General features: G+C 42.6%; 1 non-coding gene and 1 pseudogene across 1 annotated transcript; one reads left to right on the plus strand and one right to left on the minus strand.

Moving 5' to 3' along the window:
• Nucleotides 1–35,261: 35,261 nt before the first annotated feature.
• Nucleotides 35,262–35,424, minus strand: LOC137315471 (U1 spliceosomal RNA). Its single transcript, XR_010961450.1, has one exon. It is a non-coding gene; the product is annotated as a U1 spliceosomal RNA (small nuclear RNA).
• An 18,707-nt stretch (nucleotides 35,425–54,131) lies between these two features.
• Nucleotides 54,132–58,588, plus strand: LOC137315438 (NACHT, LRR and PYD domains-containing protein 3-like; annotated as a pseudogene).
• The last annotated feature ends 13,501 nt before the right edge of the window (nucleotides 58,589–72,089 follow it).

Here is a 72,089-nt window from a genome sequence, read left to right on the forward strand (position 1 = left end):
GAATGTGTTGAGAATGTGTACAGACTATGTTGAGAATGTGTTGAGAATGTGTTGAGAATGTGTACAGACTATGTTGAGAATGTGTTGAGAATGTGTACAGACTATGTTGAGAATGTATTGAGAATGTGTTGAGAATGTGTACAGACTATGTTGGGAATGTGTTGAGAATGTGTTGAGAATGTGTACAGACTATGTTGAGAATGTGTTGAGAATGTGTACAGACTATGTTGAGAATGTGTTGAGAATGTGTTGAGCATGTGTACAGACTATGTTGAGAATGTGTTGAGAATGTGTACAGACTATGTTGAGAATGTGTTGAGAATGTGTTGAGAATGTGTACAGACTATGTTGAGAATGTGTTGGGAATGTGTACAGACTATGTTGAGAATGTGTTGAGAATGTGTACAGTCTATGTTGAGAATGTGTTGAGAATGTGTTAAGAATGTGTACAGACTATGTTGAGAATGTGTTGAGAATGTGTTGAGAATGTGTACAGATTATGTTGAGAATGTGTTGAGAATGTGTACAGACTATGTTGAGAATGTGTTGAGAATGTGTTGAGAATGTGTTCAGACTATGTTGAGAATGTGTTGAGAATGTGTACAGACTATGTTGAGAATGTATTGAGAATGTGTTGAGAATGTGTAAAGACTATGTTGAGAATGTGTTGAGAATGTGTTGAGAATGTGTACAGACTATGTTGAGAATGTGTTGAGAATGTGTACAGACTGTGTTGAGAATGTATTGAGAATGTGTTGAGAATGTGTGCAGACTATGTTGAGAATGTGTTGAGAATGTGTACAGACTATGTTGAGAATGTGTTGAGAATGTGTTGAGAATGTGTACAGACTATGTTGAGAATGTGTTGAGAATGTGTACAGACTATGTTGAGAATGTGTTGAGAATGTGTTGAGAATGTGTACAGACTATGTTGAGAATGTGTTGAGAATGTGTTGAGAATGTGTACAGACTCTGTTGAGAATGTGTTGAGAATGTGTACAGACTATGTTGAGAATGTGTTGAGAATGTGTACAGACTATGTTGAGAATGTGTTGAGAATGTGTTGAGAATGTGTACAGACTATGTTGAGAATGTGTTGAGAATGTGTACAGACTATGTTGAGAATGTGTTGAGAATGTGTTGAGAATGTGTACAGACTATGTTGAGAATGTATTGAGAATGTGTTGAGAATGTGTACAGACTATGTTCAGAATGTGTTGAGAATGTGTTGAGAATGTGTACAGACTATGTTGAGAATGTGTTGAGAATGTGTACAGACTATGTTGAGAATGTGTTGAGAATGTGTACAGACTATGTTGAGAATGTGTTGAGAATGCGTACAGACTATGTTGAGAATGTGTTGAGAATGTGTTGAGAATGTGTACAGACTATGTTGAGAATGTGTTTAGAATGTGTTGAGAATGTGTACAGACTATGTTGAGAATGTGTTGAGAATGTGTTGAGAATGTGTACAGACTATGTTGAGAATGTTTTGAGAATGTTTACAGACTATGTTGAGAATGTGTTGAGAATGTGTTGAGAATGTGTACAGACAATGTTGAGAATGTGTTGGGAATGTGTACAGACTATGTTGAGAATGTGTTGAGAATGTGTACAGTCTATGTTGAGAATGTGTTGAGAATGTGTTAAGAATGTGTACAGACTATGTTGAGAATGTGTTGAGAATGTGTTGAGAATGTGTACAGACTATGTTGAGAATGTGTTGAGAATGTGTACAGACTATGTTGAGAATGTGTTGAGAATGTGTTGAGAATGTGTACAGACTATGTTGAGAATGTGTTGAGAATGTGTACAGACTATGTTGAGAATGTATTGAGAATGTGTTGAGAATGTGTACAGACTATGTTGGGAATGTGTTGAGAATGTGTTGAGAATGTGTACAGACTATGTTGAGAATGTGTTGAGAATGTGTTGAGAATGTGTACAGACTATGTTGAGAATGTGTTGAGAATGTGTACAGACTATGTTGAGAATGTGTTGAGAATGTGTTGAGAATGTGTACAGACTATGTTGAGAATGTGTTTAGAATGAGTTGAGAATGTGTACAGACTATGTTGAGAATGTGTTGAGAATGTGTACAGACCATGTTGAGAATGTGTTGAGAATGTGTTGAGAATGTGTACAGACTATGTTGAGAATGTGTTGAGATTGTGTACAGACTATGTTCAGAATGTGTTGAGAATGTGTTGAGAATGTGTACAGTCTATGTTGAGAATGTATTGAGAATGTATACAGACTATGTTGAGAATGTATTGAGAATGTGTTGAGAATGTGTACAGACTATGTTGAGAATGTGTTGAGAATGTGTACAGACTATTTTGAGAATGTATTGAGAATGTGTTGAGAATATGTACAGACTATGTTGAGAATGTGTTGAGAATGTGTTGAGAATGTGTACAGACTATGTTGAGAATGTATTGAGAATGTGTTGAGAATGTGTACAGACTATGTTGAGAATGTGTTGAGAATGTGTTGAGAATGTGTACAGACTATGTTGAGAATGTGTTGAGAATGTGTACAGACTATGTTGAGAATGTGTTGAGAATGTGTTGAGAATGTGCACAGACTATGTTGAGAATGTGTTGAGAATGTGTACAGACTATGTTGAGAATGTGTTGAGAATGTGTTGAGAATGTGTACAGACAATGTTGAGAATGTGTTGGGAATGTGTACAGACTATGTTGAGAATGTGTTGAGAATGTGTACAGTCTATGTTGATAATGTGTTGAGAATGTGTTAAGAATGTGTACAGACTGTGTTGAGAATGTGTTGAGAATGTGTTGAGAATGTGTACAGACTATGTTGAGAATGTGTTGAGAATGTGTACAGACTATGTTGAGAATGTGTTGAGAATGTGTTGAGAATGTGTACAGACTATGTTGAGAATGTGTTGAGAATGTGTACAGACTATGTTGAGAATGTATTGAGAATGTGTTGAGAATGTGTACAGACTATGTTGGGAATGTGTTGAGAATGTGTTGAGAATGTGTACAGACTATGTTGAGAATGTGTTGAGAATGTGTACAGACTATGTTGAGAATGTGTTGAGAATGTGTTGAGCATGTGTACAGACTATGTTGAGAATGTGTTGAGAATGTGTACAGACTATGTTGAGAATGTGTTGAGAATGTGTTGAGAATGTGTACAGACTATGTTGAGAATGTGTTGGGAATGTGTACAGACTATGTTGAGAATGTGTTGAGAATGTGTACAGTCTATGTTGAGAATGTGTTGAGAATGTGTTAAGAATGTGTACAGACTATGTTGAGAATGTGTTGAGAATGTGTTGAGAATGTGTACAGACTATGTTGAGAATGTGTTGAGAATGTGTACAGACTATGTTGAGAATGTGTTGAGAATGTGTTGAGAATGTGTTCAGACTATGTTGAGAATGTGTTGAGAATGTGTACAGACTATGTTGAGAATGTATTGAGAATGTGTTGAGAATGTGTAAAGACTATGTTGAGAATGTGTTGAGAATGTGTTGAGAATGTGTACAGACTATGTTGAGAATGTGTTGAGAATGTGTACAGACTGTGTTGAGAATGTATTGAGAATGTGTTGAGAATGTGTGCAGACTATGTTGAGAATGTGTTGAGAATGTGTACAGACTATGTTGAGAATGTGTTGAGAATGTGTTGAGAATGTGTACAGACTATGTTGAGAATGTGTTGAGAATGTGTACAGACTATGTTGAGAATGTGTTGAGAATGTGTTGAGAATGTGTACAGACTATGTTGAGAATGTGTTGAGAATGTGTTGAGAATGTGTACAGACTCTGTTGAGAATGTGTTGAGAATGTGTACAGACTATGTTGAGAATGTGTTGAGAATGTGTACAGACTATGTTGAGAATGTGTTGAGAATGTGTTGAGAATGTGTACAGACTATGTTGAGAATGTGTTGAGAATGTGTACAGACTATGTTGAGAATGTGTTGAGAATGTGTTGAGAATGTGTACAGACTATGTTGAGAATGTATTGAGAATGTGTTGAGAATGTGTACAGACTATGTTCAGAATGTGTTGAGAATGTGTTGAGAATGTGTACAGACTATGTTGAGAATGTGTTGAGAATGTGTACAGACTATGTTGAGAATGTGTTGAGAATGTGTACAGACTATGTTGAGAATGTGTTGAGAATGCGTACAGACTATGTTGAGAATGTGTTGAGAATGTGTTGAGAATGTGTACAGACTATGTTGAGAATGTGTTTAGAATGTGTTGAGAATGTGTACAGACTATGTTGAGAATGTGTTGAGAATGTGTACAGACCATGTTGAGAATGTGTTGAGAATGTGTTGAGAATGTGTCAAGACTATGTTGAGAATGTGTTGAGATTGTGTACAGACGATGTTGAGAATGTGTTGAGAATGTGTTGAGAATGTGTACAGACTATGTTGAGAATGTGTTGAGAATGTGTACAGACTATGTTGAGAATGTGTTGAGAATGTGTTGAGAATGCGTACAGACTATGTTGAGAATGTATTGAGAATGTGTTGAGAATGTGTACAGACTATATTGAGAATGTATTGAGAATGTGTTGAGAATGTTTACACACTATGTTGATAATGTATTGAGAATGTGTTGAGAATGTGTCCAGACTATGTTGAGAATGTATTGAGAATGTGTTGAGAATGTTTACACACTATGTTGAGAATGTGTTGAGAATGTGTACAGACTATGTTGAGAATGTATTGAGAATGTGTTGAGAATGTGTACAGACTATGTTGAGAATATATTGAAAATGTGTTGAGAATGTGTACAGACTATGTTGAGAATGTGTTGAGAATGTGTTGAGCATGTGTACACACTATGTTGAGAATGTGTTGAGAATGCGTACAGACTATGTTGAGAATGGGTTGAGAATGTGTTGAGATGCGTACAGACTATGTTGAGAATGTATTGAGAATGTGTTGAGAATGTGTACAGACTATGTTGAGAATGTATTGAGAATGTGTTGAGAATGTGTACAGACTATGTTGAGAATGTATTGAGAATGTGTTGAGAATGTGTACAGACTATGTTGAGAATGTGTTGAGAATGTGTACAGACTATGTTGAGAATGTGTTGAGAATGTGTTGAGAATGTGTACAGACTATGTTGAGAATGTGTTGAGAATGTGTACAGACTATGTTGAGAATGTGTTGAGAATGTGTTGAGAATGTGTACAGACTATGTTGAGAATGTGTTGAGAATGTGTTGAGAATGTGTACAGACTATGTTGAGAATGTGTTGAGAATGTGTACAGACTATGTTGAGAATGTGTTGAGAATGTGTACAGACTATGTTGAGAATGTGTTGAGAATGTGTTGAGAATGTGTACAGACTATGTTGAGAATGTGTTGAGAATGTGTACAGACTATGTTCAGAATGTGTTGAGAATGTGTTGAGAATGTGTACAGACTATGTTGAGAATGTGTTGAGAATGTGTACAGACTATGTTGAGAATGTGTTGAGAATGTGTACAGACGATGTTGAGAATGTGTTGAGAATGTGTACAGACTATGTTGAGAATGTGTTGAGAATGTGTTGAGAATGTGTACAGACTATGTTGAGAATGTGTTGAGAATGTGTACAGACTATGTTGAGAATGTGTTGAGAATGTGTTGAGAATGTGTACAGACTATGTTGAGAATGTGTTGAGAATGTGTACAGATTTTGTTGAGAATGTATTGAGAATGTGTTGAGAATGTGTAAAGACTATGTTGAGAATGTGTTGAGAATGTGTTGAGAATGTGTACAGACTATGTTGAGAATGTGTTGAGAATGTGTACAGACTGTGTTGAGAATGTATTGAGAATGTGTTGAGAATGTGTGCAGACTATGTTGAGAATGTGTTGAGAATGTGTACAGACTATGTTGAGAATGTGTTGAGAATGTGTTGAGAATGTGTACAGACTATGTTGAGAATGTGTTGAGAATGTGTTGAGAATGTGTACACACTATGTTGAGAATGTGTTGAGAATGCGTACAGACTATGTTGAGAATGTGTTGAGAATGTGTTGAGAATGCGTACAGACTATGTTGAGAATGTATTGAGAATGTGTTGAGAATGTGTACAGACTATGTTGAGAATGTATTGAGAATGTGTTGCGAATGCGTACAGACTATGTTGAGAATGTATTGAGAATGTGTTGAGAATGTGTACAGACTATGTTGAGAATGTTTTGAGAATGTGTACAGACTATGTTGAGGATGTGTTGAGAATGTGTTGAGCATGTGTACACACTATGTTGAGAATGTGTTGAGAATGTGTACAGACTATGTTGAGAATGTGTTGAGAATGTGTTGAGAATGTGTACAGACTATGTTGAGAATGTGTTGAGAATGTGTACAGACTATGTTGAGAATGTGTTCAGAATGTGTTGAGAATGTGTACAGACTATGTTGAGAATGTGTTGAGAATGTGTACAGACTATGTTGAGAATGTGTTGAGAATGTGTACAGACTATGTTGAGAATGTGTTGAGAATGTGTTGAGAATGTGTACAGACTATGTTGAGAATGTATTGAGAATGTGTTGAGAATGTGTACAGACTATGTTCAGAATGTGTTGAGAATGTGTTGAGAATGTGTACAGACTATGATGAGAATGTGTTGAGAATGTGTACAGACTATGTTGAGAATGTGTTGAGAATGTGTTGAGAATGTGTACAGACTATGTTGAGAATGTGTTGAGAATGTGTACAGACTATGTTGAGAATGTGTTGAGAATGTGTTGAGAATGTGTACAGACTATGTTGAGAATGTGTTTAGAATGAGTTGAGAATGTGTACAGACTATGTTGAGAATGTGTTGAGAATGTGTACAGACCATGTTGAGAATGTGTTGAGAATGTGTTGAGAATGTGTACAGACTATGTTGAGAATGTGTTGAGATTGTGTACAGACTATGTTCAGAATGTGTTGAGAATGTGTTGAGAATGTGTACAGTCTATGTTGAGAATGTATTGAGAATGTATACAGACTATGTTGAGAATGTATTGAGAATGTGTTGAGAATGTGTACAGACTATGTTGAGAATGTGTTGAGAATGTGTACAGACTATTTTGAGAATGTATTGAGAATGTGTTGAGAATATGTACAGACTATGTTGAGAATGTGTTGAGAATGTGTTGAGAATGTGTACAGACTATGTTGAGAATGTATTGAGAATGTGTTGAGAATGTGTACAGACTATGTTGAGAATGTGTTGAGAATGTGTTGAGAATGTGTACAGACTATGTTGAGAATGTGTTGAGAATGTGTACAGACTATGTTGAGAATGTGTTGAGAATGTGTTGAGAATGTGTACAGACTATGTTGAGAATGTGTTGAGAATGTGTACAGACTATGTTGAGAATGTGTTGAGAATGTGTTGAGAATGTGTACAGACAATGTTGAGAATGTGTTGGGAATGTGTACAGACTATGTTGAGAATGTGTTGAGAATGTGTACAGTCTATGTTGAGAATGTGTTGAGAATGTGTTAAGAATGTGTACAGACTATGTTGAGAATGTGTTGAGAACGTGTTGAGAATGTGTACAGACTATGTTGAGAATGTGTTGAGAATGTGTACAGACTATGTTGAGAATGTGTTGAGAATGTGTTGAGAATGTGTACAGACTATGTTGAGAATGTGTTGAGAATGTGTACAGACTATGTTGAGAATGTATTGAGAATGTGTTGAGAATGTGTACAGACTATGTTGGGAATGTGTTGAGAATGTGTTGAGAATGTGTACAGACTATGTTGAGAATGTGTTGAGAATGTGTACAGACTATGTTGAGAATGTGTTGAGAATGTGTTGAGCATGTGTACAGACTATGTTGAGAATGTGTTGAGAATGTGTACAGACTATGTTGAGAATGTGTTGAGAATGTGTTGAGAATGTGTACAGACTATGTTGAGAATGTGTTGGGAATGTGTACAGACTATGATGAGAATGTGTTGAGAATGTGTACAGTCTGTGTTGAGAATGTGTACAGTCTATGTTGAGAATGTGTTGAGAATGTGTTAAGAATGTGTACAGACTATGTTGAGAATGTGTTGAGAATGTGTTGAGAATGTGTACAGACTATGTTGAGAATGTGTTGAGAATGTGTACAGACTATGTTGAGAATGTGTTGAGAATGTGTTGAGAATGTGTTCATACTATGTTGAGAATGTGTTGAGAATGTGTACAGACTATGTTGAGAATGTATTGAGAATGTGTTGAGAATGTGTAAAGACTATGTTGAGAATGTGTTGAGAATGTGTTGAGAATGTGTACAGACTATGTTGAGAATGTGTTGAGAATGTGTACAGACTGTGTTGAGAATGTATTGAGAATGTGTTGAGAATGTGTGCAGACTATGTTGAGAATGTGTTGAGAATGTGTACAGACTATGTTGAGAATGTGTTGAGAATGTGTTGAGAATGTGTACAGACTATGTTGAGAATGTGTTGAGAATGTATACAGACTATGTTGAGAATGTGTTGAGAATGTGTTGAGAATGTGTACAGACTATGTTGAGAATGTGTTGAGAATGTGTTGAGAATGTGTACAGACTCTGTTGAGAATGTGTTGAGAATGTGTACAGACTATGTTGAGAATGTGTTGAGAATGTGTACAGACTATGTTGAGAATGTGTTGAGAATGTGTTGAGAATGTGTACAGACTATGTTGAGAATGTGTTGAGAATGTGTACAGACTATGTTGAGAATGTGTTGAGAATGTGTTGAGAATGTGTACAGACTATGTTGAGAATGTATTGAGAATGTGTTGAGAATGTGTACAGACTATGTTCAGAATGTGTTGAGAATGTGTTGAGAATGTGTACAGACTATGTTGAGAATGTGTTGAGAATGTGTACAGACTATGTTGAGAATGTGTTGAGAATGTGTACAGACTATGTTGAGAATGTGTTGAGAATGCGTACAGACTATGTTGAGAATGTGTTGAGAATGTGTACAGACTATGTTGAGAATGTGTTTAGAATGTGTTGAGAATGTGTACAGACTATGTTGAGAATGTGTTGAGAATGTGTACAGACCATGTTGAGAATGTGTTGAGAATGTGTTGAGAATGTGTACAGACTATGTTGAGAATGTGTTGAGATTGTGTACAGACTATGTTGAGAATGTGTTGAGAATGTGTACAGACTATGTTGAGAATGTGTTGAGAATGTGTTGAGAATGCGTACAGACTATGTTGAGAATGTATTGAGAATGTGTTGAGAATGTGTACAGACTATATTGAGAATGTATTGAGAATGTGTTGAGAATGTTTACACACTATGTTGATAATGTATTGAGAATGTGTTGAGAATGTGTCCAGACTATGTTGAGAATGTATTGAGAATGTGTTGAGAATGTTTACACACTATGTTGAGAATGTGTTGAGAATGTGTACAGACTATGTTGAGAATGTATTGAGAATGTGTTGAGAATGTGTACAGACTATGTTGAGAATGTGTTGAGAATGTGTTGAGAATGTGTACAGACTATGTTGAGAATGTATTGAGAATGTGTTGAGAATGTGTACAGACTATGTTCAGAATGTGTTGAGAATGTGTTGAGAATGTGTACAGACTATGATGAGAATGTGTTGAGAATGTGTACAGACTATGTTGAGAATGTGTTGAGAATGTGTTGAGAATGTGTACAGACTATGTTGAGAATGTGTTGAGAATGTGTACAGACTATGTTGAGAATGTGTTGAGAATGTGTTGAGAATGTGTACAGACTATGTTGAGAATGTGTTTAGAATGAGTTGAGAATGTGTACAGACTATGTTGAGAATGTGTTGAGAATGTGTACAGACCATGTTGAGAATGTGTTGAGAATGTGTTGAGAATGTGTACAGACTATGTTGAGAATGTGTTGAGATTGTGTACAGACTATGTTCAGAATGTGTTGAGAATGTGTTGAGAATGTGTACAGTCTATGTTGAGAATGTATTGAGAATGTATACAGACTATGTTGAGAATGTATTGAGAATGTGTTGAGAATGTGTACAGACTATGTTGAGAATGTGTTGAGAATGTGTACAGACTATTTTGAGAATGTATTGAGAATGTGTTGAGAATATGTACAGACTATGTTGAGAATGTGTTGAGAATGTGTTGAGAATGTGTACAGACTATGTTGAGAATGTATTGAGAATGTGTTGAGAATGTGTACAGACTATGTTGAGAATGTGTTGAGAATGTGTTGAGAATGTGTACAGACTATGTTGAGAATGTGTTGAGAATGTGTACAGACTATGTTGAGAATGTGTTGAGAATGTGTTGAGAATGTGTACAGACTATGTTGAGAATGTGTTGAGAATGTGTACAGACTATGTTGAGAATGTGTTGAGAATGTGTTGAGAATGTGTACAGACAATGTTGAGAATGTGTTGGGAATGTGTACAGACTATGTTGAGAATGTGTTGAGAATGTGTACAGTCTATGTTGAGAATGTGTTGAGAATGTGTTAAGAATGTGTACAGACTATGTTGAGAATGTGTTGAGAACGTGTTGAGAATGTGTACAGACTATGTTGAGAATGTGTTGAGAATGTGTACAGACTATGTTGAGAATGTGTTGAGAATGTGTTGAGAATGTGTACAGACTATGTTGAGAATGTGTTGAGAATGTGTACAGACTATGTTGAGAATGTATTGAGAATGTGTTGAGAATGTGTACAGACTATGTTGGGAATGTGTTGAGAATGTGTTGAGAATGTGTACAGACTATGTTGAGAATGTGTTGAGAATGTGTACAGACTATGTTGAGAATGTGTTGAGAATGTGTTGAGCATGTGTACAGACTATGTTGAGAATGTGTTGAGAATGTGTACAGACTATGTTGAGAATGTGTTGAGAATGTGTTGAGAATGTGTACAGACTATGTTGAGAATGTGTTGGGAATGTGTACAGACTATGATGAGAATGTGTTGAGAATGTGTACAGTCTGTGTTGAGAATGTGTACAGTCTATGTTGAGAATGTGTTGAGAATGTGTTAAGAATGTGTACAGACTATGTTGAGAATGTGTTGAGAATGTGTTGAGAATGTGTACAGACTATGTTGAGAATGTGTTGAGAATGTGTACAGACTATGTTGAGAATGTGTTGAGAATGTGTTGAGAATGTGTTCATACTATGTTGAGAATGTGTTGAGAATGTGTACAGACTATGTTGAGAATGTATTGAGAATGTGTTGAGAATGTGTAAAGACTATGTTGAGAATGTGTTGAGAATGTGTTGAGAATGTGTACAGACTATGTTGAGAATGTGTTGAGAATGTGTACAGACTGTGTTGAGAATGTATTGAGAATGTGTTCAGAATGTGTGCAGACTATGTTGAGAATGTGTTGAGAATGTGTACAGACTATGTTGAGAATGTGTTGAGAATGTGTTGAGAATGTGTACAGACTATGTTGAGAATGTGTTGAGAATGTATACAGACTATGTTGAGAATGTGTTGAGAATGTGTTGAGAATGTGTACAGACTATGTTGAGAATGTGTTGAGAATGTGTTGAGAATGTGTACAGACTCTGTTGAGAATGTGTTGAGAATGTGTACAGACTATGTTGAGAATGTGTTGAGAATGTGTACAGACTATGTTGAGAATGTGTTGAGAATGTGTTGAGAATGTGTACAGACTATGTTGAGAATGTGTTGAGAATGTGTACAGACTATGTTGAGAATGTGTTGAGAATGTGTTGAGAATGTGTACAGACTATGTTGAGAATGTATTGAGAATGTGTTGAGAATGTGTACAGACTATGTTCAGAATGTGTTGAGAATGTGTTGAGAATGTGTACAGACTATGTTGAGAATGTGTTGAGAATGTGTACAGACTATGTTGAGAATGTGTTGAGAATGTGTACAGACTATGTTGAGAATGTGTTGAGAATGCGTACAGACTATGTTGAGAATGTGTTGAGAATGTGTACAGACTATGTTGAGAATGTGTTTAGAATGTGTTGAGAATGTGTACAGACTATGTTGAGAATGTGTTGAGAATGTGTACAGACCATGTTGAGAATGTGTTGAGAATGTGTTGAGAATGTGTACAGACTATGTTGAGAATGTGTTGAGATTGTGTACAGACTATGTTGAGAATGTGTTGAGAATGTGTACAGACTATGTTGAGAATGTGTTGAGAATGTGTTGAGAATGCGTACAGACTATGTTGAGAATGTATTGAGAATGTGTTGAGAATGTGTACAGACTATATTGAGAATGTATTGAGAATGTGTTGAGAATGTTTACACACTATGTTGATAATGTATTGAGAATGTGTTGAGAATGTGTCCAGACTATGTTGAGAATGTATTGAGAATGTGTTGAGAATGTTTACACACTATGTTGAGAATGTGTTGAGAATGTGTACAGACTATGTTGAGAATGTATTGAGAATGTGTTGAGAATGTGTACAGACTATGTTGAGAATGTATTGAGAATGTGTTGAGCATGTGTACACACTATGTTGAGAATGTGTTGAGAATGCGTACAGACTATGTTGAGAATGGGTTGAGAATGTGTTGAGAATGCGTACAGACTATGTTGAGAATGTATTGAGAATGTGTTGAGAATGTGTACAGACTATGTTGAGAATGTATTGAGAATGTGTTGAGAATGTGTACAGACTATGTTGAGAATGTATTGAGAATGTGTTGAGAATGTGTACAGACTATGTTGAGAATGTGTTGAGAATGTGTTGAGAATGTGTACAGACTATGTTGAGAATGTGTTGAGAATGTGTACAGACTATGTTGAGAATGTGTTGAGAATGTGTTGAGAATGTGTACAGACTATGTTGAGAATGTGTTGAGAATGTGTTGAGAATGTGTACAGACTATGTTGAGAATGTGTTGAGAATGTGTACAGACTATGTTGAGAATGTGTTGAGAATGTGTACAGACTATGTTGAGAATGTGTTGAGAATGTGTTGAGAATGTGTACAGACTATGTTGAGAATGTGTTGAGAATGTGTACAGACTATGTTCAGAATGTGTTGAGAATGTGTTGAGAATGTGTACAGACTATGTTGAGAATGTGTTGAGAATGTGTACAGACTATGTTGAGAATGTGTTGAGAATGTGTACAGACGATGTTGAGAATGTGTTGAGAATGTGTACAGACTATGTTGAGAATGTGTTGAGAATGTGTTGAGAATGTGTACAGACTATGTTGAGAATGTGTTGAGAATGTGTTGAGAATGTGTACAGACTATGTTGAGAATGTGTTGAGAATGTGTACAGACTATGTTGAGAATGTATTGAGAATGTGTTGAGAATGTGTAAAGACTATGTTGAGAATGTGTTGAGAATGTGTTGAGAATGTGTACAGACTGTGTTGAGAATGTATTGAGAATGTGTTGAGAATGTGTGCAGACTATGTTGAGAATGTGTTGAGAATGTGTACAGACTATGTTGAGAATGTGTTGAGAATGTGTTGAGAATGTGTACAGACTATGTTGAGAATGTGTTGAGAATGTGTACAGACTATGTTGAGAATGTGTTGAGAATGTGTTGATAATGTGGCCAGACTATGTTGAGAATGTGTTGAGAATGTGTTGAGAATGTGTACAGACTCTGTTGAGAATGTGTTGAGAATGTGTACAGACTATGTTGAGAATGTGTTGAGAATGTGTACAGACTATGTTGAGAATGTGTTGAGAATGTGTTGAGAATGTGTACAGACTATGTTGAGAATGTGTTGAGAATGTGTACAGACTATGTTGAGAATGTGTTGAGAATGTGTTGAGAATGTGTACAGACTATGTTGAGAATGTATTGAGAATGTGTTGAGAATGTGTACAGACTATGTTCAGAATGTGTTGAGAATGTGTTGAGAATGTGTACAGACTATGTTGAGAATGTGTTGAGAATGTGTACAGACTATGTTGAGAATGTGTTGAGAATGTGTACAGACTATGTTGAGAATGTGTTGAGAATGCGTACAGACTATGTTGAGAATGTGTTGAGAATGTGTTGAGATTGTGTACAGACTATGTTGAGAATGTGTTGAGAATGTGTACAGACTATGTTGAGAATGTGTTGAGAATGTGTTGAGAATGCGTACAGACTATGTTGAGAATGTATTGAGAATGTGTTGAGAATGTGTACAGACTATATTGAGAATGTATTGAGAATGTGTTGAGAATGTTTACACACTATGTTGATAATGTATTGAGAATGTGTTGAGAATGTGTCCAGACTATGTTGAGAATGTATTGAGAATGTGTTGAGAATGTTTACACACTATGTTGAGAATGTGTTGAGAATGTGTACAGACTATGTTGAGAATGTATTGAGAATGTGTTGAGAATGTGTACAGACTATGTTGAGAATGTATTGAGAATGTGTTGAGCATGTGTACACACTATGTTGAGAATGTGTTGAGAATGCGTACAGACTATGTTGAGAATGGGTTGAGAATGTGTTGAGAATGCGTACAGACTATGTTGAGAATGTATTGAGAATGTGTTGAGAATGTGTACAGACTATGTTGAGAATGTATTGAGAATGTGTTGAGAATGTGTACAGACTATGTTGAGAATGTATTGAGAATGTGTTGAGAATGTGTACAGACTATGTTGAGAATGTGTTGAGAATGTGTTGAGAATGTGTACAGACTATGTTGAGAATGTGTTGAGAATGTGTACAGACTATGTTGAGAATGTGTTGAGAATGTGTTGAGAATGTGTACAGACTATGTTGAGAATGTGTTGAGAATGTGTTGAGAATGTGTACAGACTATGTTGAGAATGTGTTGAGAATGTGTACAGACTATGTTGAGAATGTGTTGAGAATGTGTACAGACTATGTTGAGAATGTGTTGAGAATGTGTTGAGAATGTGTACAGACTATGTTGAGAATGTGTTGAGAATGTGTACAGACTATGTTCAGAATGTGTTGAGAATGTGTTGAGAATGTGTACAGACTATGTTGAGAATGTGTTGAGAATGTGTACAGACTATGTTGAGAATGTGTTGAGAATGTGTACAGACGATGTTGAGAATGTGTTGAGAATGTGTACAGACTATGTTGAGAATGTGTTGAGAATGTGTTGAGAATGTGTACAGACTATGTTGAGAATGTGTTGAGAATGTGTTGAGAATGTGTACAGACTATGTTGAGAATGTGTTGAGAATGTGTACAGACTATGTTGAGAATGTATTGAGAATGTGTTGAGAATGTGTAAAGACTATGTTGAGAATGTGTTGAGAATGTGTTGAGAATGTGTACAGACTGTGTTGAGAATGTATTGAGAATGTGTTGAGAATGTGTGCAGACTATGTTGAGAATGTGTTGAGAATGTGTACAGACTATGTTGAGAATGTGTTGAGAATGTGTTGAGAATGTGTACAGACTATGTTGAGAATGTGTTGAGAATGTGTACAGACTATGTTGAGAATGTGTTGAGAATGTGTTGATAATGTGGCCAGACTATGTTGAGAATGTGTTGAGAATGTGTTGAGAATGTGTACAGACTCTGTTGAGAATGTGTTGAGAATGTGTACAGACTATGTTGAGAATGTGTTGAGAATGTGTACAGACTATGTTGAGAATGTGTTGAGAATGTGTTGAGAATGTGTACAGACTATGTTGAGAATGTGTTGAGAATGTGTACAGACTATGTTGAGAATGTGTTGAGAATGTGTTGAGAATGTGTACAGACTATGTTGAGAATGTATTGAGAATGTGTTGAGAATGTGTACAGACTATGTTCAGAATGTGTTGAGAATGTGTTGAGAATGTGTACAGACTATGTTGAGAATGTGTTGAGAATGTGTACAGACTATGTTGAGAATGTGTTGAGAATGTGTACAGACTATGTTGAGAATGTGTTGAGAATGCGTACAGACTATGTTGAGAATGTGTTGAGAATGTGTTGAGAATGTGTACAGACTATGTTGAGAATGTGTTTAGAATGTGTTGAGAATGTGTACAGACTATGTTGAGAATGTGTTGAGAATGTGTACAGACCATGTTGAGAATGTGTTGAGAATGTGTTGAGAATGTGTACAGACTATGTTGAGAATGTGTTGAGATTGTGTACAGACTATGTTGAGAATGTGTTGAGAATGTGTTGAGAATGTGTACAGACTATGTTGAGAATGTGTTGAGAATGTGTACAGACTATGTTGAGAATGTGTTGAGAATGTGTTGAGAATGCGTACAGACTATGTTGAGAATGTATTGAGAATGTGTTGAGAATGTGTACAGACTATATTGAGAATGTATTGAGAATGTGTTGAGAATGTTTACACACTATGTTGATAATGTATTGAGAATGTGTTGAGAATGTGTCCAGACTATGTTGAGAATGTATTGAGAATGTGTTGAGAATGTTCACACACTATGTTGAGAATGTGTTGAGAATGTGTACAGACTATGTTGAGAATGTATTGAGAATGTGTTGAGAATGTGTACAGACTATGTTGAGAATGTATTGAAAATGTGTTGAGAATGTGTACAGACTATGTTGAGAATGTGTTGAGAATGTGTTGAGCATGTGTACACACTATGTTGAGAATGTGTTGAGAATGCGTACAGACTATGTTGAGAATGGGTTGAGAATGTGTTGAGAATGCGTACAGACTATGTTGAGAATGTATTGAGAATGTGTTGAGAATGTGTACATACTATGTTGAGAATGTATTGAGAATGTGTTGAGAATGTGTACCGACTATGTTGAGAATGTATTGAGAATGTGTTGAGAATGTGTACAGACTATGTTGAGAATGTGTTGAGAATGTGTACACACTATGTTGAGAATGTGTTGAGAATGTGTACAGACTATGTTGAGAATGTGTTGAGAATGTGTACAGACTATGTTGAGAATGTGTTGAGAATGTGTTGAGAATGTGTACAGACTATGTTGAGAATGTGTTGAGAATGTGTTGAGAATGTGTACAGACTATGTTGAGAATGTGTTGAGAATGTGTACAGACTATGTTGAGAATGTGTTGAGAATGTGTACAGACTATGTTGAGAATGTGTTGAGAATGTGTTGAGAATGTGTACAGACTATGTTGAGAATGTGTTGAGAATGTGTACAGACTATGTTCAGAATGTGTTGAGAATGTGTTGAGAATGTGTACAGACTATGTTGAGAATGTGTTGAGAATGTGTACAGACTATGTTGAGAATGTGTTGAGAATGTGTACAGACGATGTTGAGAATGTGTTGAGAATGTGTACAGACTATGTTGAGAATGTGTTGAGAATGTGTTGAGAATGTGTACAGACTATGTTGAGAATGTGTTTAGAATGTGTTGAGAATGTGTACAGACTATGTTGAGAATGTGTTGAGAATGTGTACAGACCATGTTGAGAATGTGTTGAGAATGAGTTGAGAATGTGTGCAGACTATGTTGAGAATGTGTTGAGATTGTGTACAGACTATGTTCAGAATGTGTTGAGAATGTGTTGAGAATGTGTACAGTCTATGTTGAGAATGTATTGAGAATGTATACAGACTATGTTGAGAATGTATTGAGAATGTGTTGAGAATGTGTACAGACTATGTTGAGAATGTGTTGAGAATGTGTACAGACTATTTTGAGAATGTATTGAGAATGTGTTGAGAATGTGTACAGACTATGTTGAGAATGTGTTGAGAATGTGTTGAGAATGTGTACAGACTATGTTGAGAATGTATTGAGAATGTGTTGAGAATGTGTACAGACTATGTTGAGAATGTGTTGAGAATGCGTTGAGAATGTGTACAGACTATGTTGAGAATGTGTTGAGAATGTGTACAGACTATGTTGAGAATGTGTTGAGAATGTGTTGAGAATGTGTACAGACTATGTTGAGAATGTGTTGAGAATGTGTACAGACTATGTTGAGAATGTGTTGAGAATGTGTTGAGAATGTGTACAGACTATGTTGAGAATGTGTTGGGAATGTGTACAGACTATGTTGAGAATGTGTTGAGAATGTGTACAGTCTATGTTGAGAATGTGTTGAGAATGTGTTAAGAATGTGTACAGACTATGTTGAGAATGTGTTGAGAATGTGTTGAGAATGTGGACAGACTATGTTGAGAATGTGTTGAGAATGTGTACAGACTATGTTGAGAATGTGTTGAGAATGTGTTGAGAATGTGTACAGACTATGTTGAGAATGTGTTGAGAATGTGCACAGTCTATGTTGAGAATGTATTGAGAATGTGTTGAGAATGTGTCGAGACTATGTTGAGAATGTATTGAGAATGTGTACAGACTATGTTGAGAATGTGTTGAGAATGTGTACAGACTATGTTGAGAATGTGTTGAGAATGTGTTGAGAATAAGTACAGACTATGTTGAGAATGTGTTGAGAATGTGTACAGACTATGTTGAGAATGTATTGAGAATGTGTTGAGAATGTGTACAGACTATGTTGAGAATGTGTTGAGAATGTGTTGAGAATGTGTACAGACTATGTTGAGAATGTGTTGAGAATGTGTACAGACTGTGTTGAGAATGTATTGAGAATGTGTTGAGAATGTGTACAGACTATGTTGAGAATGTGTTGAGAATGTGTACAGACTATGTTGAGAATGTGTTGAGAATGTGTTGAGAATGTGTACAGACTATGTTGAGAATGTGTTGAGAATGTGTACAGACTATGTTGAGAATGTGTTGAGAATGTGTTGAGAATGTGTACAGACTATGTTGAGAATGTGTTGAGAATGTGTTGAGAATGTGTACAGACTATGTTGAGAATGTGTTGAGAATGTGTACAGACTATGTTGAGAATGTGTTGAGAATGTGTACAGACTATGTTGAGAATGTGTTGAGAATGTGTTGAGAATGTGTTGAGAATGTGTACAGACTATGTTGAGAATGTGTTGAGAATGTGTACAGACTATGTTGAGAATGTGTTGAGAATGTGTTGAGAATGTGTACAGACTATGTTGAGAATGTATTGAGAATGTGTTGAGAATGTGTACAGACTATGTTCAGAATGTGTTGAGAATGTGTTGAGAATGTGTACAGACTATGTTGAGAATGTGTTGAGAATGTGTACAGACTATGTTGAGAATGTGTTGAGAATGTGTTGAGAATGTGTACAGACTATGTTGAGAATGTGTTGAGAATGTGTACAGACTATGTTGAGAATGTGTTGAGAATGTGTTGAGAATGTGTACAGACTATGTTGAGAATGTGTTTAGAATGTGTTGAGAATGTGTACAGACTATGTTGAGAATGTGTTGAGAATGTGTACAGACCATGTTGAGAATGTGTTGAGAATGTGTACAGACTATGTTCAGAATGTGTTGAGAATGTGTTGAGAATGTGTACAGTCTATGTTGAGAATGTATTGAGAATGTATACAGACTATGTTGAGAATGTATTCAGAATGTGTTGAGAATGTGTACAGACTATGTTGAGAATGTGTTGAGAATGTGTACAGACTATTTTGAGAATGTATTGAGAATGTGTTGCGAATGTGTACAGACTATGTTGAGAATGTGTTGAGAATGTGTTGAGAATGTGTACAGACTAAGTTGAGAATGTATTGAGAATGTGTTGAGAATGTGTACAGACTATGTTGAGAATGTGTTGAGAATGTGTTGAGAATGTGTACAGACTATGTTGAGAATGTGTTGAGAATGTGTACAGACTATGTTGAGAATGTGTTGAGAATGTGTTGAGGATGTGTACAGACTATGTTGAGAATGGGTTGAGAATGTGTACAGACTATGTTGAGAATGTGTTGAGAATGTGTTGAGAATGTGTACAGACTATGTTGAGAATGTGTTGGGAATGTGTACAGACTATGTTGAGAATGTGTTGAGAATGTGTACAGTCTATGTTGAGAATGTGTTGAGAATGTGTTAAGAATGTGTACAGACTATGTTGAGAATGTGTTGAGAATGTGTTGAGAATGTGTACAGACTATGTTGAGAATGTGTTGAGAATGTGTGCAGACTATGTTGAGAATGTGTTGAGAATGTGTTGAGAATGTGTACAGATAATGTTGAGAATGTGTTGAGAATGTGTACAGTCTATGTTGAGAATGTATTGAGAATGTGTTGAGAATGTGTAGAGACTATGTTGAGAATGTATTGAGAATGTGTACAGACTATGTTGAGAATGTGTTGAGAATGTGTACAGACTATGTTGAGAATGTGTTGAGAATGTGTACAGACTATGTTGAGAATGTGTTGAGAATGTGTGCAGACTATGTTGAGAATGTATTGAGAATGTGTTGAGAATGTGTACAGACTATGTTGAGAATGTGTTGAGAATGTTTTGAGAATGTGTGCAGACTATGTTGAGAATGTGTTGAGAATGTGTACAGACTGTGTTGAGAATGTGTTGAGAATGTGTTGAGAATGTGTACAGACTATGTTGAGAATGTGTTGAGAATGTGTACAGACTATGTTGAGAATGTGTTGAGAATGTGTTGAGAATGTGTACAGACTATGTTGAGAATGTGTTGAGAATGTGTTGAGAATGTGTACAGACTATGTTGAGAATGTGTTGAGAATGTGTACAGACTATGTTGAGAATGTGTTGAGAATGTGTGCAGACTATGTTGAGAATGTGTTGAGAATGTGTACAGACTGTGTTGAGAATGTGTTGAGAATGTGTTGAGAATGTGTACAGACTATGTTGAGAATGTGTTGAGAATGTGTACAGACTATGTTGAGAATGTGTTGAGAATGTGTTGAGAATGTGTACAGACTATGTTGAGAATGTGTTGAGAATGTGTACAGACTATGTTGAGAATGTGTTGAGAATGTGTACAGACTATGTTGAGAATGTGTTGAGAATGTGTTGAGAATGTGCACAGTCTATGTTGAGAATATATTGAGAATGTGTTGAGAATGTGTACAGACTATGTTGAGAATGTATTGAGAATGTGTACAGACTATGTTGAGAATGTGTTGAGAATGTGTACAGACTATGTTGAGAATGTGTTGAGAATGCGTACAGACTATGTTGAGAATGTGTTGGGAATGTGTTGAGAATGTGTACAGACTATGTTGAGAATGTGTTGAGAATGTGTCCAGACTTTGTTGAGAATGTGTTGAGAATGTGTTGAGAATGTGTACAGTCTATGTTGAGAATGTGTTGAGAATGTGTACAGACTATGTTGAGAATGTGTTGAGAATGTGTACAGACTATGTTGAGAATGTGTTGAGAATGTGTCCAGACTGTGTTGAGAATGTGTTGAGAATGTGTACAGACTATGTTGAGAATGTGTTGAGAATGTGTTGACAATGTGTACACACTATGTTGAGAATGTGTTGAGAATGTGTTGAGAATGTGTACACACTATGTTGAGAATGTGTTGAGAATGCGTACAGACTATGTTGAGAATGTATTGAGAATGTGTTGAGAATGTGCACAGACTATGTTGAGAATGTATTGAGAATGTGTTGAGAATGTTTACACACTATGTTGAGAATGTGTTGAGAATGCGTACAGACTATGTTGAGAATGTATTGAGAATGTGTTGAGAATGTGTACAGACTCTGTTGAGAATGTGTTGAGAATGTGTTGAGAATGTGTTGAGAATGTGTGCAGACTATGTTGAGAATGTGTTGAGAATGTGTTGAGAATGTGTACAGACTATGTTGAGAATGTGTTGAGAATGTGTACAGACTATGTTGAGAATGTGTTGAGAATGTGTTGAGAATGTGCACAGTCTATGTTGAGAATATATTGAGAATGTGTTGAGAATGTGTACAGACTATGTTGAGAATGTATTGAGAATGTGTACAGACTATGTTGAGAATGTGTTGAGAATGTGTACAGACTATGTTGAGAATGTGTTGAGAATGCGTACAGACTATGTTGAGAATGTGTTGGGAATGTGTTGAGAATGTGTACAGACTATGTTGAGAATGTGTTGAGAATGTGTCCAGACTTTGTTGAGAATGTGTTGAGAATGTGTTGAGAATGTGTACAGTCTATGTTGAGAATGTGTTGAGAATGTGTACAGACTATGTTGAGAATGTGTTGAGAATGTGTACAGACTATGTTGAGAATGTGTTGAGAATGTGTCCAGACTGTGTTGAGAATGTGTTGAGAATGTGTACAGACTATGTTGAGAATGTGTTGAGAATGTGTTGACAATGTGTACACACTATGTTGAGAATGTGTTGAGAATGTGTTGAGAATGTGTACACACTATGTTGAGAATGTGTTGAGAATGCGTACAGACTATGTTGAGAATGTATTGAGAATGTGTTGAGAATGTGCACAGACTATGTTGAGAATGTATTGAGAATGTGTTGAGAATGTTTACACACTATGTTGAGAATGTATTGAGAATGTGTTGAGAATGTGTACAGACTCTGTTGAGAATGTGTTGAGAATGTGTTGAGAATGTGTTGAGAATGTGTGCAGACTATGTTGAGAATGTGTTGAGAATGTGTTGAGAATGTGTACAGACTATGTTGAGAATGTGTTGAGAATGTGTACAGACTATGTTGAGAATGTGTTGAGAATGTGTGCAGACTATGTTGAGAATGTGTTCAGAATGTGTTGAGAAGTTGTACAGACTACGTTGAGAATGTGTTGAGAATGTGTACAGACTATGTTGAGAATGTGTTGAGAATGTGTACAGACTATGTTGAGAATGTGTTGAGAATGTGTTGAGAATGCGTACAGACTATCTTGAGAATGTGTTGAGAATGTGTACAGACTATGTTGAGAATGTGTTGAGAATGTGTTGAGAATGCGTACAGACTATGTTGAGAATGTATTGAGAATGTGTTGAGAATGTGTACAGACTATGTTGAGAATGTGTTGAGAATGTGTACAGACTATGTTGAGAATGTGTTGAGAATGTGTACAGACTATGTTGAGAATGTGTTGAGAATGTGTTGAGAATGCGTACAGACTATGTTGAGAATGTATTGAGAATGTGTTGAGAATGTGTACAGACTATATTGAGAATGTATTGAGAATGTGTTGAGAATGTTTACACACTATGTTGAGAATGTATTGAGAATGTGTTGAGAATGTGTCCAGACTATGTTGAGAATGTATTGAGAATGTGTTGAGAATGTTTACACACTATGTTGAGAATGTGTTGAGAATGTGTACAGACTATGTTGAGAATGTATTGAGAATGTGTTGAGAATGTGTACAGACTATGTTGAGAATGTATTGAAAATGTGTTGAGAATGTGTACATACTATGTTGAGAATGTGTTGAGAATGTGTTGAGAATGTGTACACACTATGTTGAGAATGTGTTGAGAATGCGTACAGACTATGTTGAGAATGTGTTGAGAATGTGTTGAGAATGTGTACAGACTATGTTGAGAATGTATTGAGAATGTGTTGAGGATGTGTACAGACTATGTTGAGAATGTATTGAGAATGTGTTGAGAATGTGTACAGACTATGTTGAGAATGTATTGAGAATGTGTTGAGAATGTGTACAGACTATGTTGAGAATGTGTTGAGAATGTGTACATACTATGTTGAGAATGTGTTGAGAATGTGTACAGACTATGTTGAGAATGTGTTGAGAATGTGCACAGACTATGTTGAGAATGTGTTGAGAATGTGTTGAGAATGCGTACAGACTATGTTGAGAATGTATTGAGAATGTGTTGAGAATGTGTACAGACTATATTGAGAATGTATTGAGAATGTGTTGAGAATGTTTACACACTATGTTGAGAATGTATTGAGAATGTGTTGAGAATGTGTCCAGACTATGTTGAGAATGTATTGAGAATGTGTTGAGAATGTTTACACACTATGTTGAGAATGTGTTGAGAATGTGTACAGACTATGTTGAGAATGTATTGAGAATGTGTTGAGAATGTGTGCAGACTATGTTGAGAATGTATTGAAAATGTGTTGAGAATGTGTACAGACTATGTTGAGAATGTGTTGAGAATGTGTTGAGAATGTGTACACACTATGTTGAGAATGTGTTGAGAATGCGTACAGACTATGTTGAGAATGTGTTGAGAATGTATTGAGAATGCGTACAGACTATGTTGAGAATGTATTGAGAATGTGTTGAGAATGTGTACAGACTATGTTGAGAATGTATTGAGAATGTGTTGAGAATGTGTACAGACTATGTTGAGAATGTATTGAGAATGTGTTGAGAATGTGTACAGACTATGTTGAGAATGTATTGAGAATGTGTTGAGAATGTGTACAGACTATGTTGAGAATGTGTTGAGAATGTGTACAGACTATGTTGAGAATGTGTTGAGAATGTGTTGAGAATGTGTACAGACTATGTTGAGAATGTATTGAGAATGTGTACAGACTATGTTGAGAATGTATTGAGAATGTGTTGAGAATGTGTACAGACTATGTTGAGAATGTGTTGAGAATGTGTACAGACTATGTTGAGAATGTATTGAGAATGTGTTGAGAATGTGTACAGACTATGTTGAGAATGTGTTGAGAATGTGTTGAGAATGTGTACAGTCTATGTTGAGAATGTATTGAGAATGTGTTGAGAATGTGTACAGACTATGTTGAGAATGTATTGAGAATGTGTTGAGAATGTGTACAGACTATGTTGAGAATGTGTTGAGATTATGTGCACCTTGGGCATGTCGAGATGTTCGTGTGTTGGGTCCGCACATATCACGAGCAGGTCTGATAGGGGATCAAGCAATGTGAATAACAAATACAGATAAGGGAGCGTTTTCATGAAATGAGTGGTACAAATAATTAACGTTTTACACTTGAATTTATAGAAGCACAGATCGGCGAGAGAGGGATCAATAAACAGCCACCCGAGTGTTCTTGCTTCTATCCAAAGCATGTCTAACAGTTCGTATCGTGTCCTTCTTTGTAATACTATGGCCTTACACATTGAGTGTGTTGATACTTGCTTACATTTAATAAAGGATTAATCACAACCTATTGGTGTCCAGTTTGAATCGATCTTACAAACTGGCGACTGCGGCGTCGCACCTTGACAGGCAATAATGTCGATTGAGTGAAACTAAGTGCCTCGGACGGACAAGGTGCTGAACCCAGTCTGTTAAGGTAGGAAAACTGTTTTGGAGGGTGCTTGAGTGTTTCCCTCCAACACTAACAGTAACCGTGGAGATTCTCAGGGAAATTTATTGAAGAGAATCTGAGCGCCGTGGTCGGCAGAGAAGACTGTTAAGAATGCTTCAGGAGGTAATCGGTTTGGGTGAGACAGAGACTATGAGCTTGAGACTTTGAATCAGAATGGGGTTAAGTAGCAAACATTAGAAATTGATAATTGATTTGGGAGAAAAAGGATACTTTAGAATACGATAGAGTAAGGAAGTCCCTTTTCTAGTCTCGATCAGGTAGATGCTGAGAGGATGTTACCTCTCATGGGGGAATCTAAAACTAGCGCAAAGTCACAAAATAAGGGGTCGCCCGTTTAAGATGGAAATGAGGAGCAATTTCTTCTCCCAGAAGGTCGTGAATCTTTGGAATTCTTTACCCCAAAAAGCTGAGGAGGCTGAGCCATTGAATACATTCAATGCTGAGTTAGGCAATTTTTTGATCAGCAAGGGAGTCAAAGGTAAGGGGGAAAAGGCGGGAAAATGGAGTTGAGGTAAAAATCAGATCAGCCATGATCTCATTGAATGGCGGAGCAGGTTCAAGGGGCCGAATGGCCTACTCCTGCTCCTATCTCTTATGGTCTTATGGTCTTACAAGCTACAGAAGTTATTTTGTTCGCAGCGCACTGTTTTTTTAAAAGCCGATGTGAATGTTTTGGTGCCACTGGCTGCAGGGTAAGACTGTTACAAATATTTTGTTTAGCTGTGAAGGCTAACTTTTTCTTCAGTTATATTCAGTACTTTTTACTCTCAATTGGAAAGGGGCCTGAAGAAAGAACAAAAAGAAAGGTGAAGTAATTTATTGGGCTTTTGTAAGCACGTGCTATTTTCATAATTTTATCTGTTCCAAATTGTGTTAAGTTTAAGATATTGCTGAATTAAGCTGGAGTTATTGAGGTTAACTGACCTATTAAATTGTGAAAAACAGACTTTCTTCGTGGCCACTATGAAATTCTGATTATTGTTCATTTCCAGACATGAGATTATCACATTGAAAGAAATTGGCATTTTTGAATTTCTCACAACTGCAAAGGCCTTAATAATTTGAGGTGGATAAGGAGTTAATTTTGAGTGTAATTAGTAAGCACGAGGGCAGCACAACCTACTCTTTATAAATAGAGATGTATAAACTACAATGTGGTCTTCCCTGACAAAAATGCATTTAAAGTTAATACTGATGTGATGAATGATTTCAGCTTGTTTTAACAGATTTTCAATTCCTAAAGAAACAAAAGTTTTGTAAAAAAAATCTGTGCCTTCGTGGCTCACGTTTTGAAAACTGGAAGTCAAAAACAAGCTGAAATTAATATCCTAGAACTTAATTGAATTAGGATCTTTATGCAAGTTATTATTGCTTCACGGTCCAAAGACATCGGGGGAGATGTAAAATGGAGTTTGTTTCTTTTTCATTCAGCAAAGTTTTTTAAATTGATATGAAAGCTGTGTGACGCAAGCTGCGTGAGTCTGATGATATCTGGGTCCGCATTCTTTTCACTGCATAGAAGTTAACCCCTTTCTCAGGAAGCTGATTTTTATTTTTTCCTAGTATCAGATTAACTCTGCTTAAACATTGACTAAGCAACAAATTTTCTATTGCAGAATGTAAACATATATCAGGTATTATTACATCTTTCAGTTTCTTAATTTGAATGGATATTTCCCAACGTTGATGGAAGGAAATCAGAAATTGACAAACGCATGTTATGTAATTTACCCCTTGGGATCTCAAGAAGAGCCACAGTGGATTTTCTGGGTTTTTTTTCTTTTAAAACAGGTGACCATGGTTTTCGAAACCGAATGAGATTTGTTGGTGCAGGATTACCGAGAGTAGTTCTTTGACATAAATGTGGGTTTACAGAGTTACGGAGCAACCTTTGCTGGAAAAACATAGGCGCAGGAGGAGATCCAGGAGTGTTAAGAATTTAAGACTTTATCCGCAGACAGCGGCAGATGTCGAATGTCACAGCGTTGTGACGATTTATTCCAAGACTTTGCCTCTCGAAGGTTCGGATTTCAGCAATTCGGGGTTAATTGTTATCATCCGAGGTAGAGTGTTCGAGGGGGCGGAGATATGAGAGTTATCTCCAAACGTTATTGCAAGCACTACTGGACTACTGCCATCCTTCCTGTTTCATGTCCGCGTTTTTCGAACGCTGCCCTTATCAGTCACGAAGCGGACAGTTGGACGGGATTAGAAATGCTCAGGCACATTGTAGCAGAGGCCTGCAAGAATATTTTGAGTCCTTGAACTTCAGAAGAGGGCAACGTGAGAAGCAGAGAGAATTAGGTCTCATTTCACGAAAGACGGATGTCGGAGATGCACCAGGTGTGGGTTTGTGTTTAAAGATCGTTTCAGTGAAAACATCTTGATGAGCTGGGGTTCGGGGTCATTGAAACGGTTCGTGGGCTCTTCGATTGAATTGTATCCTATGCCCAGCGTTAGATTTTTCTTGAGTTAAAGACAGTCTTACCTGTCTTTGTATGTAAAGGTGAGGCGAGTCGAAAACGATCTTTTCAAAATTGTGTCCAAAATTCGATACATAAGTGAATGGAGACGGTGGGCTATAAGGGAGAACTGCATACATGTGCTTTACCACTGAGCTACAGCCACATTCAGAAGAAAACTCCAGTTGAAGTAATCAAGCGGGGTTTCCTCTTTGTTTCTCCCAGAAAACCAGCACTCACGGCTGTTGGTTGGGGACATAAGAAGCTCAAGCATTTTCCAGTGAAGTATTGGCGGTTCTCTTTTTTTTTATTCGTTCATGGGATGTGGGCGTCGCTGGCGAGGCCGACATTTATTGTCCATCCCTAATTGCCCTTGAGAAGGTGGTGGTGAGCCGCCTTCTTGAACCACTGCAGTCCGTGTGGTGAAGGTTCTCCCACAGTGCTGTTAGGAAGGGAGTTCCAGGATTTTGACCCAGCGACGATGAAGGAACGGCGATATATTTCCAAGTCGGGATGGTGTGTGACTTGGAGGGGAACGTGCAGGTGGTGTTGTTCCCATGTGCCTGCTGCTCTTGCCCTTCTAGGTGGTAGAGGTCGCGGGTTTGGGAGGTGCTGTCGAAGAAGCCTTGGCGAGTTGCTGCAGTGCATCCTGTGCATGGCACACACTGCAACCACAGTGCGCCGGTGGTGAAGGGAGTGAACGTTTAGGGTGACCATAAGACTATAAAAGATAGGAGCAGGAGTAGGCCATTCGGCCCCTCGAGCCTGCTCCGCCATTCATGACTGATCTGATTTTTATCTCAACTCCACTTTCCCGCCCTTTCCCCATATCCTTTGACTCCCTTGCTGATGAAAAATTAGTCTAACTCAGCCTTGAATGTATTCAATGACTCAGCCTCCACAGCTTTTTGAGGTAAAGAATTCCAAAGATTCACGAACCTCTGGGAGAAGAAATTGCTCCTAATTTCCGTCTTAAACGGGCGACCCCTTATTCCGAAACTATGTCCCCTAGTTTTAGATTCCCTCATGAGGGGTAACATCCTCTCAGCATCTACCCTATCGAGTCCCGTCAGAATCTTATATGTTTCAATAAGGTCTCCTCTCATTCTTCTAAACTCTAATGAGCATCGACCGAACCTGTTCAATCTTTCCTCATAAAACAATCCTTCCATACCCGGAATCAACCAAGTGAAACTTCTCTGAACTGCCTCCAATGCAATTATGTCCTTCCTTAAATAAGGGCACCAGAACTGTCCGCAGTACTCCAGGTGTGGTCTCACCAGCACCCTGTACATTTGTAGCATGACTTCCCTGCTTTGACACTCCACCCCCATATAAATAAAGGCCAATATTTCGTTTGTCTTCCGGATTACCTGCTGCACCTGTATGTTGACTTTTTGTGCTTCATGTACGAGGACACCCAGATCCCTCTGTACCGCAGCATTTTGTCGTATTTCTCCATTCAAATTATATTTGCTTTTCTATTTTTCCTCTCAAAGTGGATGACTTCACATTTTGCCACGTTATATTCCATCTGCCAAATTTATGCCCATTCACTTAACCTGTCAATATCCCTTTGCAGACACTTTGTGCCCTCATCGCAACTTGCTTTTCCACCTATCTTTGTATCATCAGCAAACTTGGCCACAAGATACTCTGTTCCTTCATCTAAGTCATTGATATATATTGTAAATAGTTGAGGCCCCAGCACGGAGCCCTGCGGCACCCCACTAGTTACAGATTGCCATTTTGAAAATGACCCTTTCATCCCGACTCTTTGTTTTCTGTTAGTTAGCAAATCCTCTGTCCATGCCAGCATATTACCACAACACTATGAGCTCTTATCGTGTGCAGTAATCTTCTATGTGCCCACCTTATCGAGGGCCTTTTGGAAATCGAAATATACTGCATCCATTGGTTCCCCCTTATCCACCCAGCGCGTTACTTCCTTGTGGTGGATGGGGTGCCAATCAAGCGGGCTGCTTTGTCTTGGATGGTGTCGAGCTTCTCGAGCGTTTTTGGAGCTGCACTCATCCAGGCAAGTGGAGAGTATTCCATCACACTCTTGACTTTTGCGTTGGAGATGGTGGAAAGGCTTTGGGGATTCAGGAGGTGAGTCACTCGCCGCAGAATACCCAGCCTCTGACCTGCTTTTGTAGCCACAGTATTTATATGGCTGGTCCAGTGAAGTTTCTGGTCAATGGTGACCCCCAGGATGTTGATGGTGGGGGATTAGGCGATGGTAATGCCGTTGAATGCCAAGGGTAAGATGGTTAGACTCTCTTTTGTTGGAGATGGTCATTGCCTGGCACTTGTCTGGCGCGAATGTTACTTGCCACTTATGAGCCCAAGCCTGGATGTTGTCCAGGTCTTGCTGCATGCGGGCACGGACTTCATTATCTGTGGGGTTGCGAATGGAACTGAATACAGTGCAATAATCAGCGAACATCCCCATTTCTGACCTTATGATGGAGGGAAGGTCATTGATGAAGCAGCTGAAGATCGTTGGGCCTAGGACACTGCCCTGAGGAACTCCTGCAGCAATGTCCTGGGGCTGAGATGATTGGTCTCCAACAACCACTACCATCTTCCTTCTTGCTAGGTATGACTCCAGCCGATGGCGAGTTTTCCCCCTGATTCCCGTTGACTTCAATTTTACTCGAGCTCCTTGGTGCCACACTCGGTCAAATGCTGCCTTGATGTCAAGGGCAGTCACTCTTACCTCACCTCTGGAATTCAGCTCTTATGTCCATGTTTGTACCAAGGCTGTAATGAGGTCTGGAGCCGAGTGATCCTGGCGGAACCGAAACTGAGCATCAGTGAGCAGGTTATTTGTGAGTAAGTGCCGCTAGATAGCACCGTCGATGACACCTTCCATCACTTTGCTGAAGATCAGTGATCGAAATTTCGCTTTCCCCATGAGTGACCTGTGTTCGATTCGCGGCCAATGCACTCTCAATTTCATTTTAGATCTTTAATTCGCCAGCACCACTCAACCCCGCTTATAGCTGAAATTCACCATTTATTTAGGGCTGCAAGTAGTGTGGCCACTGTTTTCGGCCAGAATGGAGATGATTGGGTAATTCCCCCGTCAATCACTGCTGTAACTGACTGGGATTAATTTTACACACATAATTTGTATTATGTAACTATCCTCCCCTCATTGCATTTTACAAACATACAAACATACGAACAAGAACTAACAGCAAAAGATACTCTGGTGCATCCAGCCTGTCTCATGCAATTCTCATACCTTGTGTTTCACACTATATACAATCCCCACTCCACCCAAAACTACGCCATCTCCTGCGAGAGGCGAAAAAACAGATGAAAACTCAGGCCAATCTGGGGGGAGAGGGAATCTAGGAGTTTCCTCTTGACCCTTAGGAGATCGAAACTGGACCAGGAGATTATTCTGTCCCTGGGTAATTCTATGCATTACCTACCTTTTGCATGCGATGATCTGCCTCAGCCTGAAAGAGGTCCAGCTCTCGATTGAAATATTGCTGGAGAAATAATTAATTTGTATTATGTAACTATCCCCCACTCACTGCATTTAACTGGATCAATAATCAATTTATATTATGTAACTATCCTCCACTCACTGCATTTTACTGGATCAATAATCAATTTATATTATGTAACTATCCTCCATTCACTGCATTTTACTGGATCAATAATCAATTTATATTATGTAACTATCCCCCGCTCACTGCATTTTACTGGAGGAATAATCAATTTATATTATGTAACTATCCCCCGCTCACTGCATTTTACTGGATCAATAATCAATTTATATTATGTAACTATCCCCCGCTCACTGCATTTTACTGGATCAATAATCAATTTATATTATGTAACTATCCCCCACTCACTGCATTTAACTGGATCAATAATCAATTTATATTATGTAACTATCCTCCACTCACTGCATTTTACTGGATCAATAATCAATTTATATTATGTAACTATCCTCCATTCACTGCATTTTACTGGATCAATAATCAATTTATATTATGTAACTATCCCCCGCTCACTGCATTTTACTGGAGGAATAATCAATTTATATTATGTAACTATCCTCCACTCACTGCATTTTACTGGATCAATAATCAATTGATATTATGTAACTATCCCCCGCTCACTGCATTTTACTGGAGGAATAATCAATTTATATTATGTAACTATCCTCCACTCACTGTATTTTACTGGATCAATAATCAATTTGTATTATGTAACCATCCTCCACTCACTGTATTTTACTGAGTCAATAATCAATTTGTACTTTGTAACTATCCTCCACTCACTGTATTTTACTGGATCAATAATCAATTTGTATTATGTAACTATCCTCCACTCACATACTGCATTCTTCTGGCGAAATAATGAGTTTGTATTCTGTAAATCTCCTTTTAAAGTCCGACGTTATGTATTTGTTTGTATATAATAGGAAGTGTATGCATACTTTGTTTAAAATGGTTGTAGATTTACAGTAAAGTAGTAAAATATCTGGCAATTTCTGAAGCAAGTAGAGTTTGTTGAAATATCAGAGGTTTTTGAAAACATGCTGAGAAGGAGGGAGTTATAGAATCGAGGTTCTACAGCGTCACCTCTGGTGGACAGGTGTAATTACAGCATTTCACATTTACAGAGGCAGTTTTTTATTGTAAAAATTAATACAATATAGGAATTTCTAATGGAAAGAGGTGACGCAAAAGTGTGATATAAATTAACAACCGTAAGTACTTTTAAAAAACAATATTAGGTGCAGGCATATGATTTATAATGTATTAGTAATTGAACTCGCTGGGCTTTGTTGTAAGGTGTCAGTAGTGGCCCAGTTGATAGCCTCCTTAACTCTGATATTGGACATTGTAGTTTCGACTCCCACTCCAGAGACTTCAGCACAAAATCTAGGCTTACTGGATTAGTCCAGTGCAGAACTAATGGAGTTTGGTACTCTGAGAGGATCTGTCTTTCAGATAAGACATTAAACAGAGGCTCTATATTCTCTCACAGGTGGACGTGAAATAGTCTAAGGCACTATTGGAAGAAAAGCAGGCGAGTTCAACCGAGTGTCCTGGTCAATGTTTATCCCTCAACCAACATCACCAGTACAGATGATCTGCTTATTATTACATTGCTGTTTAAGGGACCTTGCTCTGTGAAAATCGGCTGCTGTGTTCCGACATTACAACAGTGATTACACTTCAAAAAGCACTCCATTGGCTGCAAATCGCTTTCGGACCTGCTTTGATCGTGAAGGGCGCTTTATAAATTAAAGATATTCCTCTTTTATTGTTAAATAGCAAAACCTTTGCCAAATTGTGAAGCAAAGATGTCGAGTTGGTTGGTGCATAGATTTTCCTGTACAGTACAGCAGAAGTAGGCCATTCGGCCCCTGGACCCTGCTCCTCCATTAAATAAGATCATGGCTGAACTTTTACCTTAATTCCACTTTCCCACCGTATCCACATATCACTTGATTCCCTCAGTGTCCAAAAATCGATCGATGTCAGTCTTGAATATACTCAACAACTGAGCATCAACAGCCCTCTGGGGTGGCAGAAAATTCCAAAGATTCACAACCCGCTGAGTAATTGTTTTCCTCTTCTCGGTCCTAAATGGCCGACCCCTCATCTTGAGACTATGACCCCTAGTTCTAGAGTCTCCAGCCAGGGATAGCAGCCTCTCTGCATCTACCTTGTCAAGCCTTCTAAGAATTTTATACGTTTCAATTAGATCACCACTCATTGTTCTAAAATCCAGAGAACATGAGCCCATTCTACTCAATCTCTCCTCATAGGACAACCCTCTCATCCCAGGAATCAATCCAGTGAACCTTCGTTGCACGCCCTCTAAGGCAAGTATATCCTTCCTTAGGTTAGGAGACCAAAACTGTGCACAGTACTCCAGATGTGGTCTCACCAAAGTCCTATATATTTGCAGCAAGACCTCCTTATTCTTGTACTCCAACCCCCTTGAAATATTGGATAACATAGCATTTCCCTTCCTAATTGCTTGCTGTACCTGCATGTTAACTTTCTTTGATTCGTGTACAAGGAAACCCAAATCCCCCTGACTACAACATTTCTTAGTCTCTCACCATTTAAAAAAATATTCTGCTTTTCTATTCTTGCTACCAAAGTGAATAACCTCACATTTCCCCACATTTTACTCTATTTGCCACCTTCTCGCCCATTCACTTAACCTGTCTATATCCCTTTGAAGCCTCTTTGCGTCCTCCTCACCACTTACTTTCCCACCTTTGTATCGTCAACAAGTTTGGATACATTATTCTCGGTCCCCTCCTATAAGTCATTGATATAGATTGTAAACAGCTGAGGCTCCAGCACTGATCATTGCGGCACCCGTCTCGTTACTACCTGCCAACCCGAAAATGACCCATTTATTCCTTACTCCTTTTTTCCAGTCCGTTAACCAATCGTCAATCCATGCTAATATATTACCTCCAATCCTATGAGCCCTAATCTTGTGTAACAATCTCTTGTGTGGCTCCTTTCTCCTGTCCCAGTGGTTTCTGGACCATCAATAGATTACCGGAAGCCCCAATAGATATCTGGAACACCAATAGATTTCTCCCATCCCAATGGTTTACTCCAGCTTTTTTTTTTCAAAAAAATGTACTTTATTAATAAAATTTGCAGCAATGCATACAGTACAGTTGTCATATCACATTCCAAACGTACACAATACAGATTATACAATTTGCAGGTTACATCAAGTACGGTTCAATGAACACATTGTACATAATTACAGTTCATCACACTATGGGGTGTCTCATTGCATTATACTCAACACAGAATGTTGATTACAGATTCATTACAGGTACATTACAGATTCATTACAGGTACATTACAGCAATTTGAATTTTACATTCTGCACAGGGTTTTTTTTCCCCTGATTTCAGCCCCTCGGTATACAATGGCGGGAAGGCTATAAACGGTTGCCTTTCCCCACAGAGCCTTTGCGGTGGCCGCACCCATCCTCAGTGCGTCCCTGAGCACGTAGTCCTGGACCTTGGAATGTGTCAGTCTGCAACACTCGGTCGAGGACAGCTCCATGCACTGGATGACCAGCAGGTTTCGGGCAGACCAAAGGGCGTCTTTCACCAAGTTAATGGACTTCCAGCAGCAGTTGATGTCTGTCTCGGTGTGCGTCCCCGGGAACAGCCCGTAGAGCACACCGAGACAGACATCAAATAAATACAGTTCATGAAACTGCAGGGTGCCTCATTGCACTTGCAATCAGTATAGATTACAGTTACATTACAGCAATTACAGTCATTACAAGGAGTTTTTTTTGGTTTCCAGTCCCTCGGCCTACGATGGCGAGAGCGTCCTAAACTGCGGCCTTTCCCCATCGAGCTTTTGCGGTGGCTGCATCTCAGCGCCCAGTCCTGGAAATGCTTTAATATCTAAGGGTTACTAGGTATTTTACAGAAAAGAATGACGAACACCACTGTTAATCGGCCAGCAAGTCCTTCGAGGTGATAGCTCAGATTGTAAACAATTTTACAACACCAAGTTATAGTCCAACAAATTTATTTTAAATTCCACAAGCTTTCGGAGGCTTCATCTGACGAAGGAGGAAGCCTCCGAAAGCTTGTGGGATTTAAAATAAAATTGCTGGACTATAACTTGGTGTTGTAAAATTGTTTACAATTGTTAACCCCCAGTCCATCACGGGCATCTCCACATCACAGCTCAGATAGGCAGTGATTCGAAGTTGCCATTAAAGTCACCGCTCTGGGAGCACACATTATTTCTGTTTTTAGTCATAAACGAGGGGAGAGCGCGAACGCAGTCCCCACTACCACAAATTTTGCAGTCGAGTATCCCGCATTTGGGGACATCGCAGGCGTCAGCACACCCGGAGTGCAATGGCTTAGCCTCGTCCTGGGAGAACCTCCTTCCTGATCAAGGTATCTCCCCTGCCAGGTAAGTATGCTCGAATGGTGTTGCAAATTTCCATCCAACGGCAGTCAACACTCTTTCACATTAGGGCAAATAAGAATTTGAAACGTTCATTTTCCATTTTTATAAGGAATGTTTACTGTAAATGTAAGAATCATTGTTTTTCCATCATTTCTTTGGTTAAATATGGTCGTTTTGCAGATTCAACAGTATTCGCTGCCTCATTTGCATATCACCCATAAAAGGAAAGAGCGCCCCCCATTCGCCGGATGGAACGGAGCATTCCTGAATGGCTCTGGCCATTTCCAGCTCATCTCTTGTTTCTTCACTTGTCCCACTACCGCCCTCCTCGCCTTGAATCATCATCATCATCCCTCTTGTCATTTAATCACTCCTGCCCTCCCACTCAATCTCAGACCTTGCCTTTTGTTCTTTCCTCCCCTATTTTGCCTGGCTCTGAAGTTGCTTAAAAACTGTTAAATCTTTTCAATTCTTCCAGTTCTGACGAAATATCATCGACCTCAAACGGTAACCCTGTTTTTTTCATAAAATTTGCAGCAATACAGTTGTCATATCACAATCCAAACGTGCACAATACAGATTATACAATTTGCAGGTGACATCAAATACTAGAACACATTGTACATAATTACAGTTTATGACAGTCTAGGGTGCCTCATTGCATTACACTCAATACAGGTGATTGATTACAGATTCATTACAGGTACATTACAGATTCATTACAGGTACATTACATCAATTTGAATTTTACATTCTGCCTGAGGGGGTTTTTAAGGGCATAAGAAATAGAAGCAGGAGTAGGCCATACGGCCACTCGATCCTGCTCCTCCATTCAATATGATCATGGCTGATCTTCTACATCAGCTCCCACTTTCCCGCCCTATCCCCATATCCCTTGATTCCCTGAGTGTCCACAGATGCTGGTTGACTGAATATTTCCAGTATTTTCTGTTTTTATTCCTGAAGCTGAAATCACGGTTACTGTGCATATGGGGAATTTTTAAATTTCAAAAATGTACTTTATTCATAAAATTTGTGAAGGTACAAATAGTACAATCCGAATAATACAATGACAGATCAGATCTGATAAACACAGTTCATCACACTCTGGGGAGTCTCATTACTGACAATGGTCACATGACATCGCCGTCTTGAGCTCGGATCAGATGTCGGTCCGCAGATTGACGAGTTTCTGACGTCACACACGCCCTGTTGCCTGGTTACTGACGTCACGCGCGCTCCCGGCCCGCGCTGATTCGGTTTAACGGCCGCGCAGTTTTCAAATCAGCCGCCACGTGACCATAGCCGCCGTCCCCCCCGCCTCGCGGTCAGTGAGTCGAGCTTGGGGCGGGGGCCGAGCTCCGATTGGTCAGCAGGGATGTCAATCAGCGGGTTCCGATCCAATCGCAGGGGCGGACTCTGGGAAGAGGGCGTTAATTGACGGTGAATGTCCGCAGTGCGCATGCCCCGACCCGTCCAACCCCGGATGGCGCGAAGTCGGCGGAGAAGAAGGCGGTTTGGAGGGAAAATGGCGGCGGAGGGGTAGCGAGTGAAATGGAGAGAGAGAGAGACAGAGGGTGAGTGTGCGGGACTGGGGGCCGCTCCGAGGGACCCTTCACCCCCCGCGGACGGCCCGAGCCGCCGCCCTGTGGATGGATGGAGGGGCGGGCGGGCGGGCGGGCGGGCGGGTGAGGGGAGCCTGCGATCGGTCTCGGTGATCTCCCTCCTCCCTCCTCCCTCCGGAGATGGCGGGGCGCGGGGAGATCTGTGGATCGGAGATTAGATCAGCCCGGGTCCCGGGACTGAGAGCCGGAGCTCCTTTAATCAAAACCCCGGCCCCGGGGATTAAATAAACTCCCGGGAAAAACAATCAGAGAGAAGGAGGAACTGAGGGGAGGGGGGGGGGTCTCAGTATTTGATGAACTGAGGGGGGGTCTCAGTATTTGATGAACTGAGGGGGGGGTCTCAGTATTTGATGAACTGAGGGGGGGGTCTCAGTATTTGATGAACTGAGGGGGGGGGTCTCAGTATTTGATGAACTGAGGGGGGGGGTCTCAGTATTTGATGAACTGAGGGGGGGGGTCTCAGTATTTGATGAACTGAGGGGGGGTCTCAGTATTTGATGAACTGAGGGGGGGTCTCAGTATTTGATGAACTGAGGGGGGGGTCTCAGTATTTGATGAACTGAGGGGGGGGGGTCTCAGTATTTGATGAACTGAGGGGGGGGGTCTCAGTATTTGATGAACTGAGGGGGGGGGTCTCAGTATTTGATGAACTGAGGGGGGGGTCTCAGTATTTGATGAACTGAGGGGGGTCTCAGTATTTGATGAACTGAGGGGGGTCTCAGTATTTGATGAACTGAGGGGGGTCTCAGTATTTGATGAACTGAGGGGGGTCTCAGTATTTGATGAACTGAGGGGGGGGGGTCTCAGTATTTGATGAACTGAGGGGGGGGGGTCTCAGTATTTGATGAACTGAGGGGAGGTGGTCTCAGTGTTTGATGAACTGAGGGGGGGGTCTCAGTATTTGATGAACTGAGGGGGGGGGGTCTCAGTATTTGATGAACTGAGGGGGGGGTCTCAGTATTTGATGAACTGAGGGGGGGGTCTCAGTATTTGATGAACTGAGGGGGGGGGGTCTCAGTATTTGATGAACTGAGGGGGGGGTCTCAGTATTTGATGAACTGAGGGGGGGGGTCTCAGTATTTGATGAACTGAGGGGGGGGTCTCGGTATTTGATGAACTGAGGGGGGGGGGTCTCAGTATTTGATGAACTGAGGGGGGGGGTCTCAGTATTTGATGAACTGAGGGGGGGTCTCAGTATTTGATGAACTGAGGGGGGGTCTCAGTATTTGATGAACTGAGGGGGGGTCTCAGTATTTGATGAACTGAGGGGGGGTCTCAGTATTTGATGAACTGAGGGGGGGGGTCTCAGTATTTGATGAACTGAGGGGAGGGGGTCTCAGTATTTGATGAACTGAGGGGGGGGGGTCTCAGTATTTGATGAACTGAGGGGGGGGTCTCAGTATTTGATGAACTGAGGGGGGTCTCAGTATTTGATGAACTGAGGGGGGTCTCAGTATTTGATGAACTGAGGGGGGGGGGTCTCAGTATTTGATGAACTGAGGGGGGTCTCAGTATTTGATGAACTGAGGGGAGGTGGTCTCAGTGTTTGATGAACTGAGGGGGGGGTCTCAGTATTTGATGAACTGAGGGGGGGGTCTCAGTATTTGATGAACTGAGGGGGGGGTCTCAGTATTTGATGAACTGAGGGGGGGGTCTCAGTATTTGATGAACTGAGGGGGGGGGGTCTCAGTATTTGATGAACTGAGGGGGGGGTCTCAGTATTTGATGAACTGAGGGGGGGGTCTCAGTATTTGATGAACTGAGGGGAGGGTTTCGGTATTTGATGAACTGAGGGGGGGGGGGTCTCAGTATTTGATGAACTGAGGGGGGGGGTCTCGGTATTTGATGAACTGATGGGAGGGGGTCTCAGTATTTGATGAACTGATGGGAGGGGGTCTCGGTATTGTTCAGTCAATCGAGTGCGGGTTTGGGGGCCACTCGGAGGGAAGGATCAGGATCAGACTGTGCGGGACTGGGGGCCACTCGGAGGGAAGGGGGGGGATCAGGATCAGACTGTGCGGGACTGGGGGCCACTCGGAGGGAAGGATCAGGATCAGACTGTGCGGTTCTGGGGGTCACTCGGAGGGAAGGATCAGGATCAGACTGTGCGGTTCTGGGGGCCACTCGGAGGGAAGGATCAGGATCAGACTGTGCGGGGCTGGGGTCACTCGGAGGGAAGGATCAGGATCAGACTGTGCGGGACTGGGGGCCACTCGGAGGGAAGGATCAGGATCAGACTGTGGGACTGGGGGCCACTCGGAGGGAAGGATCAGGATCAGACTGCGGGACTGGGGGCCACTCGGAGGGAAGGGGGGGATCAGGATCAGACTGTGCGGGACTGGGGGCCACTCGGAGGGAAGGATCAGGATCAGACTGCGGGACTGGGGGCCACTCGGAGGGAAGGGGGGGATCAGGATCAGACTGTGCGGGACTGGGGGCCACTCGGAGGGAAGGATCAGGATCAGACTGCGGGACTGGGGGCCACTCGGAGGGAAGGGGGGGATCAGGATCAGACTGTGCGGGACTGGGGGCCACTCGGAGGGAAGGGGGGATCAGGATCAGACTGTGCAGGACTGGGGGCCACTCGGAGGGAAGGGGGGATCAGGATCAGACTGTGCGGGACTGGGGGCCACTCGGAGGGAAGGGGGGATCAGGATCAGACTGTGCAGGACTGGGGGCCACTCGGAGGGAAGGGGGGATCAGGATCAGACTGTGCGGGACTGGGGGCCACTCGGAGGGAAGGGATGGATCAGGATCAGACTGTGCGGGACTGGGGGCCACTCGGAGGGAAGGGGGGATCAGGATCAGACTGTGCAGGACTGGGGGCCACTCGGAGGGAAGGGCTGGATCAGGATCAGACTGTGCGGGACTGGGGGCCACTCGGAGGGAAGGGGGGATCAGGATCAGACTGTGCGGGACTGGGGGCCACTCGGAGGGAAGGGGGTGGATCAGAATCCAGAGGAAAATATGATCCTAAAAACAGGGGTGGCACATGGAGAGGGAATTGCCTCAAACTGGGGCAGGAGAATGAAACGATCACATATTGTGGTCGGGATGGTGAAGAGACATGGAATGTGGGAACAGAGTTCCTCAAACAGTGTATTAAATTCAATATTTAAGGAAAAGTGTAGATTAGATTCTCCTTCACACCGTCAATATTGATCTCATTTTCTGCCCCGCCATAATTAGATATCCTGGTGAATGACGGAGTGATTGAGAAAAGTCCACAGCTGGAAGTAAACAGGGATTGTAGACTGAGGAACAACAGCAGGTGAATCAGCACAGGATTGTGAGAGCAGCAACCAGAGAGAATCCTTCCGATTCGAAAAGCTTCCATAGATCGACTGAGGAGAAAGGTAAGAGAAAGTCCCATTTCCTCAGATAAACACTGGTCCTGTAGACAGTCCACAAAGGTTACAAGGTAATGGGGGAAATGGTGAGAATGAGACTGGGAGAGTCTGATCACCGAGTACAATTATCCAGCATGAGGCCGTGCAATGAAATGTGAAGTAAGATCAGTTTCTGTCTCAAAGCACACAGTCACAAATGAATCTTGTGTGTGTTTTAGAGAAAAGGGGTTTGATCTAAGAGGTGACTCCAGTCTGAGGCAGTGCCTAGCAGATATACAGTGTCTCCCCGCCCCCAGCACCAACTCGGAAAGAACCCACCTTTATAGCCCCGATAATATCGATATTACACTGTGAGTTAAGGTAGTGCCAGACAGTGTTACCGAATTCAAATATATTTCCTATCCAACAGTCAAAATAAATCAACTTAAAATTCGGAACTGGATATTGGGTTTAACTTAATGTTATTTCCCATCAGTAAATCTATTTCTGGATTTAACAATTGTAGTTGAATTAAATGATTATCATTTAAATATAAACTGGTGATAAAATGATGCGTAAATCTTATTTAATGATTTGTAAAATTTCTTCCAATTGATTATTCTGATACAAAGCACAAAATAATGTTCTGGGTGATCACATGATCCAGCTCCCGGCCTCGGCCGAGGGTTCTTTTTATTAAACTGAGAGCGATGTTTGTCCCGATACAATCCAGATTCATTTCCCTGCTCTTTGATTTGATAGAAGTGTTCAAAATAATGGCGATTTAGATAAAGTAAATAAAGAGAAACTGTTCCCATTGGCGGAAGGATCAAAAACCAGAGGACACACATTAAAGGTGATTGGCGAAAGAACCACATTCAGTGAGTTTAATGATCTGGAATGCACTGCCTGACAGGGTGGTGGAAGCAGATTCAATAATAAATTTCAAAAGCGAATTGGATAAATTGTGTAAGGGAAAATATTTGCAGACCTGCGTGGAATGAGCGGGGGAATGGGACGAACTTGAATGCTCTTACAAAGAGCTGGCACAGGCTCGATGGCCTGAATGGCCTCCTTTGATGCTGTAATCATTCCATTATTCTATCCAATTCCCTTTTGAAAGTTACTATTGAATCTGCTTCCACCACCCGTTCAGGTAGTGCATTCCAGATCATAATATCTGGCCACATCAAAATGAAAATCTCTTCATTTCCCCCACCCCCCGCCCTGGTTCTTTTGTCAATTATCTTAAATCTGTGTCCCCTGGTTATCGACACATATTAATCTTAAAAGCCTTTTTCTAACCATCCGTTTATCGATTAATAAATATCTTTAATCTAACTTAACAGGTATAAATAGAGGACCGTGTTTTAATATGTGATTTTAAAACATCACTGAGACAGGTCCTTTAGATTAAAGTACAAGTCTGGTGTGTAAAGTTACTTTCATATTATAAAGAGATCATTTTCAGTAATACCATTGTTAAGAAATGGCGGGGTTATAATATGTGTTCTATGAAAAACAAATATAATTGCAGCGACACAAAGTTCAAAACACTTCTTTCCATTTGCCGGCTGTAAGTTGTCAGCGAGCTCAAGGAACGGAAACGAGATCTGTTGCATCGCCCCCCTCTGCTGACTGAGGTTTGTAACCTGGAGACTAGGGGGTAAAGTAGATCTGTTGCATCGCCCCCTTCTGCTGGCGACGGTTTGTAACCTGGAGACTGGAGGCTAAAGTCAATCTCCCCTCTTTCTCTCATCACACACACGGTTCTGGGTGGAAACCAGATGGTGATCAGAATTAAAGATAAAACCTAATGCAGAGAATCAATCAACACCAAATGCGGGTGACCCCATTATTCTCAGGTGGATGTTAGGGTCGAATTGTAACCCAGATCTACTTTAATCAAAAAGCACTGGGATTGAAGAAGCCTTCTGGTAAAAAAATCACACTGAAGGGGGAACTGAGTGGGTCTCAACATTTATGCCCGAGTGACACAAAGTAAAAGCAAAATGCTGAAACTCGCAGAGACAGAAGCGAAAATTTTCCGTTTGTGGGATCCTCACTTCCTCCAACTTTGGATCGATATGAGGAAGAGGTTTCTGATCCTTTGCCCCGAGACGCCACTTGCTGTGTCTGATCCAACCTGTGATATGGACACGTGTCTTCTGGCAATTTAACTTGTTCAATCCCAGTCTTTGCCGGATTTTACAAATCGTTGATGGTTAAAGGTCAGGTTTCATCATCCTGGCACTTCTCTCCACACAAAACACTCAGTCACTCACTGATGTTCAGAGGCATCTTCTCTCTCTCACACTCACTGATGTTCAGAGGCATCTTCTCTCTCTCACACTCACTGATGTTCAGAGGCATCTTCTCTCTCTCACACTCATTGATGTTCAGAGGCATCTTCTCTCTCTCACACGCATTGATGTTCAGAGGCATCGTCTCTCTCTCTCACACTCACTGATGTTCAGAGGCATCCTCTCTCTCTCACACTCACTGATGTTCAGAGGCATCCTCTCTCTCTCACACTCACTGATGTTCAGAGGCATCCTCTCTCTCTCACACTCACTGATGTTCAGAGGCATCCTCTCTCTCTCACACTCATTGATGTTCAGAGGCATCCTCTCTCTCTCACACTCACTGATGTTCAGAGGCATCCTCTCTCACTGTCTCTCTCACAGGGTACACTGCCATCGTGTGGTGACACAATGCCTTCCCCAAAGTGTGTGACACTGTATCATCACCCGTTTGTTTCACACTCCACCCAATGACATTAGACAGGAACAGGAGGACGCCGTTCAGCCCCTCGAACCTGTCCCGTCACTCTATTAGATCGTAACCGATCTGTACCTCAACTCCATTTCCCGCCTTAGCTGCATGTCACCTCAATATACCGAATAAAAGGGTAGATTTCATTACCTGTTACTTTGTGCTGAAAACAGAATCTGACCCTATTGGGGAACTGGAAACCAGGCACACAGACAGACTCAGTGAGTGAGGAAAACTGTTGGAGATGGTGTTTTATGTGGGCAAGTGTGAGGTCATCCACTTTAGATCAGAAAAAGACACATTCCCCTTTGTGTCTGGAGAGGCCCCGAGAGATGTTTCCCCTCAATTCCCCACCAACTATCGATAGTTTCAGTGATTGGGTTTATCCTAAGACGAAGAGTGGGCCGTATTTCTGGTCATTCATTCCTTTCTGGTGCAAAAACACAAAAGGAAACGTGGCTCCGCCGAGGCTTACAAAAGAGATTAAGGATAGATTGAAAGAAGAGTCATATAAAGTTACCAGAAAAAGTAACAAACCTGAGGATTGGGAGAAGTTTAGAATTCAGCGAAAAATGACCATGATGATTAAGAGGAAAAACAGAGTATGAGAGTAAAAGTGGAAGGAACATAAAAGTGGACTGTAAAATCTTCTACAAGTATTTAAAAAGAAAAAGATTAGTGAAGACAAATGTGAGTCCCTCACGGTCAGAAGCGGGAGAATTTACGGTGGAGAACAAGGACTCAGTGGGTTTCACTGGGCAGCTATCTGTTTCACACCTGATGTGGAGCGTTGATCATAACACTCGAGAAATCCTCGATCCCAGAGCTAACAAATGTTGTACTGATGGGGGAGGAGGGACTTGGTATCATGTTTAACAAGGCAACGCTCTCCTCATTTTAATATTTCTGTCTAACCCTCCTGTTAATATATTTACTGCAAAGCATCAGAATCTAGGAGCGTCTGTCACGACCGTGGCTGAAGGTTCAAACAGGGGAGAAGATCCAACATCTTCAACAAGAATGAGAATGGACACAGGTAGGTTCAGAAAATTCATCAAAATATAATTTCTGACCTGACAAAGGGTCCAGATCACGATCAGGAACCTGCGGCTCACACAGGAAGAGGTAACAGCACAGATACTGTGTAGATAGAGGGAAGTGAGTGACCATCTAGAGGGACAGTGCAGTCACAGGTGGAGAGAACTCCTGAGTACCGGAACTGTCCAATCGATACCTGGTGTTGGGGACTGTAAGGTGGATAGAAACAGTGTCTGAGAGGATTAACAGTGTGAGACCGGGGAGCAGGCGGACACCCGAGTGGGGCGGGGGTGAGAGGCAGGTGGGGCACAGGAATAGGAGAGCGATAGTGGCGGGAGATTCTATAGTCTGGGGAATAGACAGACTCTTCTGCAGCCCTGAGCAGGTTCCAAATGGTAAGTTGCCTCCCTGGTGTCAGAGGGAAAAATTTCCAGGAACAGGTGGGACCATCTCTGGAAAGGAAAGGGGAGCAGAGAATAGTCATGGTCGGAACCAATAACATGGATAGAAATACGATAATACAGAGAATATTGAGACTGAGACTCTACACATTAAACAAGGCCTTCAGGTGTTGATCTCTGGATTCTTTTACGGTGGGCCACTTAAAGAGGGAAATATGAGGCAGGTCAATGTGTGGCTGCAGGGCTGGAGCAGGAGGGAAGGGTTCACGGTCTTGGGGACTGGAGTGAGTTCAGGGAGAAGGGGAGGGACGGTCACGATCTGAACCGACCAACAATGGTTTTACAGACTGGGTGAATGGAGCAGGAGGGAAGGGTTCACGGTCTTGGGGACTGGAGTGAGTTCAGGGAGAAGGGAAGGGACGGTCACGGTCTGAACTGACCAACAAAGGTTTTACAGACTGTCGCAGGATTGAGTGTTTCATTTGATATGACTGGAGGGTGGGGAATATTCGGATCTGAGACTAAAGAGTAGAATGAATGAAACTGTTGGGACTGGAACAGATGATTTATGAAGTAATGAAAAGTTATTAGCAGGACAAAAGGTAAGAGGTTTTTAAGTATTGAGAGATAAAGTTATGGATGTCGAGGGGGGAACAAAAACGAATCATGGATAAAATTCCCCAAAAATCGGAGTTCGGTTTAAATGTTGTGTCTGTGAATGTACAAATCATTCCAAACACATTGGGAAAGTCAGAAGCATAGGAGATATGGTCCAGGAGGTATGAAACCATATGGTTTAGGTTTACGTGGGACTGAGAGCAAAATCTTCCTGGTTATAACATTTTGAGGGGAGGTTAATGAAGATTCTAACACTGATGGTGTTAATGAGAATGTGCGTGTACTGGAGGAGGATGTTGGACCAGAGTTAGAGATAACTAGAGAAGGATTCGGATCCAAGAAGAATAGTCGAAGTGGAGAAGCCGCTGGATCCACAACTAATGCGGTTAAATGAAGTCAGGGAGGAGACTTTGGATATAAAAACTGTGCTGATGGATTAGAAAGAGCCAAAGTAATGTCTCTGTTCAAGAGGGAGAAAAGGTAAACAGGGTAACTGGAGACCAATTAGTGTACGTCAGCAGTGGGCAAACTCCTCAAATCTGTCATTCCAGGTCGAATTAATGAACATTTAGAGATACAGGGGATGATCATGGGAGGATGGAACTGATTCACTGTAGGTAAGTCGTGTTTCGCATAATTAAACACCGTTTTTTAAGAATTGACTGTGCGGATCGATGGGATGCAGCACATGTGGTGGATATGGATTTTCAGAAGGTGTTTGATAATGTGTCTCACAGGAGGCTTCAGCCGTTTGGTATAAGAGGAAATGTAACCGCCCGGATAGAAAGTCGATAATGTGTTTAGTTTTCTCCATTTCTGTTCACAGATCCGAACACTGCAATCACTGACTTCCTGACAAAGTGCGACGATTACCAGCTGTTCCAGTTGACGAAATTCTACCGGGACAGACTAGAACAGGCGATTGAAGAAGTGGTGGACGGAGTCAGCTCATTGTTAACATACGAGAGGCATTTCAGTGGACAGGAACATCGGGTAAGTGGGAGGGATACAGAATGAGTTTGGTTTATTTAAACATCACAGAACTAACAGGATATCAGATCTTGGAATCATAGAATGTGAGAGAACAGAAACAGGCCAAATAGGAAAGAAATGGATGAAACTGAAAATATGTTGAATCTGGGGTGGAGGGACTCAGTCTCATGTAAACAGGCGAGGACCATTTCAGTGGACAGGAGTATCACATAAGTGGGAGGGACACAGAATGTGTTTGGATTATTGAAATATAACATTACAGAACTGAAAGAATATCACATCTTAGAATCATCGAATGTTACAGGACAGAAACAGGCCAAATAGAAAAGAAATGGATAAAACTACAAATATCCTGAATCTGAAGCAATGATAGGAAGAGATGACAATACCCAACTGATCCGTTAGTATCTGTACAGAAAAAGGACAGGGGAACTTCAACAGCAACTTGCATTATATCGAGCCTTCAATGCAGTAAAACGTCCCAAGGCGCTGACACAGGAGCGATTACCAAAAAATTTGACACCGAGCCACATGAAGAGATATTAGGAGAGGTGATCAGAAGCTTGGGCAAAGAGACAGTTTTGAGGAGCGTCTGAAAGGAAAGGAGAGAGAGGTGGAGAGTTGAAGAGGTTTTGCGAGGGAATTCCAGACTCAGGGCCGAGGCAGTTGAAGTCACGGCCGCTAATGGTGGAGCGAAAATGGTCGGGGATGCACAAAAGGCCAGAATTGGAGGAGTGCAGAGATCTGAGGGTGTTGTAGGGCTGGAGGAGGTTACAGAGATAGGGAGGGGCGAGGCCATGTTAGGATTTGAGCACATGGATGGGAATTTTTTAATTGATCTGTTTACGGACTGTGAGCCAATTTAGGTCAGCGAGATGGATGAACGGAACTTGGTGCGAGTTAGGCGATGGGAAGCAAAGTTTTGGATGAGCTCTAGATGCCAGACTCAGAGCGATAGAGAATAGAGAATTCATGGGAAGGGCGAGACCATGAAGTAATTTAAACAGGAGGATGGGAATTGAAAATTGAAGTCATTCAAGAACTGTGAGGCAATAGCCTGTCCCTCTCCTGTCCCACTCACCTCTCACTCCTGTGCTCGTTCACCTGTTGCTTCACAGTTCTCATTCTCAGTCTTTGTCTTTCACTCCACTCCTCAGTATAAACTGGGAGATCCCGTCATGGAGCAGCTCCTTTCCTTCCAATTCTCAGTCTTTGTCATTCACTCCACTCCTCAATATATTTGTTTATTATTCTTTACAGAAAGTCATTGATCTCGTGGAGAAGGCAAACAGGACGGACGGTTCCAAACTTCTCCTAAATCTGGTGATGGAGAAAGGCTCTCTGGCCCGAAGGGTGATGTGGGAATCCTTTGTGAAAATGCACCATACGGTACCAAAGTTGGACAAAATACTGAAAGAGATGCAGGAACTTGGTACGGTAAAATCACACACTGAATTCAATTTCAGATTGAAACACTGCAGAATTTACTATAATATTACACAGATCAGATTTCACGAAAGCTCATTGATTTAAACAGGTCCTGATCCATTTGATTATATGAACATCGGACGAGCTTTATCTAAAATACCCAGTCACCTGAAAGGTAAGTGATGAAATGGAGATTTCAAACCGTTTATTTCACTTCTGAGAATCAGAATGTTTGACTTGACTTTGTTCAGAGATTGCCAGAATCTGGGAATCAGAAGTTCAAAGGGCGAATGAAAGAGGATAAATATTCATTTGATTTGTCATTAATCCTGTGAAAACACACTCATCTGGCAGAATCCCAATACACTGAAGCACTTCATACACATCTGTGAGTTGCCATGGCCTCACAGGCAAAGAATATTTTGCGGAGAATGAAGTTAACAGTCACTCCGAATTTTGATTTCTTGGTACATTTACTCCAATTAATCCAACTGCATACACAGCTGGTCGGATCCTGATACACTGTAAATCCCCATACACACCTGGCAGGATCCTGATACACCGTGAATCCCCATACACACCTGGCAGGATCGTGATTCACTGTGAATTCCCATACACACCTGGCAGGATCGTGATACACTGTGAATCCCCATACACACCTGGCAGGATCCTGCTACACAGTGAATCCCCATACACACCTGGCAGGATCCTGATACACTGTGAATCCCCATATACACCTGGCAGGATCTTGATACACTGTGAATCCCCATATACACCTGGCAGGATCCTGATACACTGTGAATTCCCATATAAACCTGGCAGGATCCTGATACACTGTGAATCCCCATACACACCTGGCAGGATCCTGATACACTGTGAATCCCCACACACACCTGGCAGGATCCTGATACACTGTGAATCCCCACACACACCTGGCAGGATCCTGATACACTGTCAATCCCCATACACACTGGCAGGATCCTGATACACTGTGAATCCCCATACACACCTGGCAGGATCCTGAGACATTGTGAATCCCCATACACACCTGGCAGGATCCTGATACACTGTGAATCCCCATACACACCTGGCAGGATCCCGATACACTGTGAATCCCCATACACACCTGGCAGGATCCCGATACACTGTGAATCCCCACACACACCTGGCAGGATCCTGATACACTGTGAATCCCCACACACACCTGGCAGGATCCTGATACACTGTGAATCCCCATACACACCTGGCAGGATTCTGATACACTGTGAATCCCCATACACACCTGGCAGGATCCTGATACACTGTGAATCCCCACACACACCTGGCAGGATCCTGATATATTGAGAATCCTATACACACCTGGCAGGATCCTGATATACTGTGAATCCCCATACACACCTGGCAGGATCCTGATACACTGTGAATCCCCACACACACCTGGCAGGATCCGGATATATTGTGAATCCTATACACAACTCCAATGTGCCCCACAGATGCTTTCGGCTCACAATTAATGAGCAGTGCTTTATGCCAGACGTCACGGTTTACCTGCGCCCCTAGAAATCTGCTCACAATCGCCTGTAGGGAACGAAGTGGAGAAATGCGAAATATTAAAAATGTTATCATTTCACAGACGTCAACGTGTTTGATCAGATCTGAGAAGACGTGCGGATTTTCACACAATAGAACAGTAATCCGTGGAGAAATGTGAGGGAAAGACAATGCCCAGGTTAATTCAGAAATTATGGGCTGGCTTCCTAATGGCAATGAAAGAGAAACTTATTCGACTCAAATAATAGTCGTTTAACTCAGGGTCTTTTTTAGACCCAATGGAATGACTGATGGAAACAGATTTGTAATTTCCCAAACCTGCATTGTAGGAAATTCAGACCAAAATGAAACAACAGAGTATAATAATTGGGAGAACAGTTGAAATGAACTGTGATTTTTTTATGCTCTCACATTACACTGAGTGATGTGGGCAGTAGGTGTATATTTAATTCTAATCGGTGATATGACAGGACTGTTATAAACGCACATTCGATGTAGGTGTAAAATTGCTGAAAAATTGTTCGCAATTTCTGAAACACAATACAACAGGAGAATGATTAGAGACAGGAGAAGGCCATTTTCCCCAAATAAGCCTATCCTTGTTAGAGAGATGACCCCACCGACCTCTCCTCTCAGTGTCGCCACAGAAACACGTTCAATTGTCTCTTGACTCCACTTACACTGCCCCTTTAGTGTCCTTCCCAGGCTCTCGGGCCCTTTTGGTGAGAAAATTACCCTGACTTCCCTTCCCCGTTATGAATTATTTTGTTGATTGTGAGCCTGTTTCCCGTTTCAGTTGAGTATATTCAAGAATCAGATCGATAGATTTTTGGACACGAAGGGAATCAATGTACATGTGGACAGGGTGGGCAAGTAGATTTGAGGTAGATCAGCCATGACCTGAATGAATGGCGGAGCAGGCTCAAAGGGCCGTATGCCCTACACCTGCTTCTATTTCTTATGTTCTGCTGTTCTGATTAATGTTGGGAATTCCATTGAAACATTTCAATCCAGAATTCGCTTGCCCAAACAAAATACACCAAACCGTCTCACCATTCCCTCGACCGAAAGTCCGAGTACCTTACATCATCATTCTGATTCCACTCTGTACCGTCAGAATGGCAGTAATCGTTACCTGTGAACAGGTGACTGTAGAAATGTACGTAATATGCCAAATAACCTGCCCGAGTCCTGAAACGATAGCAATTTAACTCCTGTCTGTTCAATCTTTCCTTCTCCCAATGCCCCAAATTTCCCAGATAACCTGCCTGAGGCCTGATACAATAACAGTGGAACTTCTGTCCATTCACAGTCTGTCCCTCTCCCAGTGCCCACAATTTCCCAGATAACCTGCCTGAGGCCTGATACAATAACAGTGGAACTTCTGTCCGTTCACAGTCTGTCCCTCTCCCAATGCCCAAAATATCCCAGATAACCTGCCCGAGGTCTGATACAATAACAGTGGAACTTCTGTCCATTCACAGTCTGTCCCTCTCCCAGTGCCCACAATTTCCCAGATAACCTGCCCGAGGTCTGATACAATAACAGTAGAACTTCTGTCCATTCACAGTCTGTCCCTCTCCCAATGCCCAAAATACATGTGTTGTGTGGCACTACCACCGTGCTAAATGGGATAGATTCAGAACAGATCTAGCAGCTCAAAACTGGGCATCCATGAGGTGCTGTGGGCCATCAGCAGCAGCAGAATTGTATGCCAGCACAATGTGTAACCTCATGGCCCGGCATATTCCTCACTCTACCATTACCAACAAGCCAGGGGATCAACCCTGGTTCAATGAGGAGTGTAGAAGAGCATGCCAGGAGCAGCACCAGGCGTACCTAAAAATGAGGTGCCAACCTGGTGAAGCTGCAACTCAGGATTACATGCATGCTAAACAGCGGAAGCAACATGCTATAGACAGAGCTAAGCGATTCCACAACCAACGGATCAGATCGAAGCTCTGCAGTCCTGCCACATCCAGTCGTGAATGGTGGTGGACAAGTAAACAACTAACGGGAGGAGGAGGCTCTGCAAACATCCCCATTCTCAATGATGGCGGAGTCCAGCACGTGAGTGCAAAAGACAAGGCTGAAGCGTTTGCAACCATCTTCAGCCAGAAGTGCCGAGTGGATAATCCATCTCAGCCTCCTCCCGATATCCCCACCATCACGGAAGCCAGTCTTCGGCCAATTCGATTCACTCCACGTGATATCAAGAAACGGCTGAGTGCACTGGATACAGCAAAGGCGATGGGCCCTGACAACATCCCAGCTGTAGTGCTGAAGACTTGTGCTCCAGAACTAGCTGCGCCGCTAGCCATGCTGTTCCAGCACAGCTACAACACTGGCATCCACCCGACAATGTGGAAAATTGCCCAGGTATGTCCTGTCCACAAAAAGCAGGACAAATCCAATCAGGCCAATTACCGCCCCATCAGTCTACTCTCAATCATCAGCAAAGTGATGGAAGGTGTAGTCGACATTGCTATCAAGCGGCACTGACTCACCAATAACCTGCTCACCGATGCTCAGTTTGGGTTCCGCCAGGACCACTCGGCTCCAGACCTCATTACAGCCTTGGTCCAAACATGGACAAAAGAGCTGAATTCCAGAGGTGAGGTGAGAGTGACTGCCCTTGACATCAAGGCAGCATTTGACCGAGTGTGGCACCAAGGAGCCGGAGTAAAATTGAAGTCAATGGGAATCAGGGGGAAAACTCTCCAGTGGCTGGAGTCATACCTAGCACAAAGGAAGATGGTAGTGGTTGTTGGAGGCCAATCATCTCAGCCCCAGGGCATTGCTGCAGGAGTTCCTCAGGGCAGTGTCCGAGGCCCAACCATCTTCAGCTGCTTCATCAATGACCTTCCCTCCATCATAAGGTCAGAAATGGAGATGTTCGCTGATGACTGCACAGTGTTCAGTTCCATTCGCAATCCCTCAGATAATGAAGCAGTCCGAGCCTGCATGCAGCAAGACCTGGACAACATCCAGGCTTGGGCTGATAAGTGGCAAGTAACATTCGCGCCAGATAAGTGCCAGGCAATGACCATCTCCCACAAGAGACAGTCTAACCACCTCCCCTTGACATTCAACGGCATTACCATCGCCGAATCCCCCACCATCAACATCCTGGGGGTCACCATTGACCAGAAACTTAACTGGACCAGCCATATAAATACTGTGGCTACGAGAGCAGGTCAGAGGCTGGGTATTCTGCGGCGAGTGACTCACCTCCTGACTCCCCAAAGCCTTTCCACCATCTACAAGGCACAAGTCAGGAGTGTGATGGAATACTCTCCACTTGCCTGGATGAGTGCAGCTCCAACAACACTCAAGAAGCTCGACAGCATCCAAGATAAAGCAGCCCGCTTGATTGGCACCCCATCCACCACCCTAAACATTCACTCCCTTCACCACCGGCGCACTGTGGCTGCAGTGTGCACCATCCACACGATGCACTGCAGCAACTCGCCAAGGCTTCTTCGACAGCACCTACCAAACCCGCGACCTCTACCACCTAGAAGGACAAGGGCAGCAGGCGCATGGGAACAACACCACCTGCACGTTCCCCTCCAAGTCACACACCATCCCGACTTGGAAATATATCGCCGTTCCTTCATCGTCGCTGGGTCAAAATCCTGGAACTCCCTTCCTAACAGCACTGTGGGAGAACCGTCACCACACGGACTGCAGCGGTTCAAGAAGGCGGCTCACCACCACCTTCTCGAGGGCAATTAGGGATGGGCAATAATTGCCGGCCTTGCCAGCGACGCCCACATCCCGTGAACGAATATTAAAAAAAAATCCCAGATAACCTGCCTGAGGTCTGATACAGTAACAGTGGAACTTCAGTCCATTCACAGTCTGTCCCTCTCCCAGTGCTCACAATATCCCAGATAACCTGCCCGAGGTCTGATACAATAACAGTGGAACTTCTGTCCATTCACAGTCTGTCCCTCTCCCAATGCACACAATATCTCAGATAACCTGCCCGAGGTCTGATACAATAAAAGTAGGATTCTGTCCATTCAAAGTCTGTCCCTCTCCCAATGCACACAATACCCTATTTCCCATTTCCGCAGAGGGTCAGCATCACTGACGGTTTCATAAATTATTACACTGGAACCTCAATTTCGTGTAACAGAATCACGTTTGGATTTGTAATGAGATGTCCATGGTACAGGGTAGGGCTCATAGTATTAATCATCAGAGGGAGAATATCACTTTCATATAAATCTCCATGTTCAGTAAATATCAGAATCAAGTGAGGATTTGAAACTTTTCTCCGCCATTATTCACTTTCAAGCGAGGTTTTCAGTAACTGAGTTTAATTTCCTGCTTGCACCTCTATTGAAGCTGTGAATTAAATCTCGGAACATTTTACTAAATAGGAAAGTGAGATTGAGAATTTGTTTTTATGCCAATACAACTCACATTGAGAATCACTTTCTGTCTGTTCTAATTGAAGATGTTCAACAGAAACACAAGGAAACACTCCGGGACCAAACTGAAACACTGAGAGTGAACACGATCCTAATAAAGGAGAAGGTGAAGATTTTCCAGCTGGTCAATCTATACACTGAGCTAACGGACATTTCTACTGTTCGAGATCGGACACTTGTAGAACATGAACTGCTGGCAAGAGGCCGAGACCATGAAGAGTGGAGAGAGAAACATCTCCGGAGAGAACTGGAAAAAATCCGAACTGATCAACTGTTCCAGAGCAGTTTTACCCAGAGAAAATCCAAATCTGGGAGTTCAGCAGCAGTGAGCGGAGTCGCGGGGATTGGAAAAACAACAATGGTTCAAAAGATTGTTTATGACTGGGCCACTGGGAAAATATACCCACACTTTCAATTTGTTTTCAGTTTTAAATTCCGGGATTTGAACGCTATTAACTGTAGAATAAACCTGAGGAATCTGATACTGGATCTGTATCCTTACTTTGGGAATATTCTGGGAGAGCTCTGGAAGAACCCAGAGAGATTACTGTTTATATTCGATGGTTTAGATGAATTCAAGGACAGTATCGATTTTGCTGATAATCGGAGAAATACAGAACCTCAGTACATCTTCACAAATCCTGAAGACTGGTGTGAAGTTTCTGACATTGTGTACAGTTTAATACAGCACAAGCTGCTCCCAGGATGTTCAGTGCTAGTGACCAGCCGCCCCACTGCATTACATTTATTGGAAAAGGCTGAGATCAATATCTGGGCTGAAATCCTGGGATTTGATGGTGAGGAACGGAAGGAATATTTCAACAATTTTTTTGAAGATCAGGCGGTGGCAGCAGCTGTTTTCAAACATGTGGAGGAGAACAAGATCCTGCACACCATGTGTTACAACCCTTCCTACTGCTGGATCCTCGGTCTGTCACTGGGTCCCTTCTTCACACAAAGAGACAGGAAACAGCAGCGAGTTCCCAGCACCATCACCCAACTATATTCCTACTATATTTACAACATTCTGAAAAACCATGGCCGAGAGATTGAATCCCCCCGTGATGTGTTACTGAAGATCGGTGAGATGGCCTTCACTGGAATCTCCGCGAAGAAGATTGTGTTTAGAAATGAAGATTTGATCAAGTACAATCTGCAACCTTCCCAGTTCCTGTCTGGGTTCATGATGGAACTTTTGGAGAGAGATGATTCTGCCCAGAGTGTGGTTTACACATTCCCGCACCTCACCATCCAAGAGTTTGTGGCCGCACTCGCACAATTCCTGACTCCAGATCGAGGGGACATCCGGAAACTCCTCAGTGAAGCCCACAGCAAGGAAGATGGGCGATTTGAGATATTTCTCCGTTTTGTTGTTGGTCTCTCCTCCTCACAGTCAGCTCGGCCCCTGGAGGAGTTTCTTGGTCCATTTCTTCATCAAACAATCTGCGGAGTGATTGACTGGGTGAAGGAGAAGGTTGACGGACAGATTGGAAACACAGAGTGAAACTGGTAAAAGGGACCTCCTGAACACATTCCACTACCTGTTTGAGTCTCAGAATAAAGCACTTGCTCGGGCCACAGTTGGATCTGTGGAAACACTTAATTTTAGTGGATTGCGACTGACCCCGATTGACTGTGCGGTCCTGTCTCATGTCATTGGACTCTGTGATACAATAAAACACCTCAATCTGGGGAGCTGCTCCATTCAGTGTGAAGGACTCCAGCGGCTGGGACCCGTACTGCACAAATGCCAGGTGTTGAGGTAACTGTTTATTTGTCTCTAACTGTTCGGCCAATTGTCGAACAGTCACGGATTGTATTTTTGCTCCTGAATGAAGGGAAACACACAGTTCAGTTAAACTAGAGAGAAGCAGATTTAACACAAATATGACAAATGGTAAGAGGATCGGTTGGTAATTCCCTAAGGACTGGAGAATCTAAAATGGATCCTTGTGAACATGTCGGGATTTCACAGTCTTTATCGGATCAGTAAATACAGGTCACTGAAAGAGTCTGATAATTTAATTGTAATAAATTATATTTATTGTTGTTTTTCTCACTTCCTGAGATACGTCCATTGAAGAGGCTCCTTCTCACTGTTACTTACACATAGACTGACATTAACTGCAGCAGTCCGTGTGTCGGAGCATCCCACCCTCTTCCCGAGGTGTGGGGGCAAGTGACAGTCACCGGACTGTCAACGTGAGTAGGAGAGGGAAGCAGAAACACCAAACATTCAGTAACAAAGAGCAAAACACAGCTTTCGGGCAGTCAACCGCCAGTGGGCGAGCTGAGCTTTCCCCGCAGGACGACGGTCCGTTATCTTAACTCATCAATGACACAGCCCTTCACACTCTCCAATACATCCACCGTCTCTTCACCCAGCTGGCAGCACTCATGCCTCTGAGTCAGAAGGTCGTGGATTCAGGCACCTCGCTCATTAATCCAGGCCGGCACTTCAGTGGGATTTGGGAACTAAAATCTGCCGGTAAAAATGTTCAAATCTAACGGGTTGTGGGGTATTAGCCCAGGAGTGCAGACACACACGGCCAGCGGTGGGGCCTCACACAAAGCGGGATGCTCCTGGGTTAACCAAAGGCAGTGAACCCGGGAATTTCCCATAATCTGGTCCCTGTGTGTGAATCCCCGCTCGGGGAGGGAACTTCAGAAAAATTCCCCAAAAACTGTCGAGCCGTCACACCTGAAATAAATGTAGAGCCAGTTCAATGGGAATAAAGAGAGAGAGACTCCCCTCCCCTATAAACTAGGAGTAAAGGGACATTTAAGACTTGTAACTGGACAGAATAAACTCTACTTGTCACATAAAATCCTGGGGCACGGATTTTACAGCAGCCGTTAGCGCTGTTTCACAATATAACTCACTCCGAGATATTTTCGACATTAATATAATATTGCATAAAGGAGAGGTAATCATCGCTTTATCTTTTAATTCGGAGAAAATCGCTCCATTCCCATAAATCTGGGAAATTACCACCAGCAGAAATGAGACAGGTTTCACCAAACATGACGGGACCGGTCACTGACCTCCAGGAGGGTAATTCTGATCATCAGGGAATGAGACCGGACTGAGGGACATTTAAAGGCTTCACACAGACAGCACTTTATTTAATAAATACATTTACTGAATATATGGGGAGTTGGACAGAGTGAGATTCATTGTCAGTGACAGGGAAATCTGGTTATTAATTTCTTGAAGATTTTTCAGTGTTTCCTGTAATATCAGAGATAAATTGTGTCAGATCGGGGATTGGATTCAGTTTGTTTCTCACTCTCTGTCTGTTTGTGTTTATGATGTGGAGATGCCGGTGATGGACTGGGGTTTCACATCGTTCACCTGACGAAGGGGGAAGCCTCCGAAAGCTTGTGAATTTAAAATAAAATTGCTGGACTATAACTTGGTGTTGTAAAATTGTTTACAATTGTTTGTGTTTAGACTGGGATGCAATAAACTGGGAGATTCAGGAGTGAAACTACTGTCTGCGGCTCTGAGGAACCCGGACTGTAAAATACAGACATTGGGGTAAGTATCAGACTGTGTGAGATTGTGTTTATAATAACTGGATGATGAACACCCTGCATTAATGTCAGTATAAAAAATAATAATACAAATAAACACTGAGAAACTTCTCTGATTGCTGTTATTTCTTTCTCTGTCTCTGTCTCTCTCTGATCTCCAGGTTATGGGAAAACGGACTCACAGCTTCTTGTACCTTGGATCTGTCCTCCGCTCTCAGTACAAACCGGTCACTGACTGGTCTGGACCTGAGTAATAATAAACTGGGAGATTCAGGAGTGAAAATACTGTCTGCGGCTCTGAGGAACCCGGACTGTAAAATACAGGACTTGGAGTAAGTATCAGACTGTGTGAGATTGTGTTTATATTAACTGGATGTCTAACACTGTACATTACGATTGGTATCAGCAATAGAGTTATTAATAAACACTGGAGATTTACTATTATTTCTCTCAATTTGATCCCCAGTCTATGGGCTAACGATCTCACAGGTTCTTGCAGCGAGGATCTCTCCTCCGCTCTCAGTACAAACCGGTCACTGATGGTTCTGAACCTGAGTAATAATAAACTGGGAGATTCAGGAGTGAAACTACTGTCTGAGGCTCTGAGGAACCCGGACTGTAAAATACAGAAACTGGAGTAAGTATCAGACTGTGTGAGAATGTGTTTATAATAACTGGATGTCTGACACTGTACATTATTAGTATCAGTAATATAGTTATGAATAAAAACTGTACATTATTGTTAGTATCAGTAATGGTGTTATTAATAATCACTGGGGATTTACCCTGATTCCTGTTATTTCACTCTCTCCGATCCCCAGTCTGGATGGTGTCGATCTCACAGATTCTTGTGCTGAGGATCTCTCCTCCGCTCTCAGCACAAACCGGTCACTGACGGATCTGTCCCTGGGATCAAACTCCTTCACAGACCGATCTGTCCCCGCTCTCCGCTCCCTCATACTGACCCGCAGGAGTCTGGAGCGGATCTGGTGAGTGTTTGTGTCAAAGTTCAATCTAATAAATAAAATATCAATGGGATTCTGTCCGTTTTATGGGTAATGTTAGTCTGTAATTATTATTGAAATATTAACCCCAGTCTCCCTGTTATTTACACTGTTGTTCAATCTGTTTATTTTCTGTTTAATCTTTAATCTGTTTCAGGCTGAGGGCGAATCAGTTCAGTTCAAACGGAAAGAGACACCTGGAGTCACTGCGGGAATCCAGACCAGGACTGAGTGTGGGAGTGTGAACATTTCAATTTATAACCATTCCTGGTCTCATTATATGAACATTTCAATTTATAACCATTCCTGGTCTCATTATATGAACATTTCAATTTATAACCATTCCTGGACTCATTATATGATCATTTCAATTTATAACCATTCCTGGTCTCATTATATGAACATTTCAATTTATAACCATTCCTGGTCTCATTATATGAACATTTCAATTTATAACCATTCCTGGTCTCATTATATGAACATTTCAATTTATAACCATTCCCGGTCTCATTATATGAACATTTCAATTTATAACCATTCCTGGTCTCATTATCTGAACATTTCAATTTATAACCATTACTGGTCTCATTATATGAACATTTTTGGCCGATTCTCTGTCCCTCCCCTTTAACCGGCCGCGCTCCAGGTTTAAATCCGAACGGCCCTTTAACGGTTTCCAGCTCGAGCTGAGCGAGCGTCGTCTCCCATTGTGACGTCAGAGGCCCAGCGACAGGGTCACGAGACTCAGTCACCCGGTCCCCCAGCGCTGATTCTGCCGGATATCCGGGACTGGATGGTCCCCAATGGGGCACTGGGTCAATGGACAGACAGGAAGGGCCCAGGGTGGGGCTCAGTCTGGGCTGCAGTGGGACACTGGGTCAATGCACAGACAGGAAGGGCCCAGGGTGGGGCTCAGTCTGGGCTGCAGTGGGACACTGGTTCAATGTACAGATAGGAGGGGCCCAGGGTGGGGCTCAGTCTGGGCTGCAGTGGGACACTGGGTCAATGTACAGACAGGAAGGGCCCAGGGTGGGGCTCGGTCTGGGCTGCAGTGGGACACTGGGTCAATGTACAGACAGGAAGGGCCCAGGGTGGGGCTCAGTCTGGGCTGCAGTGGGTCAATGTACAGACAGGAAGGGCCCAGGGTGGGGATCAGTCTGGGCTGCAGTGGGACACTGGGTCAATGTACAGACAGGAAGGGCCCAGGGTGGGGCTCAGTCTGGGCTGCAGTGGGACACTGGGTCAATGTACAGACAGGAAGGGCCCAGGGTGGGGCTCAGTCTGGGCTGCAGTGGGACACTGGGTCAATGTACAGACAGGAAGGGCCCAGGGTGGGGCTCAGTCTGTGCTGCCGTGAGACACTGGGTCAATGTACAGACAGGAAGGGCCCAGGGTGGAGCTCAGTCTGGGCTGCAGTGGGACACTGGGTCAATGTACAGACAGGAAGGGCCCAGGGTGGGGCTCAGTCTGTGCTGCAGTGGGACACTGGGTCAATGTACAGACAGGAAGGGCCCAGAGTGGGGCTCAGTCTGGGCTGCAGTGGGGCACTGGGTCAATGTACAGACAGGAAGGGTCCAGGGTGGGGCTCAGTCTGGGCTGCAGTGGGACACTGGGTCAATGTACAGACAGGAAGGGCCCAGGGTGGGGCTCAGTCTGGGCTGCAGTGGGACACTGGGTCAATGTACAGACAGGAAGGGCCCAGGGTGGGGCTCAATCTGGGCTGCAGTGGGAAACTGGGTCAATGCACAGACAGGAATGGCCATGGGTGGGGCTCAGTCTGGGCTGCAGTGGGACACTGGGTCAATGTACAGAGAGGAAGGGCGCAGGGTGGGGCTCAGTCTGGGCTGCAGTGGGACACTGGGTCAATGTACAGAGAGGAAGGGCCCAGGGTGGGGCTAAGTCTGGGCTGCAGTGGGACACTGGGTCAATGTACAGACAGGAAGGGCCAGGGTGGGGCTCAGTCTGGGCTGCAGTGGGACACTGGGTCAATGTACAGACAGGAAGGGCCCAGGGTGGGGCTCAGTCTGGGCTGCAATAGGACACTGGGTCAATGTACAGTCAGGAAAGGCCCAGGGTGGGGCTCAGTCTGGGCTGCAGTGGGACACTGGGTCAATGTACAGACATGAAGGGCCCAGGGTGGGGCTCAGTCTGGGCTGCAGTGGGACACTGGGTCAATGTACAGACAGGAAGGGCCCAGGGTGGGGCTCAGTCTGGGCTGCAGTGGGACACTGGGTCAATGTACAGACAGGAAGGGCCCAGGGTGGGGCTCAGTCTGGGCTGCAGTGGGACACTGTGTCAATGTACAGACAGGAAGGGCCCAGGGTGGAGCTCAGTATGGGCTGTAGTGGGACACTGGGTCAATGTACAGACAGGAAGTGCCCAGGGTGGAGCTCAGTATGGGCTGCAGTGGGACACTGGGTCAATGTACAGAGAGGAAGGGCCCAGGATTGGGCTCAGTCTGGGCTGCAGTGGGACACTGGTTCAATGTACAGACAGGAAGGGCCCAGGATGGGGCTCAGTCTGGGCTGCAGTGGGACACTGGATCAATGTACAGACAGGAAGGGCCCAGTGTGGGGCTCAGTCTGGGCTGCAGTGGGACACTGGATCAATGTACAGAGAGGAAGGGCCCAGCATGGGGCTCAGACTGGGCTGCAGTGGGACACTGGGTCAATGTACAGACAGGAAGTGCCCAGGGTAAAAATGTCCCTCTGTACAGTGTGTATCGCTCCCAGTGAGGAGTCGGTATCTGTAACAAGTGTCCCTGCAACCCTCCAAAATCTCTGCGTTCCTCCAATTCTGGCCTCTTGCACATCCCCCATTGCCATTGCTCGATCATTGGTGGCCGTGCCTTTAGCTGTCTCGGCCCCAATCTCTGGAATTCCCTCCCTGAACCTCTCCGCCTTTAAGACGCTTGTTAAAAACTATCTCTTTCCCCAAGCTTTTGGTCACTTGTCCGATTACCTCCTTGTGTTGCTCGGTGTCACATGATTCGCTTCTGTGAAGCGCCCTGTGACGTTTTACTACAATAAAGGTGCAATATAAATGTAAGTTGTTGTCTGTGTGCTGTGTCAATAAAACTCCACCACTTACTTCAGCTCAGGCCTGGTCTCGTTATTATTTTAAATGGTGTGAGTGTTTTAAAATATTGACTAAAGGATCCTTGAAATTACATCCCTCCTCCTCCAAACGGCACCGCAGACGTGACTGTTTGGTCTAGTGAACCCTGCGTGTGTGGGTGGGTGCGTGGAGCGGGGAGGAGCCTGACTTGGGAGACTCGATATGAAGTTTACACAAAATGGTGAGTCGGACTTTGAGCAAAAGACCCCACAAAATGGCATTCAGACATGCACACAAAATGGCCGCCATGCACCTGCCGCAAAATGGCTGACGTGAACCCGCAGCAAAATCACAGAATGATCCATCACAAAAGGAAGCCATTCGGCCCATCGTGCAGGTGTCGGCCCTTTTGAAAAGCTCACCAAATAGTCCAATTATCCTGATCTTTCCCCGTAGCCAAAACAGTTTTCCTTTTCCAGGAATTATCTAATTCCCTTTTGAAAGTTACTATTGAATCTGCTTCCACCTCCCTCTCAGGCAGTGAATTGCAGATCATTACAACTCGCTGCATAAAAAGTAATCCTTCCTCATCTCACCTCTGGCTCTTTTGACAATTATTTTGAATCTGTGTCCTCTGGTTCCCGAGACCCCTGCCACTGGAAACAGTTTCTGCGTATTTACTCCATCAAAGCCCCTCAAATGGTCGCTCTGTCCCCTCAAAGTTGTCGCATCTCCCCGAAACACAAGCATCATTTTGAAAATATAACAAACCCTCGAAGCCCGTACAGGGGTTCACGTTTCCGACGTTAATCTCCTCTCGGCCCCTGTTTGTCTCACTCTGGGTTAACGTGTTTGTATAACATTGCAGGCCGGGCTACTTTAACCCCAGGCTTTAACCTGGTTAAATCACAACGGTCACAATCGAACAGGAACATGTTAAACGGAGGCCCCAAAACCAGGGCCCAGAGAGGAAATTAGACCCCAGGGCAATAAACAGACTGAACTCACGTGGTCCCTGTTTGGGTGCAGCTTTTGGAGGAGGACTCGGTCGGTCCCCTCTGGGGGAGGCCTCGGCCGCTCCACTCTCAGGGAGGCAATGGGCACCACAGTGTGATCACAGAGTGACAGCTTTTATATTTAGAACACGACCAGAACAACTACAACAGACGGCCAGCAAGGCGACATCTGGGACAAATGGCGGTAAGTTCGGCGTCCATATTGGACAAAATGGTGGCAAGTACGGCAGCCATCTGGGACGAAATGGCGGAAAGTGCCTCACAGCGTGTCCCCAGTGATACCACAGTGACCCCAGATTGCATGCAGTCACCTCAGAGTGATCGCAGAGTGGCAGTCTTTATATTTAGACCACCACCACAACAACGACTACGACAACAACAACTTGTATTTATAATATATATATATATGTATTTATATACAGTATATGTCTATTTGCAAACGGCCAGCATGTTGGCATTTTGGACAAAATGGCGACAAGTACGACGGCCATCTTGTACAAAACAGAGGCAAGTCCTGCGCACAGATTGCTGAGTGATCACACAGTGACCCCAGAGTGCACCCAGTAACACCAGAGTGATTCCTGAGTGAAACGAGTGAAACCAGGGTGCACCAAGTCAACAAAGATTAATCCCAGAGTGCATCCAGTGATCTCGGAGTGCACCCAGTCACCCAAGAGTGATGCCAATGAGCACCCAGGGATCCCGAAGTGCACCCAGTCACCCCAGAGTGACCCTTACATGCACCCAGCGATCCCAGAGTGGCAGTCTTTATATTTAGCCCAACACCACTACTACTACTGCAACAACAACAATTTGTATTTATAATACATATATACTATACACATATATGTTTACACACGGCCAGCATGGCGGCACCTTGGACAAAATGGCAGCAAGTACGGTGGCCATCTTGGACCAAATGCCAGCAAGTACTGCGCAAAGTTTCCCCAGTGATCCCAAAGTGACCCCAGAATGTACCAGTGACCCCAAATTGGCCCCGGAGTGCATCCACTCATCCCAGAGAGATCCCAAGTGGCTGTCGTTATATTTAAAACATCACAACAACTACTACTACAACAAAAACAACTTGTACGGCGGCCATCTCGGACAAAATGGCGGCAAGTAGGCAGACATGTTGGACAAAATGGCGGCATGTACGGAGGCCATATAGGGCAAAGTGGAGGCAAGTACGGAGGCCATATAGGGCAAAGTGGAGGCAAGTACGGCAGCCATCTGAGTCAAAATTACCGCACAGAGTGCCCCCATTGATACCTCAGTGACCCCACAATATCCCTGTGACCCCAATGTTAACCCAGAGTCGCACCCAGTGATCCCAGAGTGCACACAGGGATCCCAAAGTGCAGCCAGTCACCCCAGAGACATCTCAGGGTGCACTCAGGGATCGTAGGGTGCACCTCGTCTCCCCACAGAGTGATTCCAGAGAGCACCCTGTGATCCCAGAATGCACCCAGTCACCCTAGAGTGATACCAGAGTGCACCCGGGGATCCCAGAGTAAACCCAGTCAACCCAAAGTGATCGCAGAGCACATGCAGGGATCCCAGAGTGCACCCAGTCACTCCACAGTGATCCCAGAATGGCGGAAAATATGGCGGCGTCTAGGACAAAATGGCTGTAAGTACAGCGGCCATCTTGGACATAATGGCGGCAAGCACCTCAAGGCTATTAGACAGGAACAGCAGGAGGCCATTGAGCCCTTCGAACCTGCTACACAGTAACAGGAGGAGGTCATTCAACCCCTCGAGCCTGTTAGATAAGAACAGGATGAGGTTTTTCAGCCCTTCGAGACTGTTATACAGTAACTGGAGGTCATGCAGTCCCTCAAGCCGATGACACTGGGACAGGACGAGGCCATTTAGCCCCTCGGCCCTGTTACACACGAACAGGAGGAGGTCATTCAGCCCCACGAGCCTGTTATATAAGAACAGGAGTGGACCATTCAGCTCCTTGAGCCTGTCCCGCCATTCAATTAGATCATGACTGATCTGTATCTTAATTCCATCCACCCACCTTGGTTCCAGAATCCTTAATACCCTTGCCTAACAAAAATCTATCAATCTCCGTTTTAAAATTTCAGATTGACCCTCCAGCCTCAACAGACTTTTGGGAGAGAGAGTTCCAGATTCCCACTACCCTTAGTGTGAAGAAGTGCTTCCTGACATCACCCCTGGACGGCCCAACTCTAATTTTAAGGTTATGCCCCCTTGTTCTGGATTCCCCACCAGAGGAAGTAGTTTCTCTCTATCCAGCCTATCAACTCCTTCAATCATCTTAAACACCTCAATTAGATCACCCCTTATTCTTCCATATTAAGGGGAATACTAGCCTTGTCTATGCAGCCTGTCCTCATAATATAAACTTTTTAGCCCGGCTAAAATTCTGGTGAATCTGAGCTGCACCCCCTCCAAGGGCAATATATCCTTCCTGAGGGTCAGTGCCCAGAACTGAATGCAGTCCTCCAGATGGGCTCGAACTAGAGCTCTGTACAGCAGGAACATAACTTCCGCCCCTTTATATTCCAGCCCTCGAGAAATAAAGGCCGACATTCTATTAGCCTTTTTAATTATTTCTGCAACTGTCCACTAGCTTTTAATGATTTCTGTACTTGGACCCCTAAATCTCTCTGCTCCTCCACAGTTCCGAGCTCCTCACCATTTAGAAAACTCTCTGATCTATCTTTCTTCGATCCGAAGTGGATGACCGCACAGTTCCCCAATTTGAACTCCATTTCCCACAGTTTTGCCCACTCACATAATCTCTCAATGTCCTGGGAATGCTTCGTGCTTTTGTTTGTTTGGAGAATGCTTTATATCAGATCGTTATTTTAAAAAGATTAGAATTGAGTTTTATTTCCTACAGTTTGAACAAGATCATTATTCCCCGATCAGTAAAATGCCTGTGTTTTTCAGATAGTGGAGACAGTTCAGAGATACTTGCCTTTTTGTCTAGTTTAATGAAGTGAAATTTTGCTGATTTAAATGCTTGAAAAGCAGCTCCTCTGTTAGGTGAGGCTTCACTCCCAATGTCTCAGTGTTTCCGCTTGTCCTGATATCAATGTAACATTTGAAGGGCTCCAGGTAATGAACAGTGAAAACCCTTCAGATTATCTCAGCCCACTCGTTCTATCCAGTGCCTAATAGTGCCTGCTCTTCAGAGGGTGACAGATTCACACTACACTGGACCTTGTTTTAGACTTTAACTGCCAAACAATTTGATGAAACAGTAAGAGAATAAACAGAATAGCAGCAGTAAGGCAACAGTTTTACTGTAAAGATCAACCAGATCCTTATTGGAAAAGAAAATAATAAATAATTCACAAATACCTTACGAAACTGTGACCGAACTTTCAAACATCCTGGTTCTTTGTTGTCTTTTTCTCACAGACTATGGAAACTGTCGACTTGATGAACATTCTCAGAGATTCCAAACAGACTCACCAGTTCGAAAAAGACAGGCTGATCAATGGTTTCAAAACAGTGACTGGGAGCCAGTCATTTTAAGCAATGTTCTGTTTAATTCAAAAGAAGCTGCCAATCAAAACTGTACGAGAAGAAATGACCCCGGAGGTTTGTATCTGAATCAAATGTTTGACTTTGTGAGGTGCAGGCTGCCTTTAAGAGGTGCGAACCACTCACGCAATATCAGGGCCCCCTCTGTTGGTGAGAAGCCGCTCAACAGCGCAGCCAGGCCTGACTGCTCGCAGGAATCAGGAACATCACCAGGCAGCACCAATCTCACGGACTGTCTGCATCTCAACGACCGGGTTCAGGTTAATCACGTGGGGGTTAATCGACCCCCGCGCCCGGATTCGGGGGTTATCGAATTTAACCCCGTACATATCTTTATATATATTTCACATAGAATACAGCACGGCACAGAAACAGGCCATTCGGCCCATCTGGGTAATTAAATATCCCACAGTGTTCCCACAGTGACCAAGTGATCCGACAGTGCACCCAGTGATAGTGCCCCATTGATCCACAGTGTCCCAGTGATCTAAAGTGCACCCAGTGATCCCACAGTGATTGCAGAGTGACCCACTGATACCACAGTGCATTCGTGATATTGCTCCAGTCATGCACAGTGTCCCAATGATCCACAGTGCACCCAGTGATCCCACAGTGACCCAGACAAAAGTCGCGTGAGTCTAATTGGGTGCAGCCTGTGTTATAGGCCTCAGTCAGTGCCCTTGTGGAGAGAAAGTCTGTAGTTTGTGGTCAACTTACAGTTTGTGGCTTTTTCCAATCAGCCAAAGAGTTCAAACAAATTCATGACATTTAAAACAGCCAAAGCAAAACGTTTTTTAAAAAACCTAACAAACAGCATGATCCCTCACTCAGTTACAGGGACAATCTCTCAGCAACATTCATTGACACAGAAACAAAGCCCAGTTTATAAAGGAGAAGAATCTAAGTAGTAAAAGATTGAGAGACAATCTTTATCGACAACTTGTATATCTTACAGCAACTTTAAGGTGAGAGGGGAGAGATACAAAAGGGTCCAGAGGGGAAATGTTTTCACTCAAAGGGTGGTGAGTGTCTGGAACGAGCTGCCAGAGGCAGTAGTAGAGGTGTGTACATTTTGTCTTTTAAAAAGCATTTGGACAGTTACATGGGTAAGATGGGTATAGAGGGATATGGGCCAAGTGCAGGCAATTGGGACTAGCTTAGTGGTATAAACTGGGCGACATGGACATGTTGGGCCGAAGGGCCTGTTTCCATGTTGTAACTTCTATGATTCTATGATTCTATAACTACTACAACATAAATTTGCATTATTACATATATATGTATTTGCATAATACAACTACTATTATAAAGCCTCCATAAAGGATGTGGGGAAAGAGCAAAGGGGGAAATGGGACGAATTCGACAGCCCTTTCAAAGAGCTGGCACAGGCACAGTGGGGCGAAAGGCCTCCTCTTGTGCCATATTTACCATGAAACCTTAAATCTGTGAAGAACAACTTCAATGTCATGAAGCTGAAACAAAATGGACACCAGTAAGGCATGATGTGGAGATGCCGGTGATGGACTGGGGTTGACAATTGTAAACAATTTTACAACACCAAGTTTTCGTCCAGCAATTTATTTTAAATTCACAAGCTTTCGGAGGCTTCCTCCTTCGTCAGGTGAACGATGTGAAACCTGACGAAGGAGGAAGCCTCCGAAAGCTTGTGAATTTAAAATAAAATTGCTGGACTATAACTTGGTGTGGTAAAATTGTTTACAACCAGTAAGGCAGTCATCTTACTGAGGGGCAATGCGGCCATTTAATTGAGGGGCATGGCGGCCATTCAACTGAGGGGCAAGGCGGCCATTTAACTGAGGGGCAAGGCGGCCATTTAACTGAGGGGCAAGGCGGCCATTTAAATGAGGGGCAAGGCGGCCATTTAACTGAGGGGCAAGACTGCCATTTAACTTAGGGGCAAGGCGGACATTTAAATGAGGGGCAAGGCGGCCATTTAACTGAGGGGCAAGGCGGCCATTTAAATGAGGGGCAAGGCGACCATTTAACTGAGGGGCAAGACTGCCATTTAACTTAGGGGCAAGGCGGACATTTAAATGAGGGGCAAGGCGGCAATTTAACTGAGGGGCAAGGCGGCCATTTAACTGAGGGGCAAGGCGGCCATTTAACTGAGGGGCAAGTCGGCCAATTAACTGAGGGGCAAGGCGATCATTTAACTGAGGGGCAAGGCGGCCATTTAACTGAGGGGCAAGGCGGCCAAATTACTGGGGGACAAGGCGGCCAAATTACTGGGGGACAAGATGGTCATATTGAACAAATTGGCCGCCATGAAGCTGAAACAAAATGGACGCTTTGATCTTGAATCCTAACAGCCACCAATAAGGCAGCCATCTTACTGAGGGGCAAGATGAAGCTTATTGTGGTGTGAGACACGGAGAGGGTTCATTTGCTGTCACTGTTAAATCACTGTTGAACTATAGTTAAAGATACAAACGGAGTGAGACTGGCACTAGCTGGTGTTTAACACAAAGACAACGGAGCAGTGAGGAAATCAAGGACAAAATGTGAACATCTGCAAAAAAATGGATTAACATTTGAATATTTGGGCGGAATGCTTCTGGAGACAGAGAGACCAGACATTCGGAGGAAAGGTCAAATGAATCATTTTGTGTAGTGTTTGCAATTCTAGCTTCTATCAAATAAATCAGAGTAAAATTGGAATCAATCTGAATGTAGTTCTGATCTAGGATTTGGTTCATTTCTCCATTATTCATATTTTTCTTTAATCTGAAACAATAACAGTATTTGTAACAGTAACAGATCAGGAGAGTGCTGAGGGACCCTGTCCAGTTTAGTAACACAGCAGAAGGGGTAAGAGTACATTGTGATTTATTACAGAATCCAGCAGCTCACTGGGAAAGTTACACATGGTACAGATGGAGGAGCAAAAAGGTGCAAAGTGATTTTACACTTTAATTTGGGGCAATGACTTTTTATCTCCAAAAGGTTAAAATTTATGTTTAAATAATGGGCTCTTTATCCTGAAGAAACTTCAGGCACAAACCATGGCTTTATGAACAAAACAATCATTTATTATTCTGAATACACTAGAAAAATTTACATGAGAATTTAATCAACATCTGGGGATTATACCCGATTTAGAATTGCTTTAACACCAATAAAACAACATAGTCTGAATTCCCAAAATGCAGAACCGTTTGGAAATCCAATGTGTGTCTTCGACTAAGCTGATAACGAAAGTTATATCCTTGTGGTAGACTCAATCTTGCCTGGAAGATTCCAGGCGTTTTGATGGATACAGTTGTAGTGTAGCCTGTCTTACTCTGGCATCCAGGTCATCTGCTTCACAGGCAATCTGTAAACCTGCATCGAGGCATCAAGATGGGAGGTAGCGAGCAGTCAGGAAGATTCCAGGTGAGGTGGTGCTGTCAGGAAGTGAAAGGTGAGGTTGGAGCAGCAGTGGTGGATCTGTGTCTCTCCCCACTCAACTTCTGCCCAGCTTCTTTGTAACATAGAACCACACCTCGAGGACAGTACCTTTTCAAAAATAGGTTCCTACAAATACAACCCATGATTGATTGACATTTCACTTGTTTTCTCTCAGTGTCCACAACGTAACCAAGTCAAGCTGGCAGGAGTTCAAACCATCTCTTGCCCTCCTGGAATCGTTATTATTGCGATGGTGATCTATCCTCTGCTGTGTGGTCTTTCACAACGTGTCATTAACAATCCTTCTAACAGCCCTTCCTCCTTTTAATCGTTCTTTTCCTTCAGACATGCTGAAGCCGATTTAGTCTCAGGCTTTCGTTTTTCAGATGAATGTTTACTACACAGAGCAGCTGGGAAACTCCTGCAGTGAGTAATGGTCAGGGTCAGGTACACAAGGCTGAGTGACTTTATTGTGCAGCCTCCTGGCATCACCTCTCTCTTTGTTTCTCTCTGTGGATCTACTTTTCCCTTTTGCTTCTTTCCATCTGTCTCTCCCTCCTTCCATTTCCATCTGTCTTTATTTCATTCTCTTTGCTTCTCACTCTCTCGAGCTTTACTTCTGTCTACTTCTTTCTCTCTGTTTCTATTTGACTTCTCGAACTCTTATTTGCATCTGTTTCTGTATTTCATTCCATCTCTCTCAGTCTCTGTTTTAATATTTGTATTTCTCCTCATCTCTCCTGTTTTCTATTTCCTCCCTGCTTTCTGTTCCTCTTTTTCTCTTTCTCCTTGTCGTTTTATGTCTGACACCCTCCTGCTCTGACTCTCTCTCAGTGTCTCGTGACTTTGAATTGATTTCTTCTGTCTATTTACCTCTCCTCTCCTCTCACTTTGTAATTATTTGGCAGTGTCTCTCTCTCTCATTATATATATATGTATGCTTTCTTTCTCTCTTTATGTTTCTCTCTGTCTTAATAACTTACTCTTCATTTCTCTCCGTCTCTGAGTAACTCTGTCTCTGCCCCTCTATTTCTGGTACATAATTGGTACATTTATTTTGTCCTTGTTTTCTCTGTCTGTCCCTCTCTCTGTCTCTCATCTCTCTCCCTCTGCCTCTCTATCTATCTCTTTCTCTCCCTCTCTCTGCCCTCTCTGTCTCTCACTCTCTCTGTGTCTCTCTCTCCCTGCCTCTCTCTTTGTCTTTCTCCTGGTCTCTCTCTCGGCCTCTCTCTGTGCCACTCTCTCCGTCACTCTCTCCGTCACTCTCTCTGTCACTCTCTCTCTCTTTGTTCCTCGCTTCCCTCTCTCTATATCTCACTCTCTGTCTCTCTGCCTCTCCTTCTTTCTCTCCCTCTCTCTCTCCCACTCTCTCTCCCTCTCTCGCCCTTTCCCTCTCTCTTCCCCTTTGTCTCTCTCTCTCTGTCTCTCTTTCTCTGTCTCTCTCCAACGCTCTCTTTGTCTCTGACTCTCCCTCTCTCATTCTCTCTGTCTCCCTCTCTCTGTCACTGTCTCTAATTGCCTCGCCCTTTCTCTCCCTCTTTCTCACACTCTCTCTGTCTCCCGTTCTCCCCCTCCCCTCTCTCTCTCTGTCTCTGTCTCCCTCCCTCTCTCCCTTCCTCTCTCCCTCTCTCACACCATTTATGTGAATTACACACATCCTGATCAGGTCCACAGAAGTGAGTTTGATTTCCAACATTGCCCATTTTGTCTTGCGGTCAGTTAATTAAAGTCCAGCTGAGCTCTTTAGTGCCGTCATTTTGAACAACAATTCACGTGTTGTCTGCAAAGCAAATCCCGCCTCAATAGGTCAGATTATCAATAAAATGTCATCTCAGAATCTGATTTAAGATAATTTCAGGACTCCGTACTGCTAATATAAAATGTACTTTCCGTCCCCTGGGAAGTGTAGGGGATGGAGAATGAAATGGCATTTAGTTCGAGTGCTTGAAACCCTTCAGCTCTTTCTATGATTTCACTAATTTAACAATTTGATTGAATGGGTATTTCACCGCGTTCTTCAGCTCCTCTCTGAATTTAGTCTGGGTCAGGACATAAATACACGTGTTTGTGCAGGAACTGAGGAGCTGCAGCATCTTTGCTGTGTGATCTGTGAGAAAAACTGGGTCAGTGAAGGAGTAAAAATACCGAATGTCTGCAATTCGCACATAAATGTAAAATACAACCCATGTCAGCCACAACAGTATAAAACTGCCCGATATACTGAAGAGTAAAATGATGGATTTCTTTCGGTTCTCCATCTCGGGATCACTCTGATTCTCTCCATTGCTGCGGCCCCGGAGTCCCCTGCGGACTCGACTGGACACGAAAATACACCTGACCGTCAGAACATTGAGCAGCAAAATCAGACAGAACGGGATAAAAGGGGTTAAAATGAGGTCAAACATGTCAAATGCGGCCCGTGCGAGGGAAGTACGGAAGCTCGGTTTAACCCCACAAAACCAGGGAACATTATCAATTATATAGTAAGGTCCAAATGTAAAGTACCAGGGGACATTCACCAAACAGCCCAGAACACTCACTGTTCCCAGAACCACAGCCGCCGTTCTCTCGGTGCAATATTTAGTTTTCAGCTTCTCACAACAAATGGCCACAAATCGATCAAAGGTGAAAGCGACTGTGAACCAGACAGAAACCACGATGGCTGCACCACTCAAAACGATAATAGAACTACACACAGGAGTAATGTCCAGGAATGGCCACGGTCTATACATCTCATTAATTACCACCAATATGACACGAATGATAACCACCATGAGATCGGCCACTGCCATTCCCACCAGGTCGACACTGATACATTTGGAGAGACCGCACTTTCCTCGGGACAGGATCACAATCGCCACCAAGTTAACTGTAAGAGAGAGAAAAGGAAGCAGAGAAATTACTGCTCAGACCTGGAGACAAAGCA

This window comes from Heptranchias perlo, unplaced genomic scaffold (assembly GCF_035084215.1).
Source record: "Heptranchias perlo isolate sHepPer1 unplaced genomic scaffold, sHepPer1.hap1 HAP1_SCAFFOLD_55, whole genome shotgun sequence".
NCBI classification, from domain to species: domain Eukaryota; kingdom Metazoa; phylum Chordata; class Chondrichthyes; order Hexanchiformes; family Hexanchidae; genus Heptranchias; species Heptranchias perlo.